The sequence below is a fragment of the Neovison vison genome, chromosome 4 (genome assembly GCF_020171115.1).
Source record: "Neovison vison isolate M4711 chromosome 4, ASM_NN_V1, whole genome shotgun sequence".
NCBI classification, from domain to species: Eukaryota; Metazoa; Chordata; class Mammalia; order Carnivora; family Mustelidae; genus Neogale; species Neogale vison.
In genome coordinates this window covers 30225045-30297133 of record NC_058094.1, presented here as the reverse complement: position 1 = coordinate 30297133, position 72089 = coordinate 30225045, and the positions used below count along the sequence as shown (strand labels likewise).

At 35.7% G+C, this 72089-nt stretch overlaps 1 protein-coding gene across 1 annotated transcript; it reads right to left on the bottom strand.

Annotated features, from left to right (window-relative positions):
• Positions 1-14528: 14528 nt before the first annotated feature.
• On the bottom strand, positions 14529-59500 carry EIF3E (eukaryotic translation initiation factor 3 subunit E). The gene is made up of 13 exons (XM_044245086.1): positions 59368-59500; positions 53931-54045; positions 51816-51933; positions 49481-49523; positions 48294-48398; positions 44291-44416; positions 43422-43546; positions 30278-30404; positions 29366-29467; positions 27985-28094; positions 16433-16535; positions 16007-16141; positions 14529-14717 (listed from the first exon to the last, which is right to left on the bottom strand). Exons 1-13 carry the CDS (start codon positions 59455-59457, stop codon positions 14679-14681), a joined length of 1338 nt encoding a protein of 445 aa, XP_044101021.1. The 5' UTR covers positions 59458-59500; the 3' UTR covers positions 14529-14678.
• Positions 59501-72089: the final 12589 nt, after the last annotated feature.

The window sequence follows — 72089 nt, the reverse complement described above, 5'->3', positions numbered from 1 at the left end:
CACTGTAGAGACTGAAATGAGGCACAGCTATATGTACTGATGTGGACATAATCTTAAAAATAGTGTCAAGAAAAAGGAAAGCAGCCATAGAAAAATGCATATGGAATGATTCATTCATATGAATTTCACTGAAGGGAACAACCTAACAGTGTCTTCTTTAGTGGTGCACATGTAGCTGTAAAAACATAAAAGAAATGCAAGGGGATGGGGTCAACATAAATGTCTGAACAAGGAGAAGTACAGATAGCAGGAACATGGGAAATATCTGGTCTATTTCTTGGCCTGGGTGATGAGTACATAGAAATCTGTTTTATTATTCTTGTAAATCCTCAAACTTGCAATCTTTTTATACTTTTTTCTTGTTTAGATATGTGCTATATTTTACAAACACATACACAAAAATCCTTCCTTCTTTTTCTTTTCTTCCTACTCTCCCTCCTTCCTTCCTTAACTTTCCTTTCCTTAACTTTCATTTTCTTTCTAAAAAGCAAAAACCCTGAATAAGTCAAAGTATCCACGAGTACTCTTAGATGGAAACAAAAGAATTCACTCCAAAACTCAAGCAAAAAAACAATTTGTTAGTTATATTATGTGGTCACTGAATTTCTTAGATGAGCAACTATCCCAACTTGGAGACTATGCAGACAGACATGATGCCCATGTTATTCTGCTAGATGGTCCCTATGGAGCTGCTACTTTAGCGGCCACAGCAGGGTAGAGACTGTAGCTAGTCACACTGGGCAGTGGACTTTGTCACAATATTCTGTCTCTGGGAGTTGCATAGTTCTGTTCCCATGAGCACTGGAATGGATTTCTGCAACAGCTGCCTCTTTGTGACGGTAGTTTCAAAGTGATGGGAAATAATGAACTTAAGTCATATGCCGGTCGTTGAACCAAGCAAAACTCTGCAAGGAATAATTCACATCATGGTTTATGTGAATGTTATCTTCCAAAGCTGTATGGCACAACCGTAAGAGTTTGTAGAGTTTCTGGTGCATGTTTGCAAGTGAGTTTCTGGATCCTAGCATTTAAAGGTGTGAACTCCGGAAGTGCTAAATTCTCCCAAATACAAGAAAGGTGTTAGAAATTGTCAGGAGACTTCTAGGGACAGAATTGTGTTCCCCACAGAATTCATATGTTGAAGTCTTAACTCCTAGTACTTCAGAATGGAGAGGTGATCATGTGCACTGAGTGTTATACTCAACCGATGAATCACTGAACATTATATCAAAAAGCAATGATGTGCTGTACCTTGGCTAACTGAATTTAAATAAAAATTTAAAAAATAAAGAAATAAAGAGGTGACCAAATTGATAAAAAGCCCTTAGGGCAGACCCTAATCCAATGTGACTTCGTCTCCGTATAAGAAGAGATTTTTGACACACAAGGAGCCACCAGGGTTGTGTATCCATGGTGGAGAGACCATGTGAAGACAGTCATTTCAAGCCCAAGAGAGAAGCTTCCAAAGAAACTAAGACTGCCCATATCTTGATTCCAGCCTCCAGAGCAGTGAGAAAATAAATTTCTGTTGCTTAAACCATCTTTGGTGTTTTGTTGTGGCAGTCATATCAAACTAAAACAGTGGCCAAAGCAGGCTAAATGTTCACTGAGACCACTCCAAAGAGAATAAAAAGGAAATAAATATTATTTTCAAGTCAAAATAGTGATTAGCTTTGGGATATTGGAACTATTTATATCTTGATTTGGGTAGTGAATGCAGAGATGTGTATGCATGTGTTTGTAAATGCATAAAATTTTACTGGACTATATGCTTTAGGTTTGTGTACTTCACCATATGTATCATTTATATCAAATAAAATTTAATTTAAAAAAATGACCACAAAAATGCTTGGCACCAGTTTTTCTGGTAAGGTCTTTCCTAGTTTTTAAAAACCATATATTTCTCAGACTATACCAACTGAGAAATTTGTAAGTAAATTTGTCACAGATTTTGTGACAGAATTTGTAAGTAAAGCTATTGAATTAATATTATGAAATTAGCATAACTCTGAGACTGAGGCCAAATAAAAAACTGGACCAATTTCCCAAGAAATGGATATTTTTAAAAGAGTAAATTCATAGCAATACATTTCACCAGCACCTTAAAAAGTAACTCTTTCCCCGGGACAACGCAGAATTTATTCCAGGACTGCAGATAGTTCACTTTCAAGAAATTTATTAATGTATTCTACCACATGTCGGTAGATGTCAAATGGCATTCCACACAGCTTCCTGATTTTAGAAATGAACAAACTAGCACAACTAAAAGTAGCTGTTCAAGATTAAAAATAGATACAGTAAATTAAGAGACTGAAATGATACCCACGTCATTACTACTGGTTAACATTGCATCAATCAGGGATTCCAGAACAATCAGAGAGCAAACAAAAATTGAGTTAGCAGAAGTCAATGCTATTGTTTGTAGATAATACAATTAGATGCTTAGAAAACTAGCGAAAATCAACTTTACAAAGTTCTAAAATTGGTAGGTTTTCAGCAAAGCAGCAGAGAAGGAAATAAATATGCTAAAATAACTTTCTTTTCAATTAGCTAAAAAATAATTGACAGGCATGATTCCATTTGCGCTAGGAACAAGAAACTTACAATAATTCTAATAGGAATTATGTAGGGCTCTCATGACAATTTGTAACACTTTCCTTATGTAAAATTAGATTTAAATGTAGAAACATACCATGATCCTGAATGGACAGAATAATTTTGAAAAGTTATCATTTCTTCCCAAGTTAACTTAAACTGGAAAGAATATTGGCGTGTGGTAGTTTCATAATGTGTCAACTTTCCTTTTTATTTCTCACAGGAGTGGAAAAGAGAGATTTTTGCGGGGAGACTTTGGAGTAGAAGTGAAGCCATTTTGTAGGGTGAACAGGTTGTCACTGACCCTGTTTTATGTCTCGGTGTGATAGAGTGGCTGGGCAGGCAGCATTCTGCCTTACCCTGTATCCTTCAGCTGCTCTGACTCCTTCTGGGAAAGATATGTGTTTGGCCCCAGGACTGCAGGCAGACATCTACACCACAACACCAAGGGCAGAGGCAATGTGAACAGGCACTGGTAACGCTCAGTGCCCAAGGGGCTCAACTCACGATTGCGGCTGCACCTAGTCCTTGCCCTTCCCATCGTATCCCCATCTTCTTCCCACCTGCTTGCCCTCTGGACCTCAAGCTTCAGAATCAGTTGCAAAGAGAACACAACTAGCATTTGAATAAATAATAAATAATACATAAAGATGTTCACTTCAGTGTGAATATCTTCGTTCATACTGCTAACAAACCACTGCATACAAAATTATTAGGAAATAATGGGAAATTGGTCAAATATATCATGGTACATTCATAAGATGGAGTCACAAATCTTCATTAAAAACTATGTACTTGAGAGGTGCCTGGGTGTCTCAGTGGGTTAAAGCCTCTGCCTTCGGCTCAGGTCATGATCTCAGGGTCCTGGGATCGAGTCCCGCATAGGGCTCTCTGCTCAGCGGGGGGCCTGCTTCCTCCTCTCTCTCTCTGCCTGCCTCTCTGCCTACTTGTGATTTCTCTCTGTCAAATAAATAAATAAAATCTTTAAAAAAAATTATCCTTTTCACATCAACTCAGAAGTCAAGTGAGCCCAATTAAAGATCTCACATACCAGTTTTTGCAAAATAATGAGCTACCTTTCCTTTCCCTGAAGGTGTGAGGTCTCTGAGTTAGAAGCTAGGTACAAACAGTTAAACTGTGATTGGTAAAAGTCTTGCCATTATTTTTCAGAACATGATTTTCCATGGCGCGACAGTTCTAATTGTTAGAAAGCACTCATCTCATTGAGTCCAACAAATGGTTCTAATTCTATCCTCTTGGGCCACACAGAGTATATCTAATCCTTCCTTCATATGCAAGCCCTTCAAATATTTGAAAAGTTTTCATTCCCCCTGGGTCTTCTCAAGGCTAAATATCTCCAGATTCTTCAACTATTTTTCATAGGTCATGATTTTGTCTCTTCAACTCAGATGTCATCCTTCAGACACATTTCCTTTTTTCAGACAATTAACAAATGGGAAAACCTTACTGACTAGCCATGTAAAAAGATAAAATGTCAAATGTAAGATTTGTTTTCAGATTATTTATTTTATTACTGTTTATTAGAAAATAATTTATTTTCTCTCTTAAAAGTTGAGTTTCCAGACACTGTTCATTTAAACTCAAGTACTCAGAAAATTCCACGTTAAGGACATACTTTACTAAATAATTTAATTACTCCTAGAAGCAGGGGGCAGTATAGACTAGTGTTTATGGGTACAGGCTTTGGAATCAGGCCATCTGGGTTCCAATCCTTCTCTACTATTGATAGCTGTATGACCTGAGCATAACTGTTTGAGTCCTCCATAAAATAGATAATAATAATAGTAAACATCTCATAAGTTACTGAGAATTACATAGGATATTGTATGAAAGCACTTAAGTCACAGTGCCTGGCACACAGTAAAGTCTTTAAGTAAAACAGTTCATAAATGTTCTCAAAGAAATGTTAAAACCTTCAAAACAAGTCACTATGAAGACAGAGACTATAGGAGGCATCTATAACAAAGAGAAAACACAATCAGAAAGCAAAAGCATAATAGTTATTAACAGTAGTTTTTGCAATATTTCACTTGCCAATCCTAAATGCATGATTTCATTAAAAATTATACTTTCACAAATTTGAATCAAGGATATGTACCTTTACTGTGAAGGACATAGATAAACAGGGCATGAGGACTAGTTAACTCAATTGTTTCCCAGGGGAGAAATGATGAGGGCTTGATTCATGAGGACAACAACAATGAAGACTATCATTTTGTTGAGAGCTAACCCTGTGCTAAGCACTCACTCAAAGAGAAGAAAGGCAGGCAGAGGGAGTAAGGGGAGCAGAAGAAAGGAGGATGTCGAGAGGAGGCAAGGAAGGGTAAGGAAAGGAAGGGCCAAGAGAAGAGGGAGTGGTAACTAACATGCATTCAGTGGGTTAATAGTTCCACAGCAATTATTTCACTTAATCCCATAAACCTACAAATAGGTACTAGAAACAATCTTTAGAGAAGTTAACTAACTGTGATTGGTAAAAGTCTTGCCATTATTTATTAACTGAGGCCATATAAATTTATTAACTGGCAAAGGAGTCAAACCTAGTTCTTAACCACTAAGTTATTATTAATGGGGTAAGTGTTTAGGTTAGGGCAGCAAAGGACAGGGAAGAAATTACGAAGGTCTGTTGTCTAAATGACAGAATCAGTAGTGATAAGAAGTATGGATTTGAGTGGAGATCGTAGGTGAATAAAAGGAGTAGACAGTAAATCTTTGGTTTTTGCATTCTGAGGCCATAATGAAGATACTCTAAGCAAAGAAAATTGGAATATTTCAATTATACTAAATCAATTTCACATTGTAAAGGAATCAAACACTAAAGGTCAATAACAACATTTAAAAGACTAGCTAACATTCCTTTTACTTAAATCTGATTTCTGGGAAAGCAAAATGAAACATGAAAGATTAAAAAAAAAACCACTTTCCTTTTTTTCCCCATCAAGTTGGTTTTTTAAGTTTGGTAACTTTAGAAAGGTCCATGTTTGCCTCAATTTGATAAAATAAAGTTTAGCAATGGGGAATGGCTTTAACCACTATCTTCTTAAATCCTTACACCAAAGGAGACCTTTCAGGACCCAGCAGCATGTTTCAGTCATGCTATGGTCACTCTCAGAGAGATGTGGAGAGTCTGGCTGGTGATATCCCTATGCCAGTGCTTTTTTCTTCTAGACACACACCTGATTAAAGGCTACAGGATCAAAGAGCAAACCACTTACAGCAAAGTGCTACAGACCCAAAAGCTCAATCTGTGAATGGAATCACTTAAAACTATTTTAAAGGGTCATCACAAAGAGGGTGCTTATTTTTAGAAATGAGTTTTCTTTTGATACAAAGAAAAATGTTGGCCATTTCCCTTATGTTTATAACAACATTCCAATTTAATCTTCAGTTTAAAAATTCTTTAATTATTGCACAACAGTGTTTTGTTGATTGCATAACATTCACATCTCTATTTGATACTAAAATCTAGACTTTTCTACATGTGTGAGCGTGTGCACATGCACATTCTTTTCCTTTATGGTAATGGTATATGTTAAAGCTATGGTTTATAAATTTAATTCTGCTCTCAGGGGAAAGCTATAAACATGAATGATGGAAAAAATATCTGTTATAAAAACATTATATTTCAACTTATTTCATTATGACTTACCCAAATCTTTTTCTGGTAACAGCACTGGGGCTAGAAAAGAGCATGGTATTGTATAGGTATCTATTTCAAAAGTTTATTTCTCTGAATTCCACGTCCCAATTCTCTACCACTTAAAGTCATCGACGTATATATCGACATAAGGTCTTCAAGCAAAAGTAACCAATAGGTGTTAGAATTATTCTTACAGTGATGATTAGAATCTGGTACAGAAAAAGGACTTCCAATCTAAATTTCCTTTGTTGGTTATCATAACTATCACTGAAAAAGCTGGAAGAACATATGCCAAAACACACAACCACATGTTTTTTTGTCCAGTCATACATAAAAATCCAACATAATTATTCTTGAATTAAAATCAAAAGCAAGTTTATAAGATCTATGTCCTTTCAAATACTGAGATTTCATCTCACATTCAGTTGATAACAATCATTATATTTACTTCACTTTTGTTTATATGAAACTAAAAGTTGAAATATAAAAAGAAGTCCTACTCAACTGAATAAATTATGTGAAAAGAAAACACTGCAAACCACTGTATACCTTTATGAGCTTTTGGCATTTCTATTCTGAGCAAATATATTGTTCTAATGTAGTATAACATTTTAATTTTCCTTGTCTTATACTGTTTTATAAAATTGGAGTGACCTTTTAAAAACAAACAAGCAAACAAACAAAAAACAAAAGAAGTTTGTCTGCTCCTAGAAGACAGAACCAAAAAAACATTGGGTAAATTTAAACACACACACACACATTAGCTTTGCTTCTCTACAATTTAGTCATTATAGTAGAATATAAGTTTCAAACACACAAAACCTCGAGTCTCCTGGTGCATCTTGTGTTACCATCTCTTATTCCACTGGCATTCTTATGTTGGAGCAGAGTGTTCTTAGGATAATTTAGCTTAAAAAAAAAAAAAAAGCTACAGTTCTTCCTTGTCTATTCAAATATCTAGAAATGCCAAAGAGAGTTCTTCCCCCTGCCTTTTTCTCCTTTGAATGCTCTAGAAGAGAGCAAACTATTTCAATATTTTTTTTCTAAATTTGTTGAGTGATGATTCACCTAAATGTTCACTCTGTTTTCTGATAAGAGAATGCAGCATCTTATAAATGTGATAGTTTGGTCACCATGGGATTATACTTTTTGTTTTGTTTTTACTTTAGAGTCAATTATTCTTTCCAAAGTTCCCTCAGTCACTCATGTCAGATAAGAAAAGTTTACCAGATGATCTAATGGTAAACCTGAACAATAATGCTCAACTTACAAAGTCCTTTTGAAACTCACTTGAAATAATGTGCATGACTGTTAAGTAAAAGTGAAAATATGAAGCAAAAAAGAGGCATTTTTATTGATTGTTGGTGAAATTTCATTTGAGTCCTACGAATCTTCAAAGAACAGGCCCCAAGTCCCATGGCAAGGGAGTTCTTACTAGATAACCAAGAATGTTTTCTAATCACATCATCTATTAAAACACAAGGCATAATGGTTGTGTAGCGTTCTGGACGATTTCTGAATCAATGAGACCACATTCTACCTGATATTTTCTAGGACTAATTATACTAACTTGTCAGTAGAAATTTAATTTTTTAAATAAAATTGATATAAAAAGTTCTAATACTTGTTTGTCACAGCTTCTTAAGTTTTGTCCCTATCATGTAGTGTTTACTCTGATAGCAGCACATATGGCAGCAATGTACTGACCTTTGACTATACAAGATAAAACCTCTGATCTACCATTATGGGATTCATGCTTTATGCTTTGTTTGTTTTGTTTTTAAAAGCTGTGATGATTTTAAGCTGATATATCTGCACTCTTTTCAGGTCTCCCTCACATCCAATGGCATGCACTTAGGAAACAGCTGGCAAAGGTTCAAGGTGCAATCTGTGGCTAAGAATGGAGAAACACAAACTGGCTTATGGACAAATGGACCAACAGCTCTGGCCTGATTAGCTAACTGAACAAAGATACAAAGCTAAACATGTGCTTCCTCTCTATACAAATCGTTTGTCTTTAAAATCAAGTGAAAAGTTGCATACTCCGTAAGGAAACCAATCAGAGAAGACTCACAGCAATGTCCCATCTACTAGGCTGCTGCTTTTAGTACTTCCCAAGCATTACTTGTGTACCAAGATGAATGAATGGGTGGTGAAGGAGTAAATATCTACAGTATCTATTATCATGCCTACTGTTTGGGGAGTACAAAGATGAACATATTTCATGGCTACTGTGCTTAAAGGGCAATAGAGAAGGCAAGAAAAAATGGCCACAAATAAATGTAATTCAATAGTATTCTATTCTCCTAGGAGAACTGCCAGGTTTCGAGACCTGATTAAATAGGACTGTCTTTCTGTGATCCAATTTTTTCTCCATGCTGCTCTGAGTAAGCTTGCCTCTGATCCTCCAAGAGCTGGGTTCTAGCACTGATCAACATGGAATCTTAGATATATACCTTTAAGCAATCAGACACAATTGTACACACACACACCTGGAGTTGTGCTTAAGTGCCCATGCTGTTTCCCAGTTCAAAAAAGCAACTTCTCCTTACCCCTCAATTGTCCTCACAACACTTAAAAACAAATGAATCAATCTGGCATTGTTCTCCCGATCCTATCAGACTAAATGGAAGCCAGCACAAAAACCAGAGTTTCAGAACCAAAATAGGAGATGCAGATTAATGTTATTTCTTGCAGATTCTAAGAGTCAAACAGTTTATTAAATACATGAGATGGAAAATTAACAAAGCGTAACAGTGTTTGTGCTACCTCTCCAGAAAGTTAACACTTTTCCAGATGATGGCTTGATCTCTAAGGGAACTTAAAAGACACGGGAGTAAATTATGCATGGAAAACACAAACAACAGTTAAAGCAGGTTATTTTGTAGGAATCTAATTAAAGCCTCATTGAAAATTTTAAACATTTCATCCTAGCAGATAGTTTGACCTTGGCCTTGATTACTTTTCTTACTGATGGTCTTTACAGTTCACTATTTTACTTCTGACCTTTTTACTGTGGAGGTGAATGGGTTTTCAATTGCTCCTGTTAGTGGTGGTACTAGAACCAGAAGTATTTAGCTTCCAAGTGACCTCTTCGGGATACTTGAGGGTATTTGAGGATACCTGTATCCTTTGTCCACACATCTACCAGCTGGAAAAGAAAACAGGGGTCATATGTGAGGATCAACAGTAGGCTGGAAAACTTGAGTTCACAATATTGCGAATTTGGAGGTCAACAGTTTTGAATGTTGTCCAGCTATTTTCCTGACCACCGGGAAGTAGAGAGGAAGGAAAACATCTGAGGTCATTGGTGTATCTGTCTTTTTATTTCCATCAGTACTAAGAAAGGGCCAAGATCAAGAAAGAGATGTTTTGAAACATTTTATAAATTATAGTTAATGATGATTTTTGCAAGTCTTCAATTGACCTTAACTATTAAAAAAGTATCTTTCATAAGTCTAAGTGTTTTCACATAGAATAGCTCTTACCGTATAGTATTACGTTTGTGTGTCTGTCTTAGACATCAAGTGAATATTCATGAAAACAGGTGGGAAGAGCGGGTCAGGAATAGTTATAGGGAGAGTAATTCAGAAAATATTATACTCATTAAAGGATGGATAGCCTGGGTAAGAATGGTGCACAGAATTAGATGAACTCAAAACACAGAATGTATAATAAATTCACAGAATATAAGTTGGCATTGAAAAACGGTAAAAAAAAAAAAAAAAAGAAGAAACTACCAAGGATGAAATCAATTCCATGGAGGCTTAAGAGCAAATTAGATACAGTTTATGAGATCATTAACAAACTGGAAGAAAGAACTAAAGAAATTATGCAAAATGTAATGCAGCACAGGTGGCAGATATATAAAGTATGAAAGAGAGGGAGGTTTTTGGGGGCAACTCAAAAACAAACAAAAACCTGAAGAACCAGGGAGAATTATCCAAAAAGGTAACTTTCCAGAACTAATGTAAGACAAAAGCTGTTTTCAGAATCAGAAGACAAATGAATCCTAACCAGTATAAATAAAATTCACATTTAGACACATCATAGTGAAACTTCAGAACGCTAATGAAAAGATCGCAAAAGCAACCTAAAAGGAACCTGAGGAACGTTGCATTACAAAAGGAATGAATAAGAAAAAAGGCATTATTGTACAATGTCTAACTTAAGATGTTACAATAAAAACAGAATGGACACAAATAACTGGGGAGGAAGATCACTGCAGTAAAAATTTTCCTTATATTGTTAGAGAGGGGTAGAGATATTAATTTTCGGACATTAAGTTAAAAAACACATATTAAAATTTCTAGGATGATCATTAAATAGAAAGAGAACATTTAGTTGCCCAGCTAGAAGAGAATAAAATCAAACCATAAGAAAGTCAAGAAATAGGGGATCGGGTTAAAAAAAAAAAAAAAAAAAAAGCCAAAGTGGGACAAACAGAAAGCTTGCAATGAGATAGTAGAAATAAACTCATATAGGTTAGTAATCATAATAAAAGCAAATTGATTTAACTCACCAATTCATAACACAATTGTGACTGGTTCCAAAAACTCTAGATAAAGGAGAACATGGAAACATGTTTTGCCAATATTTGGCTGAATTAAATATGGCATATTCAGACAACAGAATACCACAAGGCAGTGAAAAACAATCAACTGCAGCTGAATACACCGATGCCAATATACCAACGTAGATGAATCTGTGTTGGGAAAAGCAAGCAATAGATTACTAAGCATAATTTCAATTAAACACATGTCAAAAATATGTTAAGCATATATGTGTGTCCACAAAACCATACAGAAAAGCAAAGGAATTAGTAATATAAAGGTCATGGTAGTGGTCACTTCTCAAGGACAAAGAAGAAAATACTATCAACAAAGGGCCCACAAGCTTGTCCAAGTTTCTAGAACCATTCTATTTCTTAAGCTGAGTAGCAAAGAGGAGTATTGGGTAAATGAGCATTGGTTTTTCTTTATGTATTTCATATTTTAAAAAGCATAAACATATATGCTTGGGAATGCATAGAAACTTTTAAAAAAATACACAAGAAACTATTTACTTAATGTAAGCCTCATGAGCTCTTGCTCTTCAATGTGTTCCCAGTGCCTGTAAATGTTATTGACACATATGACGGTCTATTTATTGAATGGAAACAAGAGAACACAAAAAAGAAAATTAATCACTACATCATTTGTGCTCAGTATCTTACTACAGTTTACCTGTTATCAAAAGTTTGAGTAAATCCAGAACGAGGTAATTTGTTTCCATGCAAATTTCAAGAATACATTTTAACAACAAACAAGTATAGAGAATGTGTAAAAATAGCCATTATGTATTTTTTCCCTCATTGATAAATTAGGAATCTATAGTGGTATCATCTTTCAAGTTCAAAGGGCAGCAATACGTGAAAAGCAAAAAGTGGTAGAAAAGTGAACATTAATTATTCATATAATGGATAACCCTGACGGAGTAAACCATAAATAGAAAAAAATCAAAGAGATGTTTATCAAAGTTTTGTCAGTTCCAAATAGATTTTTTTTTGGTGGAATCACGAGTATCCAATGATTATACTGGTGGAAAAACAATATAACATCTTTTACTCTCAATTAAAGATAATGGTGCCAAGAGACTTGAATAGTTTTATGGATCAAGATCCTCCTTTACAACCCACTTACCATACACCACTTAAACCTTTGTAAATTTAAGGCAATAATGAAATAAGAAGGGGCCGTGTGCTATAACTGAAAAAGCCTACATTCAATTCATTGCTTTAACATTTAGTAGGTGGGACACAGAGTAACCATCTGTTTCTTCATCAATAATATACAAATATTAACACCCAAATTTCAGTGTTTCCAGGCAAAATTGAGGCACTCAAATGTTAGCTTTCATTCTTAAAATTTTCCAGATATATAGGGCTGCCTGGGTGGCTCAGTGGGTTAGGCCTCTGCCTTCAGCTCAGGTCATGATCTCAGGGTCCTGGGATTGAGTCCCACATCAGGCTCTTTGCTAGGCGGGAAGCCTGCTTCCTTCTTCCTTTCTCTCTCCCTCTCTGCCTACTTGTGATCTCTGTCAAATAAATAAAATCCTTTAAAAAAAATTTCCAGATATATAAATGTGAAAATGCCTGACACACAGTAAATGCGTATTAGCTTCCTATTTTTCCTCCCTGGGTTTTTCCCTACTGGTCCATTAAAGCACATCAAACTGTTAGACTTAATTTTTTTAAAAATTTTATTTACTTATTTGTTTGACAGAGATCACAAGTAGGCAGAGAGGTAAGCAGAGAGAGAGAGGAGGAAACAGGTTCCCTGGCGAGCAGAAAGAGCCTGATGCAGGGCTCGATCCCAGGACCCTGGGATCATGACCTGAACCAAAGGCAGAGGCTGTTAAGACTTGCTTTTAACCGCCATGTAATCACCTAGAAATCCTTGTCATTAATGTGGTTTGGTTGAGCTATAGTCTTAAGATAAAGTTATTAATGATGCCTCTAAGAACTTTTTGTCTTTGGATCACTGGTGAAGAAGGAAACAGGCAGCTTAACATACTATTTCTGTATAGCTCAAATAACATGTAATTTTATCTAGTTTTGTGTAACTATTTCTTACAGATCTATACTTCTGATTCATGTTATTAGCTATTGTACTCAAGGTAAGATGGGCCTGTTTTGATCTAATGATGGATACGCCCCTTTTTGGTACTTGCTCTATGAACCTTGACCATTTTGTATTATAGATGATCCTTTGAAGCTGGCATTTTCACAACACTGGCTAGGGTATGAATAAAAAAAATCAGCATTTGGCTTACCCTAACCAGCAATCCTCCCCCTTACTTCAGCACCTTTGGGCTAGTTTAGTAGAACCAATACCATAAACCAGGGATCTGAAACCACAGCACATGGACCAAATCCAGTCCATATTCTCTAAACTTAACTGCGGGGTGCAGGTGACCTGATCAGATGCCAAATAAAAACCCAGTATGCATGCATCTCCTATCCTTGTACCACTTTTTGAGTGCAGAAACAGAAATGTCTGTTGTCTGACTAGGTTTTAGTTCAACAACCAAAGTGAAAATCAAACCACTTTTGTGTAAAGGAAACCCAACCAGAGCTTTATATATTTAAAGATCTTGGCTATCCAGCAAAACGTGTTCAAGTGTGTGCATGTGTGCAAGCACGTGCATGCATCTGCAAGATTCAAGAAGTCATTTCTACAGTTTAGCTTATACTCCTTTTAAGTCCTTGTAGCTGCCCACTTTAAGAAATTAAGAAACAGCAGCTTTATTTGTGCTAGCCCCAAACTGGAAACGACCATAATCTCCTTAAAGGTTCATGGTTAAACAATGTGGTACCTCAATACCATGGAGAAAGACTTAGCAATAAATGGGAAAAAACTACTAATATATATAACACTTGGATAGATCTCAAGGTCATTATGAGTAGAAACAGTTAAACTCAAAAAATCATACGTTGTATAATTCCATTTCTAAAGTATTTTACTGATGACAAATTATAGAGATGGAAGACAGATTAGTGGTTGCTAGGGGTGAAAGCTAGTAGAGGTAGGTATGACCACAGAGGGAGAGGGAGAGGTTCATGATGATGGCGGTTATCTTTTTTTTTTTCCTGAACAAAATGTCTCACATATTTACTGTTGAACTAACCTACTGGTGCGGAAGTAGTAACAGAGAAATCATTTCCCCCATAAAAATGTCTATTGTTCAGGTAGCAGTGATGCTCACAGAGTGACAGGATATGAGCATGTGACCTTCACTTAACATAAATGTGTGCCACCTCATGTGTTATCCCTTACAGACCCAGCCTGCTTCTTTTCCAATGCCTCCTCTTGGAGTTGTACCTGATTTTATTACCAGTTTTCATCTGAATCCCATGGGGAATGTAATAATTCTGCTTTTATTCCTTGGCCAGGAATCACTTGATCTTGAGGTCTTGTGAGAAGACATGGTGAGGAACAGCCGAGCCCACACACCATGATGGTAGAGAAAAGAAGATAGTTCCTTATCTTGACCGTACTGAAGGCTACACAAATCTACACAAGTTTAAAATGGCACAGTGCTATTTACACACATTGTCCCTATGGTCTAGGTTCTGATTGTGATAATGTATTACAGTAAACAGGTAACATAGGTTCAGGGCTCATGACACCTCTCTCTATTATTTTTGCAACGTCCTGTAAATCTACAATTATTCCAATCTGAAAAGTTAAAATAACACACACTTGGATATACAAGGAAATTCACAACAAGATAAAATGAAACACAGCCAATTTTATTCAAACTCCCCAAAATTTATGCTCTAATACGTTAATTGTTCATAAATGTAGGTAACCCTTTATGTAAGAGTTTTATTCTTTCATCTTTATTTAATAGTTTTTTCATCTTTTCATTACACAGTTCTTCAGTAGAAGCCAGAGTCCTGAGTTGCCCAGTTAGGAGCCTAGAACACACAAAGAGAAATGTATAAGGTGAGAAGAAAGTACTTTCTAAAAAGCTAGCTTAGAAAAAAGTGGTATTAGCATTTCCTTTTTAATATTCTAACCCAAAACCACTCTCTAAGATTTTAACAACCTCCACAATTTCTAAATGTCAATTATGCTACTTAGAACAAAAAAAACCCCCACACATCAACATGCCATCTAAACCAGTTTTTGACCAATTATAGAGTGTAACAATGACAGTATCACTAGTACTGTAATGAAAGTCAATACAAACTGATCCTCAGACATACAAAAAAGAACATTATATAAAAGCTGTTTTAGGTTGAGTTATTTTGAACTTGGTTGGAAAAGGCATAAACATAAAATTTCCCAATTCTTCCTCTCTTTTAAAATTGAAGAACTATTCAAAGGACACGAATTTTTTGCTAAAACTTCAAAACATTGAAGCTGTTTTGTCTCCTTAAAAAAAAAAAAAAAACTTCCTATGCCCTAGTTACACATAATCATAATGGCTAAAAAGCATTAAAGCTGGTCTGGGATTCCAAAATTACAAGGCCAATCAAGTTCCTTCAAGATCTAATATGCATGGGGCGCCTGGGTGGCTCAGTGGATTAAGCCGCTGCCTTCAGCTCAGATCATGATCTCAGGATCCTGGGATCGAGCCCCACATCGGGCTCTCTGCAGGGAGCCTGCTTCCCCCCCGCCCCCCCCCCGCCTGCCTCTCTACCTACTTGTGATCTCTCTGTTAAAAAAAAAAAAAAAAAAAAAAATCTAATATGCACAATCAACGAAAGTGGGGATATATTTTTTTCTGACATAGTTAAATATGAATATCAGATAAAATCAAGTTTTTAAAGATCAACACAAATAGATAGTAAGACCCAACATTTTTGTAAAAGTATTTCTTCAGACTTAAAAAGAACACAAATTTCAACCATTTGAAAGAACTCTACATATATAAGTTATCATATGCTAGTATCAAAATGATGTGCTGTAAACCCTTAGGAAAAGGAGTCAATGAAGTCACACAGGCAGAATGAAAGAAAAGAAAAACAGATATAATAAACTAGGAACACAATTTTCTCAGTTTCCTTAACTAACACATGTAATACATTTAAGAAAAATTCTTTTCAGTTTAGTAATATATCTTTAAAAAAATGTTCACACCCCCAATTAGAAATACAAAATCAGAAATGAACAATATATTAGTATGTTCTCAAATGAAGTCCAGTAGAATACTTATGTCATTGTTAAATTCCAGACAAAACAGAAAATGTGTGGTTCTTACCTCTGACCTACTATTCTGATTAAGTTTCTTCTCGATATTCATGGCCAACATCTGGCTTCTAAATGACAGACTTTTGGTTTTTTCAATCACTTGCTGATAGGGTGAGACTGCATTGTTACCCATAACCACATGACCCTAAAATGAGACAGAGGGAAATTGATCCTATAATATTACAACTGAGTTTCCCAGGTAGGTCATGGGCATGACATCACAACACTACCTGACTAGTGCACACATTTTCATGCACTCTACAGAGATGACAATATTCATCCAGCAACAACAACAACAAAAAGGTGGCTGCTGCTGCCTTAACACAAAGCAAAAATTATTAACAGAACAGAACAAAATGTCCTAATGAAAAATACCCAAAAAAGTATAAAAGAGCCAGCAACTTAACAGAAGTAGTATAACTAATTTAATACTCACTAATTTAGAATCAATCTTGGCATCCAGTCTTGCATTTCTAATCAAATTTACAATCCACCTTTCAGCTTCTTCTGGAGTCATGTTCAGCTTGTCTGCCAACATGCTATGAAAAAAGTAAAAATACTGTCAATGGAGTCTAAATACTTAGTTTCATGTACACAGTCTTTGAAGCACACTCTGCATAGAGACTTTCAGGTATTTATGGATCGCCTTCTTTCGAATACTAGGACTCAATAACGGCACTGTTCGCGTTTGTGCTATTATGTTGTACTGTACAAGACCTATCCCAATTCACCAACCAGACTGAAAGTTCCTTGAGGAGAGGGGACCATATTCCACAATTACAGAAATCTTTTGGCTTCTAGAACAGCACCTTACACTTAGCAGGTGCTCCACTAATAATGACTTAAGGGAGAAAAAGGTTTTATGATGCATAATGATTACACAAATTAAATCCACTACAAGGAACATCAGTGATAAGTATAATACAATGAAATAATCAAATCTTAGGGCTAGTGTATATATTTATGTTGTAAACTCTGAGGGCACTCTGGGAATTGCACATTATATAACCTAAGTGGCCACTGAATTTCAGAGGAAAGAGAAAGACACACATATACACAGAATGAAAAAGAGGGAGAGTGGGAAAGGAGCAAGGGAGATGATCTGGTTGAAAAAGAGGCCGTTACAGGCCTCTTTTAATTTATCAGGACTAACAAAGGCACCCTTCGGTGGTAGTTTGTAAATCACCCAGCTGATAGAAGAGTAGGCATGTATAGTATTTAAGAGCATTCAGTATATATGTATGCATATATGGGTGTTTTAACATTAACGGTTCTCTTTTCACCTCTCTTCATTGAAGACATTATACACTTAGCAGGCCCTCTAATGTTACCATTCATTTGATGAAGAGAACTAGAATATAAATAACAAAATCTTTCCTCAGAGTATTATAAACTAAAATTCCTCATCTGATAGCCTTTCTGATTTTTAAAATGAAGTCAAGACATTGGTAATCACATAATTATGTAATTCCAGAGCTTCCAACCCAAATAACCTAGTTAATAAAAAATACCCTTATGAGAATAGTATCTGTGCCATTCCTATTTTATACATTTACTGAAAAAGAGTTAATAGAATTTCACGCAAAATGTAAAAATTAAGTTAGGTTATCAATAAAATAATTACAAGCTAAATCTACAAAGATATAGTCATTTAAAATTTATCCTTAAAATATGCTCTGAGTTAAAAACATCTTGATGATAAATATGAGCCAACTCAACCATAAAACTCCCTAGATTTATGTGTTCAAAATTCTGTGTGTTTTTGTGATCAATTTTGTTCTAAGTACACATTCTTAGCAAAAATAAAGAACAATTAATCCATGACCATTATTTCAATTTCATGGATTTCATTTTATTCTCTTTATCACTGTTCTCCACTAGCCCTCCTTTTATTTAAGCTACTAAAAATAGAGAATTGTGTCAATTTACTTGAACAAGAAGGCTTTTTTTTTTTTTTGACTGGTAAAAATTCCCACAGCTGGTGTTTCCTGCTAGTGCCTGACTTATTTTAAAAAGGTGTATATTTCATGGTCTCTGCAGTGCTATAGTTAGCAAGTATCTGTCTAACCTAAAGCTCAACTCTAAAGGTAAGGAACAGATTTTCCAAAATATACTCATTATCTTATCACGTCCTATAGCAATTTATCTTTTGTGTGTCTCCTACATCCCTCCAAAACACAACTCTTTAAAGTGAGGTCAAAAGCATTTTACTCTGAAAACACAAAAGAAACTGTACTAAATATATTAAAACTCCAATGTTTAAGATCACTATATTTTGTTTTAAAGAGCAGTAAAAGTATTCCCAGTAAGCTACAAATTATGTGGAGTTGTTATTATAAACATGTTTTTTAATTCTAATATAAAACCTGTTTATGAGGGTTGTTAAGAAAGTAATATTTTAATGAAACATTCAGTTTTGAAGCCTAGGTTATCTGTTGGATTCCTCTTCTTCCTGCCATATACAACTGAGAAGACTTAGAATTTTCTTTAAGCCACTGCCTCTTATCTAATCATTCTACTCTTACAAGGAGGACTCCTCTCCACCAGCCATACCTCTCTGTTCATTAAACATGCCAACTTTTTAATCACTTTGGGGCCTCTGCATATACTTTGTCATCTGCTTAAAAGGCTCATCCACCTTCTTCATTTAGCTAGCTGTTACATGAGTCTCTGCTCAATCAGTACCCTCATAAGCCTTCCAAGACACCTCTGCAAACTGTAACATATCTATTTGATACTTTCACAGCCCCTCTATTTTCTTTGGAGAAGTCATAAAAGTTGTAGTGTTTCTGTTGAATATCTGTTTTCATGATACACTGTATATGTAACCGAAGAGCATGAACCATAGCTTCTTTGTTCACTGCTATCTATCCAGCAATCAGCACCAATGCCCAGTTTACAGGAGGCAAGTAATAAACATTTACTGTATGGTTCCTAAATTGGTCACTCCCCTAGTCCAGGCTCCATTACTATTTCCCAGTTTTTTAACTAATCTACCTCTTCAGTCTTTCCTAAATCTATTTTAGGTAATTGCCAACTAACCAGTTTATGCCCGAATTCCTTTCAAAACTTTAACAAAGCCCTTCTATCAAAACAATATAATCCAAACTTCTAAATTTCTCATTCATGGTTCTCTACAATTTAGCTACAACCTCACTTTCCAACCTCTCATTATTCTCCCCCATGAGTACCAGATGACAGCCAAACCAAATCAATTGTCTTTCTTCCTTGCCATTCATTCAACAAAATATGAACTGTTAGATACTAATGACAAATGACAGTGTATTCCCCACTTTTATAAAGTTTAAGCTGGGGGATGGGGAGTAGAGGACAGTCACTTCATCCCCTAAATATATAAACTAATCTAAGTATAAAGATAAAAAAGTAGAAGAAGCTACGTGCAATGCAAAAGAGTTTACTAATTCTAGTCTGGAGGCTTGGGGAGATATTATTTACAGAAATATTTAAGGTCAGATTTTTAACATAAAAGAGAGAAAAGTCTATTGTGCATAGTAACTCCACATAGAATTCTTCATCCTTCCTTTCTTTACATCCATACTTTGTCTCATATTCTAACATGGCTGGGGCAATATGGCAATATGCAGCAAGCACCATAAATATCTATATGCAAGCTCTGACCCATAATCCTACTTTGGGGATTTACAGCTTTGCATTGTACTTGTTGATCCTTTATGTATTAAATCAGGTCAAAGGAAAACCTGAAATAAAGTCCAAGAAGTATTAGTAAGTTATTGATGGCATCTCAGGTTATCTAGGCTACCAATCATTCTGAGAGTGAATAAAAGAATGTGGCAACAGTCCAGTTTTTTTTAAATAACTTGAAAATACACAGAATAAAAGAAATTAAATGACAGAAATCCTCAAATTGACATTTCTTACAGCCTACTGATTTTATGCAAAAATAGTAAAGATTTAAAAATAAAAATAAAAATCCTATTAAAGCTTAAAGAGCAAAAGTTGGTTTATGCTACCCTATATAATGCTTATATTTAAAATAATTCAGTTTATCAATAAACTAAAAGACAGAATATATCAAAATAAAGAATTTTGAGAAAAAGATCTATTTGATCAAAATCTTAAGCACAGAAACAATTTCTTGATTATTCAGATTGTATAGAAAATCTCAACCTTGTCTACAGGCAGCTTAAAACAGACATTCAAATCTTTTGTGTAAATATCCCTTATACATATCTTTAAGCTGACGAGCACTCTTTTCTCAAGTGATACAACAAGATATTGAATATGTTAAATAAAAAATATATATGGAACTACAAAAGACCCTAAATAACCAAAGCAATCTTGAGCAAGAAGAACAAAGGTGGAGGTATCACAGGTATCACACATCCTGATTTTAAATTATAATATAAAACTATACTAATCAAAACTGATTAGTCTAGTATGGTACTAATAAAAATAGACAGATGGAACAGAATAAAAAGCCCAGAAATAAACCCATGCATATATGTTGAATTAATGTACAAAGGAGCAAAGAATACAATAGGTCATTGTATATTCTTTGATTATATATTCTTCAATAAATGGTGTTAGGGAAACTGGACAGCCACATGCAAAAGACTGAAATTGGGACTACCATCCTACACCATAAACAAAATTAACTCAAAATGGATTAAAGACTGATTAAAGACTTGAACGTAAGATTTGAAACCATAAATACTTACAAAAACATCAGGTGGTAAGCACCCTGACATCAGTCTTGGCAATAATTTTTTTGATCTGACACCAAAAGTAAAGATGACGAAAGCAAAAACAACCAAGGGGAACGATATCAAACTAAAGAATCTGCATAGCAAAAGAACCTATCTACAAAATGAAAGGGCAAGCTACCACCAAATGGGAAAACAGAGTGCAAATGATAGAGCTGAGGTTAATACCCAAAATATATAAGGAACTCTTAACAACTGAATAGCAAAAAAAACCCTAAGTAATTTGACTAAAAAATTGGCAGAGAATCTGAACAGACATTTTTCCAAAAAGACATATGGACAGGTAACAGGTACATGAAAAGATGTTCAGCATCACAAATATTAGGGAAATACAAATCAAAACTAAGTGAGATATCATCTCACACATATTAGAAAGGCTACTATCAAAAAGACAACAAATAGGGACACCTGGGTGGGTCAGTGGGTTAAGCATCTACCTTTAGCTCAGGTCATGATCCCAGGATCCCGGGATCTAGTCCCGCATTGGACTCCTTGCTCAGCAGAGAGCCTGCTTCTCCTTCTTCCTGCCACTCCCTCTGCTTGTGCTCTCTCTGACAAATAAATAATATCTTATCAAAAAAAAAAAAAAAAAGATACGGGTAGCATTTCAAATTAATGGGGGAAAAGATAATTTTTCAAGTGAATACATGCTGATAGGGAGAAATTTTCAGTGGTTTTGAAAAGAACAAAATAGGTACAACATTCCCTAAAGCCAAAACCTAATCCAAAGCAAAGCCCTAACTCTTATCAATTCTATGAAGGCTGAGGGGGTAAGAAAGCAACAGAAGAAAAGTCTGAAACTAGTGGAGGTTGTTAGTTCCCGAAGTTTAAGGAAGTAAGTTATTTCTGTAACATAAAAGTACCCAAGATGAAGCTGCTAATGTAGAAGCTACAATGAGTTATCCAGATTACGCCAAACGACAGATTTTCAGGGTAGAGTAAATAGCTTTACACTGGAAGAAGACGCCACCTAGGACTTTCATAGATGGAAAGGAGAAGTCAATGCCTGGATTCAAAGCCTCGAAGGACAGGCCAACTCGCTTATTAGGGGCTAATACAGCTGGAAGACTTTAAGCTGAAACCAATGTTCATTTACCATTCCAAAAATCCTAGGGCCCTTAAGAATTATGCCAAATCTACTCAGCTTGTGCTCTATAAATGGAACAAGAAAGCCTGTATGATAGCAAATCTGTTTACAAAATAGTTTACTGAATATTTTAAACCCACTGTTGAGATTTGCTCAGGGAAAAAGATTCCTTTCAAAATGTAACTACTCATTGACCATACACCTGGTCACCCAAGAGCTCTGACAGAGATCTACAATGAAATTAATGTTATTTTTGTCCCTGCTAACAACACATCATTCTGTAGTCCATGGATCAAGGAGTAATTTCTAGTCTTATTACTTAAGAAATACATTTCCTAGGGCTATAGCTGCCATAGATGTGATTCTTTGGATGGATGGGGGCAAAGTAAACTGAAAACCTTCAAGGAAGGATTCTCCACTAAGATGCCATTAAGAACATTTGTGATTCACGGGAAGAGGTCAAAATAGCAGTATTAACAGGAGTTTGGAAGAAGTTAATTCCAAGCCTTACAGATGACTTCAAAAGGTTCCAGACTTCAATGAAGGAAGTAACTGCAGATGTGGTGGAAACAGGAAGAGAATGAGAATCCGAAGTGGAGCCTGAAGATGGGACTGAACTGCTGCAATCTCGTGGCAAAACTAACAAATGAGGAGTTACTTCTTACGGATAAGCAAAGAAAGTGGTTTCTTGAGATGGAATCTACTCTTGGTAAAGATTACTGGAAATGCTAACAAAGGATTTAGAATATTACATAAACTTAGTTGAAAATGCAGCGGCCAGTGTGAGAGAACGGACTCCCGATTTTTAAAGTTCTACTGTGTAAAATGCTATCAAACAGTATCACATGCTACAGAGAAATCATATATGAAAGAAGAGCCAATAGATGTAGAAAACTTCACTGCTGTCCTAAGAATCTGTCACAGCAACCCCAATCTTTGGCAATGGTTCCTGATCAGTCAGGAACCATTAAAATTGGAGTAAGACCCTTCAGCAGCAAAAAGATTATGACTCACAGAAAGTTCAGATAATGGTTACCATCTTTTAGTAATGAAATATTTTTAATTAAGTTTATGTACACTGGTTTTTTTAGACATAATGCTATACTGCACACTTAAAAGATGACAGTATGAACACAACTTTTATATGCACTAAGAAACCAAAAAATCCATTTGACTAGTTTTATTGTGATATTCACTTTACTGCAGTTGACTGAAACCAAACCCACAACATGTCTGAGGTATGCCACATACTACTTTATAGTTAACACAGAAATAATAAAAGGCTTTTGCAACTATGTTATCTCCATCTGGAAATGTACCTTTCTAGATTTCTCCTTAATATCAGGAAGTATAATTAAGAATATAAATTGCTATGTAGTAGTAAGAACTTTAAGAAAAATAGGAAGACCTAAAATGTTACTTAATAAAATAAGAGAAAAGTAGAATGACTTCATAACTTAAAGAAACACAAGAGTAGTTGGCAAATACATTCATTTGTGAAAAGCCGAACTCACTAAAGAAAAATTATATAAATGTATGCTCCAACATGTTTATCACACACATTCAAAATATTACTTCCATACTTTGTTTTTATCTACAACTGAAAACTGGTCCAAGAATTATTCTAGAACAGCTTTTAAATTTCAGACACACACCATATCTGATAAACTATTCAGCTATACTAAATTAAATCCCACCATAGTAATCTTTTTTGACAGATGTTGCATACTTTATGGTAAACAGATTGGTAACTTATCCTACAAATCTATAAGGTTGTATATAAACTGATAAAAACATTCTTAATATGCATTTTTATAAAGATATGACTATCATATGTGCTTACGGCCATTAGTCAAGAAACCTATCAACTGAGAATGTTCCAAATCACAAATAGAAAGAGTTGTTTAATAAACGACCATTGGTTCTATAATATGCACTATTCTCTTCAGAATTTAAAATGTGTCCATTGGTTGGACAGAAAGGAGGACAGAGATAAACCCTTCCCCATTTACCCTCGAAAAGACAGAGTATCAAATAATCTTAAATTAATTAGAGGCAAAGATAGGTCAGCACAAAATAACGAATAATTTGTCATAATTAGTATACAGCAGAAAAAAGTTTACTTTGCAGCTTAAAAATATTCCACTCAGTGGGTTATCAGGCTTCACTGAAGCTTCAATCTAAATTACTTCTCTGATTTTCCAACACACAAATTATGTCCCTGTCATTCTAATTACTCTATATTTTTTTCAAAATCCCTATCATAATTTGTCATTTATCTTTATTTAGTATGTTTCTTCCTCTGGACTTAAAGCTCTGAGAGTGTGCCCCCTACCTTCTAACCAGTGCTTGGCCAGAAGAGCCACTCATTCACATTTGTAGTATTTCCTTCTTTGAACACCTGTACCTGTTATACTGCTATTACTAATTACATCATAATCATGATACATATTGTTATTTATCCTCTCTGGAAGGATGAACATTAGCTTTTTAAAAAGTTCCTATATATTCTTAAAAATGACAAAATTACAGAAATGGTTAATAGATGAGAATGTATCAATGTCAACATGCTGGTTGTGGTATTTTACTATAGTCTGCGAGATGTTATTCCAAGATGTTATACTGGAAATGTGAACTGTGTAAATGGGAAACTGTGTGAAGAACAAAGGGGCTCTCTTTATTATTTCTTACAACTGCATGTGAATCTATAACCATCTCAAAATAAAAGGTGTAATTAATAAAAGAGGTTTTACATCAGAATTATTTACAGGCACTTAAAAAAAACAGAGATGCCAGCCAAGATTTCCTCCTAGAGAAAATTTCAGATTTTTAGGGATTGGGCTCAGTCTTCATTAATTAATTAATTTTAAGATTTTATTTATTTGAGAAGGGTGCATAGGAGTGGGGGGGCACGGTGGCAACACTCGGGGAGGGACAGAAAATGTGAAGCAGACTCCGCTCTGCAGTGCTCAATCCCAAAACCAGAAGATCATGATCTGGGTGGCATAGGGTGGTTGTCCAACTCTTAGTTTCAGTCCATGTCATGATCTCAGGGTCATGAGATGGAGTCCCATGTTAATGAATTCCACACTCAGCACAGAGTCTGCTTCAGATTGTTTCTTTCTCCCTACCCCGTCCCTTCTGCTTGCAAGCTCTCTCTCAAATAAACAAACAAAACAACAAATCTAAACCCTGGACTAAGTTCTACTAGATACACCCTCTCCCCTGCCGATAAACCTTAGACAGATCTCATTGTTGGTCTAAGATGAGTACTTCTTTTTTCACCTGAAGCTATATATTCCTCTTTACCCCTATCTTCCTCACTCTTTATACACTAAAAATATTAAATCACTGATTTTTCTTTCCATTACTTTAACAGGCTGTAAATATGTGACCTAAAAATTGGCAATCTGATGCAGGTTCTTAAATCCCAGATGTGCTTCCCCCAAACCACTCTGAGGGTAGAGTATAGGAGCTCTGTTACACATCATAGCAGAGCATACTCAGAAAATCTGACCTAAAAGGTCTGAGGTGGCTTCAGGGAAATCTATATTTGTAAAACAAAACTCTATAATTGATTTTGAGGCACAAAGTTAAACAATGACTTATGGTTTCCATCTTTATCCTCTGGCTTTCAGTGAAAAGACTAATGACAAATTAGTCTAAATCTGATATTTCTAAAAGTATCAATTGTGCACAATCAAAAAGAAAAGAATTTATAGTGACATACAATACAATGAATATCAGAGACCTATTAGTCCAGGTTCTGTCATTAATAAGACCTAAGCAACTTAATGTCTCTGAGCCTTAAGCTTCCCAGCTATAAATAAGGAGCTACAAAACCACTAGGAAACAAAGAAGTTGTACTGGATTTTTTTTTTTTTTTTTTTTTTTTTTTTTTTTTAAAAACGGTGTTTCCGGAAGTCTTAGAACTCCACAGAAGTGCTTTGGCCATCAGGAGGAAAGCTGAACAGAGATACAGGCTGAACAGCATGAAGGGGCTCTGATTTGACTACACAGATGTACACACATACAATGCCACATCTGAAAACAAGTTGTTAACACACACACACAATTTAAAAACCATGGTTCTAGAACTTGAAACCTGAGCCACATGTAAGTACTCAAAAGCCACAAATGACTACTGGCTACTACGCTGAACAATATAGATATAAAAGCATTTCCATCGCTGCAGAAAAAAGTCCTATTGTTGATTCAGTAACTGTGCGCTACTGGATCAGAAACTCTCTAAGATTTCTTCTAACTCTAAAATTCTTTCTTAATATTTGAAGAAAATGCATTAATACATGCATTCAAAATCACCTGAGTTAGAAAACATTCCAAAGGTAGCTAAAAATATTTAAACAACTAAAATAAAAAAAAAAAAACACTATCACTGGAAAAGAGAAAAGATTTCTGGACTTTAGAAAGTTACCACAACTTTAGTCTGAAAATGCTTTAGACTTTGTCCAAAACTCTGAAAAACTATAGGAATCAAAGAACTACAGCAATCAAAGAAAAACATAAAAACTACAGTGATACCAGCTTTAAAAAATTCTTAGGTAATGATAAAGTCACATAAAAGTTTCTGGAAGCATTATCCACTCCATTAACCTCCTTTCAGCTGTACTTCTCTCGAGTACACAGGACAGATACTTTATTTTACTGTTAAACATGGTAAACTGAATCTCATAAACATAAAATAATGAACACAAGGTCCACGGTTAAGAAAGGGAACAAGTCAGAACTGGAATAAACCTTCTTACTCATGGTACCTCAGAAGCAAACACCAAAGTGAGAAAGCATTACCATGGACAAATACAAATTCACTAATATAAAGAAAATAATTTATTCACTTAACAAATATTCACTGAACACCTATACTGTACAGACTCAGTATACTAGGTGCTAAAGATATAAAAAGGAGAATTTGCTTTCAAAAGTATCATAGCAGGGATAATTAAATAAGTTCTAGATGAAACAAAACACCCAAGTGACCACCATACTGTCCTAAGAAGTGGGGGAAAGTCCACAAGGAAAAAACAAAATATTAACATCCCTCTTTCACAAGGTTGAATTATATAACTTAAAAAAAAAAAAAAAAAAAGGGCAGTGCATGAATTCAGTTATCTATTGTCCATTAGCATCCCACATATGATTCATCTCTTTATTTCACAACCAATGACATATTAGGAATTTGCATGTATTCTTTAAAAGAATCAGATTTTTTAAATTATATGTTTGCTAGCTTTAATAAAGTACTAATAAAACTGGTTAAGGCTTTAATTCCCATAGGAAAAGCCCCATGATTGCACTGTACTTCTAACTCTAAAAAACCACTTCAATAACAACCCTAAAATTAGGCAAACAAGTACGGATGCCTCAGCAAAAACAAATGGCAATGAAGAAAAACTCTGGTTTACACACAATTCCAAAGAGGCAAACATTAAAGTAATTTTTTAAACACTTATGGAGCATATTTACTGTTTGACTTCATCTGTGGCCAAAAGGGCGCTAGTTATTTTTCAAATTCTAATATGTAAAATTAGTTTCTAATAGGTTATATAAGTTTCACAATTTTTCCGCCAATAATTTTCTCACACAACAAAGAAAATTTCAACTGAAATTCACCATACTTTCCATGTTTCAACATTTTAGGATGTCACAGGAGTTTACTATATGAGAATTCAAATATATAATTAAATAAAACAAACTCAATTAACTGAAATGATTACCAAATGTGGTCTTTCAACAGTATTCCTGATTCACTAACTTCTTCCTTATTTGAACTCCTGCTGAAACCATTCTAAAACTGTCTATTTCCTTTTTCTCCCTACACAGGGCATAACAGTACTCTTCAAAAAGGTTAAGTGACAATCACAATACTGCCTTGAAGTTACCATTTTCAAAAATCATGCTTTGCCACACACAGAGAAGCTAAAGAAGGTATTTTTGAGTCCGTAGCATTCCCAAATAAAAACAAAAGTTAGGATTTTTATAAATCACTATCAGATTGTTTTCTTTTTCTCCTAAAGCAAAGGGAAATAAAATAAAAATCCAATTAACTAGAATCCTATTAAGTATAATTTTACAGTCAATGGAAGTTTCCAGGAATTTAAAAGTAGAAAAACACAAATCAAATCAGGGTGTTCTTACTTAATGCTGATACACTGGTGGATGCGACAAAAAGTCTCAAATATGAAGAGACGAGCATTTTCAATGAAATCCTCAAGACAAGCCACCAAGAAGAAGTCATTCACAAGTACCTATGTATGTAAAATGTAACAAAAAAAATTAATAGCACAAACAAGCAATTTTCAAAAATGTGACCCAAAGTATTTCCTGTGTGCTTTACTCATTGTTCCAGTTACTAGAATTCTCTCACCTAATATCACAAGTTCTATACATCATAGCACTTTCTAGAACACTATGTTCAAGTCTCTAACAATTTAAAGTAGTAAATGAATGCGCAAGAAAAACCTGAAGCACTGCCATGTTTTCTTATTCTACTGATGATGACTTGGGCAACCTTGTGACAAAGGAGCTTTGTCCTGTCCATTATCCTACATAAATTCTTTGTAGATAACATATCTTTTCTAGCTTTTTAAAATAGTTATAACAGACTAAAAATAAGCACATTTCTGTGAAGTAATTAGACCTGGGAATAGACAAAGGAAAACAAATTCAAGGGGTGGCTCCTACTCCACAGACAGTATCATAATTAAAAGAGAATATTTTAACTTCATTAGTGTATATTTAACAAATATACACCAATATATAATAACACTGCATATAACTATATGAACACAAATTATCACATTGGAGTCTATTTTATATTTTGTCCAATGTGTGAAAGTGACCTCTGAAATTATACTTACATGATAATTTTCTTTTCCTTAGAGAAATAAAATCTTAGTCCTTCAATATACTCTTTATATTTTGTGTTAACATTTGGGTTCAAAAATGAAATTGACAACTAATAACTTACAGATTTGGTAAATGTATTTAAAAGATAAGTTTTTAGTTTAATTTCTTAAAACTTTGCAAACTAACATAATAAAACCCCAGAAATGTAACTCTTCAGGTTGCTCAAGTTCTACCAATAAATAGAAGACAGTATTGTTAAAAAATTCATGCCCTTTACTGGTTTATAGCAAATGTTAAGTACAATCGTGTGAAAATTCTAAAGATAGGCCCACTTATGAGACAAATTGAGAATCACAGTTAGGATGTGCAATTCTATATGATCTTATAAATACATACTTCACACATTTACTCATATAGGATAAGACATGGAATTATGGGTATATGTGTGAATATATAATGCCGCCAAAGTTTTAAAAAAATACTAACAAAAGGGATACACATATAGCAATAACATTAAAAATGTCATTACCCCAGCACATTTCTAAACAATCATTTTAAGACTGTTTCTGATATAATTACTTTAATAAATAATAAAACACTGCAAGTTAACTCTTACAATAGCCAAGCATTAAAGAATGTTATTAATTTATAAGTAAAAATTCATACTTACTGATTCACATTCCCTCAGTTTTTTCTGAGCCCCATCAAAGTCAAAGTTAACATATAAACATTCAACAAATTCTGTAATTGGATCTTTATATGTGTAAGACTCCTGTAAAATTAAGCCAAAGGTCAAGCTGGATCAGATTCAACACTGTTTGGTAGACTGCCCCTAGACTATCTCAATCTTCCTGTTTTCTAATCCCTTACTATTAATTTCTAACAAATTACCCTGTGTCATCTCAAAGCAACCACTCATACCCTGATTCCAGGCAACACCTTAAGCTTATAATACCTTCCAGACTGAGGTCTCTAAATTCTCATCCTAGAACCATTCCAAAGGCTTTCACGTTTCTCTATTACCAGAAGTGTCCCTTAAGTCAATAAATACTGAAGAACATCTCTAAGTATGAGGGTATTCATACACTGCTGAATTTCTCTTTTTGTATTTAATTCATTCTTAGGTCAAATAAGTTTTTTTCTAACCCACAGTTATTGCTGAGAAGCTCACTAAAAATCAATCAGTAGGGCTGCAGCTTTTGTACAACGTGGAGACTACGATTATTGTATTCTATGTAAAGATCATTACTCTGGAATTATGTAGGTAAGCCATCTCCCAACAAACATGCCAGGCTCCACATCTCCTTCACTCTTTGCAATAAAGACAACACTAATATACAGCGTATAAAGTATCTACCTAGCAAGGAGCAATGTTCATTCATACCACATCTAATGGAAGTGTACCTTAGAATTAAAGGAAGTAAATGCCCATCTGAGTATCCTGGGCTCCTCTTTCTCTATGTATCCTTTCTCCTATTTTTCAAACATTTTTACCTTAAGAACTATGAGTCTTACTCTAGGAACAGATACTACACCTAGCTTGGACAGATTTATAAAACACAATAAAGATTTTAGTCTTTACCTGCTGAATAACTTTAACAAGATCTTTTAGCACCTGTCGGCGTTTCCGAACATCTTTGTTTGTTATGACAGCTGTAGTCAAATAGCGCAGAATATGTGGACACATTGTCTGAATTGCATTAAGATACCTAAGGTAAAAATATAAATAACTTTAATATTTTTTAAATTTAATATTAATAATTTACCCAGTTTCTCTAAATCTGTAACCACATGTGATTTAAAGAAACACGTGAACAGCCCATTACACTGCACTGCTTCAGTAACATCTAACTGCAAACACTTAATGATATTACAAGACTATCACCTTCAAGGAAATGAAAAAAAACAGAAGTCTGCAGAGAATGCCAGCTTGTATCCCCCCCAGTATGAAGTGACTTGCAAGATTCATTTCAGAGGTAAATAATCCTATTATTTTTGTTGAGTAAAAGGATTTTGGAAGGCCCCTATATGTGCTGTCTGTTCCAAAAGGCTGCTAAGCTGTGGCTTTCAGTCATTGACTCTGTGGAAAAAATGTGTCAAAACCTTCTATGTGTAGATCAGTCATCATAATCAGAAAATGAGGCACTTAAATAAAGATTCAGATGATGAAAGATTGAAAACTACAGGGAAAAGTAAACTGTTACAGTATTATAAGGCTTTGGCTAAACTGGTAGCACTGGGAATTAGAAAAGAAGGATTATATATCAGACAAATATCAACAGGGCCATTGCTAATATTTAACAAATCCTGCTAGTCTGAACATCAGCAGCTGGCCATCCTCTGTCATTTGGTGTTTATGTTGTATTCCTCCTGTTCAACTCTTTAAATAGCTCCCTAATTTTTATCCAAGAAGTACCTCTGAGTGTCAGGCACTATAGGCCAACCTTGGAAATACATGTCAATAAAGTCCATTCCTCTTGACTGAATATATAAACCTCAAAGTACCACCCAGCTTCATCTCCCACCAGACCATCATTGACTGCTTCTCGTTTTTCTCACTTAAAGCTCACTCCATAGACTGTTCTCTCAAACACATCCCTCTGAAAGCCCAAACTCTAGCCATCCTTCAAGATCCAGCTTAGATATTGTATCTTCCAGATTCTTCTAAACTATGATATTAATAAATCTTTATATTTCATCACACTGTAGATTCCCCATAAAATGTTGTTTGAACTCTGTATAAGACACCAGAATCTGTCTACGGCCATATCACCCTGAACACGCCCGATCTCGTCTGATCTCGGAAGCTAAGCAGGGTCGGGCCTGGTTAGTACTTGGATGGGAGACACCAGAATCTGACAGTAGTCTAACAGCTAATGTTTAGTCTCTCCTTAAATTCTCTCTAAATAGGGCAGGGAATAAAAAGAATAACACCCACTTAAGAATAAACCAGTTTCTAGGAAAAAAATGACTAAATAAATCAGCTAAAAGTTTCTGAAATATTAAGCCTGACTTTCAGGTAGAAATTTTTAAATTGCAACCTTCATTCAGAGTAATTCTTTGTCTCCATACTCTCTTGCCAGAGATGTCATGCACAAGCACAGGAAAGGCTGACTATTTTTCCTCAATACTGATTTTGAAGTAAGTAATTTTAGTAAGCATTTCTGGAACTCATAAACTTATCCATACAGTTTAAAAAACTAAATTTATTTTATAAAATGTTAAACATATTTTACTTATCCTAGCTTTGTATCACTGCTTCACATGTATCTTCATTGTTTTTAATGGAGGGTAACTTCTTGGGAAATCATATCCCACTCTGAGAGTTTATGGTAGGGGTTAGCAAAACTTTAGTAAAAGGCCAGATAATAAATATTTTAGGTTTTGCAGGCCAGGGGGCATAATTGAAAATATTGCACAAGTACTTATATTAAAAACAAACAAACAAAAAACAAATTTCCAAAACATTTTATTGATAAAACTCAAAATATTAAGAGTGGAGTATGATTTTTTATAATTTATCTACTAATGAGAAGAATAGCATTTATCTACTGGGGACAATTTTGCTTAATTGCATTCAAAGTTAGAAACCCGAACACTAAAATTTATTGCAAATGTTTCTCTGTTAATGCTGTTTTCTAATGAAAATTTACAAACTCAGTCTTTGTAAATGTTTTTCATGAACCTAGTACTACCAAAAACTGGTATCAATTGATAAAAATAGGATTTTAATTTATCATACTTATCACCTGGAAGGCATTACCGAACTGTTCAACTCTTCTTTTCATATTGTCCCTTAGGGTACATTACACTACAGATAAATCACTTCCAATTCAACAGCACAGTTAAGTGAATTTTGAAATATGGAAATTTCCCTTGTATTTACAATGAGGTCTAAAACTTTCTGGAATTACAATTTGAGCTTAAAAAATCTATCTGCTGCAAATGTATGTGGGAATGAAGGTCTCCTTTCTTGTTCTACCATGTGAAAGAACAGAAAACATAAAGCAGCTGGACATTTCTTTTTATTTATGCTATGTTAACTGTCACTGAAGTGATTACTGCAATATAGTTTTCTATATAAATACTACTTTATTTAGTAATTTTAGGGTGAATTAAGAAACATTAACAAGTTACAGCAAAAGTTGATTTCCAGAGCCACCCAAGGCTTGAAAATAATGTCCGAGGGCAATTTTTCTCATTCAGAAAAAAATCCAATCTTAGCCATTGCTAAGGTTAAGCCACCTACCTGTTGTTAAGTAGAGAAAGTCAAGATATTCTATTTCTAACAAAAATTCATGGACTGGTAACAGTTAAGTCCACAGGAGAAAAAGAAGCTCATTGTTGACAAAAATGGTTCAAAAATATACTACATGGGATACCTGGGTGGCTCAGGCAGTTAAGCGTCCAGCTCTTTATTTAAGCTCAAGGCACAATCTCAGGACGGTGGGATTGACATGGCTGGGCTCCGTACTGGGTGTGGGGCCTGCTTAAGATTCTCCTCCTTTTTCTCCCTGTACCTTAACCCCCCCTGCCCACTTACTCTCTTGAAGGAAAGACAGACAGAAAGAGTGAAATAACACACCACAGATTCAAGTATTTTCCACAAAGTACCTGGTGATGAATAATGTAATGAATAACCATAGGCTTTTAACAAGCTTTTTTTTTTTAATCCTCCACACATATTTGCCACCAAGTTTTAAGACATCTTAGCATATTCCACTTCAAGTTGTACTAACTTAGTGTTTTATCAACTTTGAAAATATTTTCACCTGTAGCTCTTCCACATAGACTATTTATTCATAAAGGCATATTCTTTAGTCACTTCAAATCCAACACTGATTCCTCAAATCAACAACTGGGCCACATTAGTAAAATCTGTTGACTCCTCAAGAGCCAAGGAAAATCACTAAAAATCATGTGCCTTGTTTTTTAATTGACTGATGTTGCTCCAGATAACTTCAACTCCAAGTAACTGTCCTCACCAAAAAGCTAATATTTTTAAACAAGTTCATTTTCTCTAGACATTATTTCTTTGGCTGCTGCAACTGAACATGATTTAGAATCACCACTGGTAAATGGCTTTCCCTACCTGGGTAAACAAAAGCCACTTAGAAACTTATCTGCTCGAAGCCTCATTTTCATTAATTTTTGTGGGGAAATTCTGCTATGATGAAATATTGTTTTAAATTTCTGATTTTTCTGATAGTTGCTTTGCTGTCAGTTGGATTAGAATGAGGGCTTACAGTCTTGCAATGTGAATTAAACTGTATTCTTTTAGCATACCTATAGTGTCAATTCAGTGCTTTGCTTTCTAGTTCAAACAAAATAATCCCCACTCCACTTTGTTTAAAAGCGTATCTGAAGTCCAATTTTCTTGTTCTGACATGATGAGTATGCACTGGTGTTAAAGTGTTCAATATGGCAATACACAGGGCCCTTGAAACATCGGCCAGGTGTAACTGCGCAATGGCATCACTGAGTAGCAGTGTGAAGCAACAAGGGTGCAATACTGTATGATCCCTGTCACAACTCACTCTGCCCTTACAGTTTAAAAGCAGCCAAAGACACTATATAGATCAATGATGCTGTCTGTGTTCCAATAGAAATTTATGGACACTAAAACTGTAGTCTCATATTTTACATGTCACAAAATATTTTTCTTTTTCAACCATATTTTTTTAAGATTTTGAGAGAGAATGAGAGATTGAGAGCACAAGGTGGCGGGGAGAGGGAGAAGCAGGCTTCCCACTGAGCAGGGAGCCCAAAGTTGGGCTCGATTCCAGATAACCGGGATCATGACCTGAGCCAAAGGCAGACACTCAACCGACTCAGCCACCCAGGTGCCCCTTCTTAAACCATTCAAAACATAAAAGCCGTTCTTAGATAGATAACAGGTCTTAAGAAAAAAGGCAGTGAGCCAGATTCAGCTCACGGTCCAGATCCCTAATATATAGTATTACCATGGGTCCTGACTTCTAAACATAGCAGGGACTCCATACCTAGTGAACAGAAGTGATCCTTCCTATGTATGCACCTACATAGATCAATACATAAGGAAGGGGAGTAGGGATTAAGAGTGACTCTTATGAAGTTATCTTCATTCACAATCTTGTAGGATTAGTGATGATGTATTTTTAGTTCAAATATAAGCAAAACCACAGATGTGATTTAACAGTCTACATATGTCTGCTGTGCTCTTTTGTTCTATTTCTTTACCATCTCCCTTCCTATCAACTGAAATTTAAGGGTCAGTTTTCATCTTTACTGGACTTTTCTAACCTTTGCAGATCTTAACTGGTAGTTGTTATACTTACCCTGTGTTTATAATGCACAATACTATCAGTACTTAGTTAAATATGTTCTCAGGCTCTTTCTTGTATTATTTGTCTGGATTATAAACTATTTAAGAACAGAGGCTATTAACACCCTTATTCTTGGAATCTAACTTTATTATTTTTCTTTTTTCTTTTTTTTTTTCCGTAGATTCTGTGGAGCCCACCATGGGGCTTGAACTGAAGACCCTGAGATCAAGACCTGAGTTGAGATCAAGAGTTAGATGCTTAACCCACTGAGCCACCCAGGCACCGCTATTACTTTTTAAGGGGGTAGAGTGGGTAAGAGCATTGATATTTACTATGTTCTGAAGTATAATTTCATGATAGGTCATTAAAAATGTTTAGCAGACTTTTTTTCTACTACAACCCTGCTCCAGTTTTATGGAACTTTTTTTTACAGGGTTTTCTAACTGCAAGTCAGATTATTTAGTAATCAAAAGATAAGACAAAATACCTCAAAATGAAAAAAATACTTTAAGTATCTATCATGTGCCAGATGCTATAAGAACATAGAGAATAAAAATTTTGCCCTCAAATATGCTTATACTCCAGTAGGAAAAATAGCAATTGTAAATTATTTATTTTAAAGACATTAAAAAATAAGTATCAAATATAAAGGAGGCAAAATATATAGGACTTCACAAAAGATGAAGTTAACCTGAACTAGATCTTCAAAAACAGGCAAGCTTGGATAGGTTCAAAAAAAGAGAAGTGCATTTCCTGAAAGGCTAAAAAAAAGAAAAAGAAAAAAGAAAAAACAAAACAAAAAAACAATGCAGGACACTTAATAGAACTTCAGAGGACACATTTTTATTTTTATTTTATTTTACATTTTAGACAGAAATCGTAAAGGTCATCATCCTGAGCTAAAATATAGGTAAAATACCTACATGAAAAAGAATTTTCTCATCAGTAACAATTAGAAAATAGGAAAGATAAAGATGGAAAGGTCAGTCAGGACTATTTCTGACTACTACCCAGCTGACTATTAACAGTAAAACTTGAAATTTCTTAGGGTGCTTACGCTATTTTTATTTAGAAAACACTCAACGGAGTATATAATTCAAACTAAACTTTGAATCTTTCTTTTTACAGCTGTAGAGTAATAACTAAGGCATTCTATTACAAATGCATTCTTTTCTCTAATAGCATCTACCTTTAGTGGCAAAGCCTCATCTCTTAATAGTCAATGAACACTTCTCTTACGCCTGATACCTTATCTTTATATATAATGTTACATTTAAAAGTTCAACATTTTTCAAATATGTAAATCATCTCCTTTTTGGATTCAGAATACATAACTGCAGAAATGGTAATATATATGATGTAAGAGACTTTACTTAACCTGCACTGGCACCTAAACTTTCACTTTGAGGACTAAAGTATAAATTATCAACAAAGTACTTTTTATTTTACAAAAGTCCACAATCTTACAAAAGTCCTAAAGTCCACAATCTACATAAACTACAATTTAACAATTTTATCAATTATAATATACTCAATAAACCACATTTAATTGTATTACTGTGCTATTAGAAATTGAAAGCAGAAAAAATAAAACTTCACCAGTAACTTCACCACTTTTTACTATTTATCAAAGATAACTGAAAAGCACATACTAACTACAGACAAATGCAACACTCCTTACCAGTAGCTAAACCACTTGAAGAATATACAACCAAGAAAAATGGCTGAAATAATGAAATGTCAAGCCAACTAGGTATATTCTAATATGAAAAAAGTCAGAATCAAGCAAAACTCAAAACATGCCATGGAGACGTTACTATTGAGGAAGACTACTCATGGTAACCTGACCTTACAGAGTGAAGAGGAAGCACAATATTTTAGTGAAAATGAAAGCTGTAATCCTACTGGAGCAGCTTATTTTCCACATTGTGCTAAAAGGCTGTTTCTGTTTTAAAAAAGTTCCAAAGCTATAAAGATTCTTATTGGGCAGCTGAAAATGTTCAAAAACTGATCTATGGTGATGCTGCCAATTCTTGGCAAAATTCACTGAACTGTAAACAAACAAACAAATGACATTCTGTGTACCTTAGAACAAATAAGGATAATGACATTATTCTATGCTGGTAGTAATTGTTTTTTTTTTCCCCCTACCACACTCTTGCAGTTAAAAAAAAAAAAAAAAGCAAGTTGCAACTACGTCCTTGATTAGGCAGTACAGATTGTTAATTAAAAAAAACCCAACCCCTGCATACTAATCTTTTTAATAATCTGTATGACTTAATGGGAAGTATGTGTAATGCTCTTCTGCTATATACTTCTGTGTCACAGTTATCTTAATGAAAAGCACTTGTACAACTGAGTTGTAAGCTTAACTGTTTTTCTCACAGAACACTACTTTTACTTCAAACAATGAATCACTGATAAACCAAAGCCATTCAGAACTGAGTATCTGGCAGACATTTTCTAGAAAATAAAATCAGCCGAAACTTAAAGAAAAACAAATGGTAAAATTAGACCTTTCCTAAAAGAGAATAATTTTGGAAAATATGTCACCAAGAGCTTGACTACTAACCAGTATGTTGCGCCTTTTCTAATAGATTTAGTGGTGATCCTAATGGGTGATTTTTTTTTTTTTAGTATTGTATGTGTGTCAACATATTTGGAATAGCTGCATAGTTCATGGATCTAACATTTCCCAAACAACCAATGGATGGTATTATATAGGCACAGGTACAAAATCCATTAAGGTGCAAGACTGACCACTATAGTTTAGGCTACCAGTATCACTGAGATTCAAAAAACTGAATAAGGTTTCCGATTCCATTTATAATAACTTTTAAAGTACTACTTGTTGACTTTTGTTGATTACCAAAAAAGAATATTCACAACTATCTGAAAAGACTAATAAAGCAGCTTTTTTGTAACTCTGTATGCGTAAGGCTAGGCTTTCTTCATATCCTTCAGACAAAATAACATCAGGTAGGAAAAATGTAGCGTATGCCAGAAATTGAAAAGTCTGCAAAAATGTAAAACAATGCCACTCACTACTCTCACTAAACTTTTGTTTTTAAGTTATTCTTTAAAAAATTAGTCAACTATAATCAATTTACTACTTGTCAATTCCCAACTCTATTTTCAATTTCCCAGTTTTAGGAAATTAGACAAATCCCTATAACATCTAGTGCCACCCAGGTGCATAATCTACCTTTCTGTATTAATACTTTTTGCAAAAGTTATTTATTTAATTTAATATATATATATATTTAACACTTTAAAACTGACTTCTAAAGTTTCTTTTTTTTAAATTTATTTTTAAAGATTTTATTTCAGGGGTGCCTGGGTGGCTCAGTTATAAGAATCTGCCTTTGGCTCAGGTCATGATCCCAGGGTCCTGAGACTGAGCCCCACAATGGGTTCCCTGCTCAGCAGGAAGCCTGTTTCTCCCTCTCCACTCCCCCTGCTTCTCTTCCCTCTCTCGCTGTCTCTCTCTGCCAAAAAAATAAATAAGATCTTTAAAAAAATTTTATTTATTTCAGATAAAGAGCATGAGCTACAGCATGAGTGCGGGGAGGGGCGGCAGGAGAGGGAGAAGCAGATGCCCCGTGGAGCAGGGACCTGGGATCTGGGATCATGACCTGAACCAAAGGCAGATTAACCCACTGAGCCACTCCCGAGCCCCAGTTTGATTTTTATCTTAACACTTTCTAAGATAAGATTTTTATCTTAATCTCAACTGAATTACCTTTGTATTTCTAGTATCCATAACAAATGGTTCTACTAATTAATTAAACATATTCTATATGCCTTCTAAATTTCATATAATCCATAAGGCTGTCAGGAATTGATCCATATTGTTTCCCTCTTGTATTACAGAATTTTCAGTGGGTTTGAATATTTTTATTTTTCTTGTTTGCATGTTTCATTACTTGGAAATATTCAAAGAGCCTGTTAAATTTAGTATTACTTCCTAAATACACAGGTAACTGCAAAAACACAGAAGAGTGGGCCTACTAATAAGTAATATCATGGAAAACCAATTTCTAATGGTTTCTATGGCTTACTTCAGGTAGAGCTGTACTTATCCTTAACCCACCCCCTAAATATCAAGATTACAGCCAAAGTGTTGTTACCCGCTGATGCCTGGGTCAAATCTGCTCATTCAGAAAAGGCTCTTCCTCCCACACGGAATTTTGGGATTATCAATCAACTCTTAAGACAATCTTACAGAATTTATTAATCAGAACACAGACAAAATAGTAACATTGGTGTTACTTTTAATCTCTTTTCATATGAATGCATGTTTGGTTAATCTCCACAAATACTGAGAAATATATCCTTAATTCTTTTTTAATATTCTCAGAAAACATCTTTTCTGTAAGATACATAGATAGTTCAACATTAAAGACAGGTATTTAACTATTTTACTAACCAACATTTCCAAATTTCTTGCAATGATTTATTAGTCATTTTCCTGGATACTCCAGATTCAGCCAATACTGGTATGTCTCAACTATTGCATGAAATTGTAATTGTCAGTGTCACAAATGAAAAAGCCTCTCTAAAATGTAATGGCTGCATAAAAGTACTTCTCAAAAGGGTCCTTCTCAAGAATCACAGCCTTGAGAAGATTAAATAAACAATGCACCACAGCAGAAAGAGATTAATCAATTTAATCTCTGATAGGAGAAAGCTACCAGATCAGGAAGACTTAAGAACTTGATAAAAGACATTAACATATTTAAATTAGAATGGGGAATGGGAGTAAGAACACAGTGAGAAGTACTGAACTGAAATCGAATCATGAAAAGAGAAATAAAAAAGCAAATCTTAGCAGCGCCTGGGTGGCTCAGTGGGTTAAGCCTCTGCCTTTGGCTCAGGTCATGATCCCAGGGTCCAGGGATCAATCCCCGCTTTGGGCTCTCTGCTCAGCAGGGAGCCTGCTTCCTCTTCTCTCTCCGCCTGCCTCTCTGCCTGCTTGTGATCTCTGTCTGATAAATAAATAAAATCTTTTAAAAAAAGAAAAAACCACAAATCTTAGAAATGCCCATCCAAATATTTAGGGTGACAAATCAAAAAATGTTCATTATTTGGTCCTAGTGAAGAACAGCCCTACTGTGAAGACAGATAGGTTAGGCCAGCTTAACCTGATGGTGCCATTAACAACAGTACAGTCCAAATTCACTTTCCATTCTGATTCTAAGTACTTTACTTTTGTAAATTTTTTAAGATTTTATTTATTTGACAGAGAGAGAAAGAGAGACAGAGATCACAAGTAGGCAGAAAGGCAGGCAGGTGGGGGGGGGGGAAACAGGCTCCCTGCTGAGTAGAGAGCTCAGTGCAGGGCTGGATCCCAGGACCCCGACACCATGACCCGACCCAAAGGCAGAGGCCCAACCCACTGAGCCACCCAGGTGCCCCGATTCCAAATACTCTAAAGCAGCTTTATTTGGCTTAAAGGTCGATTTATGAAGAACAAAACTGAACCAATCTCAGCAAGACTAATTTATAAACCAGAATACCATCAGTAATTCATAATGAGAAGCATTAGTGGTAAGAGTTCTGACCCTGTAAATTTTACACATAGGAAGCCAAGAGAAGGAAAGTTGCTTTAAAAGTACTTAGAATCAACTGAGTTTACTATACTAAAGACCAGAACCAAGTATTATATACCCTTTGTAGGGTATATACAGTATAAACCATACACCCTTGTAGGATCTTACTTTAGTGTACAATTGTTTCTGGTTTCTTAAATTTTTCCCACTAGCTTTTACTTAATTCAACATACTATGATTTATATACCTTTTCAGATTATAAACAATTTATCATGGCATTCAGCAAATGGCAAAATATATAATAAATACAATTTAAAAACTGTATATATATAATTTCAACAGTGAATTTCCCACAAACAGGATTTACGGAATACCAGCTCAGAATGAGGCTATATGTACACATCAGTGAATAATGTGAATCTAGAAGATGTTAATCTACTTAAGTACCATAAAATACCTCTAGTAAAAAAAAGAAATACAATGTAAAATTATAAAATTTCACCTCTTATCATTTATCCTTAAAATGGGATGCAAAGATCATGTATTGTTTTTTATCTTACCTAATGCCATGTATTTTTTTTTCTTTTTTTTGAAGAAAGAGAAGCATAACTTCCAGCTACAAAAACTCCTCTGCCTATGTTTGATCTTAACATACTGGGTCATCATGTTGTTAAAATACTATTAATACTGAACTTATACTGCCATGTTAACATGAAAAATAAAACAGACTATTTCTGTTTAAGACTGCTTCTTTTTAGCAGATCCAGGGGAATATTTAGCATTTAATGCAGAGAACAGAACAAATACCATTCAAAAATGGTTCGCTGGTTCTCCATAAAAAAAATACTGGTATTTCTCAGCTGGCTGGGTATTTTTCACCTACATTACCACTAATAACTTAGTTTCTCTTCATTTTTTTTTTAAATTTTCCTTTTTTGAAGATTTTATTTATTTATTTGAGAGAGAGAGAGAGAGAGAATGAGAGGAGAGAGGTTAACGGGAAAAGCAGACTCCCTGCCGAGCAGGGAGCCTGATGTGGGACTCAATCCTGGCACTCCAGGATCACGACCCGAGCCGAAGGGACCCGAGCCGAAGGCAACCGAGCCACCCAGGCACCCCAATTTCTCTTCTTTTTCAAAGTGCTATTGATTATGTTAACTTCCTGAAGAGGTCAAATATTTTAGTCTTAAAAAATCTTACTAAAATGAACATTTAATGTACATTTATTAAAGCACATTTATTAAAGTCACATTTATTTATATGACTCAGTTTAGAGTATCCCATCAACTTCTCTAAAAATATTGCCAAAGATATATTTCCAAGACTTTGAAAACTACAAAACATCTTAAAAACAGGTTATTCCGGTGCCTGGGTGGCTCAGTGGGATAAAGCCTCTGCCTTCGGCTCAGGTCATGATCCCAGGGTCCTGGGATCAAGCCCCACATCCGGCTCTCTGCTTGGCAGAAGCCTGCTTCCTCCTCTCTCTCTGCCTGCCTCTACCTACTTGTGATCTCTGTCATAAATAAATAAAATCTTTAAAAAAAAAACAAAACAAACAAAAGAAACCAGGTTATTCAATCTTCACTGATGTTTAATTCAGAAGGGTATTACACCATCTATATCTAAGCTATACCTTTATAAATTAAAGTATACGCGCATTTTAGAGAAAAAACATTAAAATCATAATTTGACAGAAAATAATAAGCAGAAATCAAGTGAAATGTAACAACTATATCTTCACTTAGATTAACATTTAACAAATGTACAGCTCAAGAATGTTTATACAAAGTTTATTTAGCTAACAATATAGTCAATATAAGCCATACCATGAACCAAATGCTAGTTATTCCAATCTTAAACTATGTTTATCTAAGCACACATACAGGTCAAGAAGCTAATATTGCCCCTGTGATCTATAAAACTCAAGTAACAATCCTAGAATTTGAAGATCCGTATTTCAAGATGATTATGGATACATTGGCAGTTATCTAAGAAGGGCAACCAACATACTAAAGAGTCTGAAAAATTACACACTTGATAAAATCATAGATATTTAGCCTGAAGGAAGAGATAAAGAAAAATTATCTTCAATTATCTAGTGTTTCTACCAAGAAGTTTTGTTTTCTGTTGTTCTAACCAAATAAGGAATTTGAAGATTCAAAGGCACTTCAAGCTCAAATGGAAAAATAAATTTTTAAAAATGATTTGTAGCTAAAAACAGAATAGTCTAATTCATGAAGGAGTTAATTTCTTAGCACCAAAGGTTGGATAACTGAGCAATGATATAACAGATTCTGGGATGTATACATTTCCTCCATGTAATCTGGCCCGGAGCCCTAATTCTAAAGTTTTCATTAATATGTTAATTACCTAGAATCTTGTTAAGATGCAGATTCTTATTTAGTTCTTCTACGGTAAAGCAGAATCATCAGATTCTACATGACGCCTATTCTGCTGGCAAAGGAAATATACTAAATAGCTCTTCAACAGACTTAAAATACACTTTTTTCAAATAATTTACTTGAGTTACACATAAGCTTTTTTTTTTTTTAAGATTTTATTTAATTTATTTGAGAAAGAGGGAGCACAAGCAGAGTGAGTGGCAAAGGGAGAAGAAGCACGCAAGCCCCACATGGAGCAATCCCAGGATCCTGATATCATAACCTGAGCCAAAGGCAGATGCTTAACTGAGGCACCCAGGCACCCCCCATGTAGGCTTTTTCAATTAACAAGCCAATCTACCATGTACAGGGGGAAGAAAGGTTGACAACAAATTCAAATGTTAGAAGTACATTTTTAAGTTAATTAAAAAAAAAATCCATGTAATTTCATATAACGAAAGCCAGAATTATGCAGTGAAATAACTTACTGTGGCTGGTAAAGGAAGAGATCAATTATGTTATCACGCCCTTTGGGGTGGTTGAAGAAAACGAACAGAGACCAGTGGATGAGCCACGTTCGCTGCTGAAGAGACTGAAGTGGAGAACTCACAGACTAGAGGGTTAAAAAATACATGCATAGGAAATCTTAATATATGAGAAAGAGGCAAGAGAATAAACATCACTGATCTCCAAATTTTAGTTAGAAATGAGAACCTTCTGAGGCATGCTCTATGGCCATTATGATCTAAGTCCTATCCCCTAGACCCTCTGCACATACCTCAACATTAGAAATTACCTCCCTGCTCTAAGAAATAGATTCAATAACATCTGCTAAGTCATTTTTACAGAAGCCATAAATTATACTTATTTCAGAAAACATTTTAAAAGGACTGAACTAAATACTCCATAAGTAGTTTTATTAGATGTAACTGTAGGTGAAAACTGTTACCTTCTACACAGGACTTTACTGAGGACCTATCTCTGAGCTGGTACTAATAGAATTATGCCATTTTCACTGTACAAATAAAAAAGGTGCAGTAGCTGTAAGACAAATGAAAACCTGAGCTTCTTGTCTCTAAGAGCCAAAAGCAGTTTGACAGCTTCTTTCAGGGAGATTCAGTGAAAGGAGTCAACCTACTAACCCACTGTGATTTTTATGTCAAGTCAACAAAAGCTAATCTGGACATTTTTTCCCCTTCCTCCCTCCTTTCACCCTTCTCCTTCCTTTTTTTCCATTCCTCCCTCCCCAACATCCACTTTACCAAAAAAAAAAAAAGGACACAGTGTTTTCCTTATCAGAAAAGTATGAAGGGTACATAAATATTTCAGAGAATCACCCTGGAAAAATGTAACTCACATTATTATCTATGGTCTCTTTTAATCGTGTAAGGTCTTCCATAGCTGCATCCCAATTCTGCATTAAGATTTCAGAGGCCAGTTTTCCCCAGAGTGAACTCAAAGCATTTCTATCTGTTGCTGGAACCTGTTTAAGCAATCACAATTAATTAAATTCTAAATATTCTAGGAAAAAAAGATATTGTATATTTTATACCTTACATAGTAGCCACCTAGCCTACTAAAAGACCTGTAACTTTCTACCCCAAACAGTAATTATCCAAGTCCTTATTGGATCACACTGGTTAAACTGATTCAGTTTCCATTTAGCTCAATTTACTAAAAATATCAGCTCAGAGTGCCTGGGTGGCTCAGTCGGTTAAGCATCTGCCTTTAGCTCAGATCATGATCCCAGGGTCCTGGGACTAAGCCCCACCATCAGGCTCCTTGCTTAGCAGAAAGCCTGCTTCTCTCCCTCTCCCTCTGCCTGCCACTCCCTGTGCTTGTGTGCTCTCTCTCTCCTCTCTCTCTTGCTATCTCCATCAAACAATAAAATCTTTTAAAAAATTAAAGAAAAAATATTTTATTTATTGGACAGAGATAGCAAGAGAGAGCACAAGCTGGCAGACAGGAAGAGGGAGAAGCAGGTTCCCCACGGAGCAGGAAGACTGATGCAGGACTCGATCCTCTGACCTGAGCTGAAGGCAGGCACTTAACTGACTAAGCCACCCAAGTATCCATAGAAGTTTTTTTTGTCTTTAATTTATGTTTCTAAATCACAACCAATTCAAGACACATTCCAGTTTGATAGTAAAATGTGATAAATTGTGTATCTGAAAATCAATATGAAACAGACATCTTTTATACCAACATTATCAAATAGGACACATCAGACCCAAAACTTCCAAGAGTCATCATTACTAAAGTTTTTTTTAGTCAAGGAAAAGTAGGTTCAAATCAAATGGTATGTACGTGGAGGAGATAAATTTTAAATTCTGAGTGAAAAGAATAACAAAAATAACACTACTAAAATATGATCACCAATAGTTCTAGCATCTTAAAATCACTTTTATTTCAAATATCTCCTGGATGAAGGGAGAGTTATATTTCTGAGTCAGACCAAAGGGACAGAGAAGGCAGATTTTAACAAAATAATTAAAAAACAGTGTTAATCCCTTTTATTTATTTTTGTAACTTTTAAAACCAAAACGTTCAAAAATCCTTACCAACTCTTCTCCACTATTTCATTCCAAATTAATTCATTTCTTAGAACACAATCAAATAGGATGCATGTAAATATTCCTTGATGTATTCTAAAAGCCATCAAATTTTTAAAAAATAAAGGTACATTCCAGGGTCACACAGCTTTAATTTACACAAAACTGACCTACAATAGGTCACCTGGAGAGTCAAATTCTAATCTCAGATCATAGTTACAATGGTTCTTTCATAGCTTATGTTTCCCTAACTATAGATTTAAAAGAATAACCAACCACCAGACAAGCATTTAGAAATGAAAAAACTGGTATTACAAAAAAACCAAAGTAAATAACTAATATGTAAAACACAGACATTTTTCATTCCAAATTCAATTCAGGATTTTTAATCTTTACTATTAACAAGTTTTGAACAAATACATAGATTTTAGTGCCTATCTCAACAAAAGAAAAAGGGAAGTAAAATTATCCCTTGTTTTAAACTTAGCTTGGTTAGCCCCTATCAATACGCCAACTCCTAGCTATTCAAAAGTTTGTCACACAGATGGGACATACATTTAAAATAAATTTCACATAATTTCTAAGCACTACCCAATCACTAGATTTTAACTCTTAATGTAAAACATAGATTTTTGTGTTCAAATCACGGTAATCAATCATCCAACCAAATGCTCTTTGAATTTCAACAATGCAAAAGCTTAAAACTGAGAATTTTTTTTAAGTTAGGGAACAAAGTAGGATCTTCATATTTAAAAAAAAGGAAACAAAAAAACTTCACAAACCTTTAAGTATATATACCTATCATTTGTAAACATTTTCAGACTAATTACAAAACTACACTACATAAATATAATACACTGTTAAAACTAGAATATGTTATATTTGTTAGGATAAAAGGTTTTTGTAGCAGCATAGCAAGTTTTTTAATCCCCCAAAGTTTCATGCGTACTACTCTGGCTCAAGTCCATGTCAGTACAGTTGGCTCTTCATACCAATCTGCTTTCAAGGGTGGATATGCTAGAAGAGTTTCAGTATCTGGATTTCCAGCAGTTACCTTAAGTTTCCATGTCTTAGCAAAATGGCACATTCACTCACCAACCAGCAACAATAAATTTACTGTGCTAGAACTCTAACATGACACTAAATCTTCATTCTCAAAATTCACTCCCAGCATTAACAAATGATATGAATAACCAACTCTTTTCATGTAGCTGTAATCATATCAGGCTTCTGATTTTACAATCCTGGTTTAAGCTGTTTACATTTCCAAAGTAATCAACTTTTGTTCTCCTAAATCCTTCATAATATTCAAAGTAAAACTGATGGAATTTTCTGATAAGCCACTACAAGTTTAGCATCACCGATTACCTTCAATGCACTTGCAAACTAACCACAGCTAATCTGTAAATTAAGAATATTCAAAAACAGGAGTTAAGAGAAAATAAGTATTTTTCAAATCAAACTTTGAAATAAACTGAGAATCTTTATTTCCTTTTGAAGGAAGGATGGTAGCTTTAAAAAACGAAGTTAACTACTTTTTAAGTGTAGGAATTAGCAGTATTAATAAAACACCAATCTCTTCCCTTCCCAGCTCCCCCAAAAAGGAATATTTAATTTCCAAAAAAACAACCAAAGATAGAAGCCTAAGTCTTTTCTTTCCGGCAGGTATATGGGGCTAAAGAATAAAGGTATCAGAAAGCAGAGACAGAAGAAACAGACTCTTCCAAGGTTAGAAAACCCTATCTTTAGAGGTCATTTCCCAACATCTAGGATTAACTAGACAAATCAGAGACTTGGGTACTTGCTGACTAACCCAAAATGAGGAACAAATTATAATTTCTCAAATAAGAAGCTAGTTAAAACAAGGGCATTTCGATAACTCCAGAAGGCACTGATACAATTACCTACACAGAAGGCAGAATGAGAAAAAAAATTTTTTATTTGAAAGCCTGATTTTGGGGCGCCTGGGTGGCTCTGAGGGTTGAAGTCTTTGCCTTCAGCTCAGGTAATGGTCCCAGGGTCCTGGGATGGAGCCCTGCATCAGGCTCTCTGCTCAGCAGGAAGCCTGATTCTCCCTCTCTCTCTGTCTGCTGCTCTACCTACTTGTGATCTGTCAAATAAACAAAACCTTTAAAAAAAAAAAAAAAAAAGCCCGATTTTTTCCTTTGGCTTCATGTAATTTTCCTTTTTCCCAAACTAAAGCACTGAATCTAGGAGCTTGTCAAACAGACAAATGAAAATAACAAACAGGGTTCTTTATGGCTAGAAATTTGCTCTATTATCAAAAAAAAAATCATTGAGTTTTATTTTCTAATAGCTAAGGGTAGAAATAAATAGAAAAAAGCTACTATTAAGGCATAATTTTTTTTCAAATATCATTAGAACTTCATAGTTATTTGAAACAAACTCAGGAGATGTATATAGCCTAAGATATTTAATAAAAATTAGGAATAATGGGTTTATTAAAAAATATTTATTAAGCATCCATAATGTGCTGCTCACTGTGCTACAGAGTAATTTAACAAACTGATCACGACAGAAGTTTGCTAATGCTTATCACACAATTATACATAAAGTAATAAATTATCAGCTCTTACTTTCTGTATTTCAAGGTCAAGTTAAATCTCCCTCCAAATTCTGAGGTCCTGATACAAGCTTTCCTATTTCTATTTGTTCTTTGTTGAGGAAAGTTTCCCTCCTTTCACCAAGGATTCTTGAATATTTATGTAAAGACTCAAATCTATAGACATGTTTTGACAAAACAGGAGAATCCTACAAAATCTGAGAGAAGAAAAACAATTTACTTACCAATACTCTAAAGAAGTAGAGATATTCTGCAGCTCCAGAGTAATTCCCACATTCATATTGGAATTTCGCATACCTGTAGAGTGTATCTAAATATTCCTGCCTAAACTAAATAAAGAAAAACAAAGCATCAGTTATATTTTTAACTCTGAGTTTTTAAATTCAAACCATTTACTCCTTTAAATATACCCAGACATCAGTATTTTCAGTGTATCCCAAGTGTCACAAAAAAAATAAATAAAACAAAAAGCATGACGGAACACATGAATCTTAGAACACGAATTATCAACTGACAGATTTATCATTCATAATTCTGGTCTCAAAGAGTTATGAACTGTAACAATATCTAATTTGTTGCAATGAGCATTTGAATTGCAGGGAAAGGTTGAGGTGTGAGGTTCTCAGTTAGTGACTGAGCTTAAACAACTACCAAGTGCATGAATCCCTGTAAGGGTTTGTGATTCTGTACAATAACATGTACAAGTAAATTTCAGTTCTCTGTGAAAACTAGCCCCAAATTACAGCAACTTTTAAAGCTAGCAATGCAAGCAAAGTAAAAGTAATGTAAGAGAAGGGCCATGAACTAGAACACTGTCAATATACCAAACATTGTATGTGGAAACCAGAAAGAATAATTTGCACAGTGATCAGCATACCTCTTATTACAGGTGTTAAATGAGAGATAAAACTTGAATGCAAGTAAAGAATTAATTATACACAAATCCTCACACTTTAACACAAAGGAAAGGAGAGTGGAAAATGACTACAGAAGGCTGTAATAAAATTCCTTTACTAGGGATTTATGAAGACCTTGATAATATCAAGAATTACTATATTCCACAAGGCAGCCAAAATATTACCCAATTCTACTGCTCAAAACATTTCTAATTCAAATTTAGTCCTATTTTTCTTTGTTAATGCATCAGAAATATAAAACAGTACCTATTTCTTGGTTATTCTAGAAAAAATAAAAAGTTTTGAACAATTCTAAAGTTAAATATAAGCACCTCATTTTCCCATCAGCATCAATTTTTAAAAACTGAAGTTTCAAAAACATACCAGGTCTTATATTTAATAAATTAATCTAGAAATAATATTCTTTCAAGCCTCAAACCTATCTATGCAGCACTATTTTTTAATTAGCCTATTAAAACAGCACAACTAAAGAAAATTTTTAAAATACCACTTACACCATGCTTGTCTGCCAGGTAATCAAACAGCATCCGACCATCTCTTAATTAAAAACAAAAATTATTAATTTTATAGGTCACAGAAAACAAAATAAGCATTTTCAAAGTTTATCCCATAACCCACATAAAGCCATTTAAATACCTTTAAATACCTTAAATACCTTAATACTTAAAACACTAGAAATAAGGCTTTCAGAATAAAATAAACTACAAAATTAATCAATTATGCTTAACTTACATATCGATGCCATATACCCTACTGTAATTATTATCTGTATCAGTGTCAACCCAATTGAACCTTTCTTAAATTGGCTTTGCATAATAACTAAGATGTTGCCAGGCAGGCTAGTAAAAGACAAAGTGATCAACAAAGACATCAAGGAACAAGTGATGGATGGGCACAGCTTACTGGGCATTTTCAAAAAAGAAAACATTCTCTTAATGCTTATCACAGAGGGAATGCTATGGCATGTTTATTCAGAGCATAATTTTACCTGAAGATTTAGTGGGAAAGGAATATATCATCACCAAAATTACATGGATATATCATAATACTGAATATGAAATATGAATGAAATTTTAACATAAGATTTCAAAAAAACTTAACACTTGTGGATCACAGTGAGTAACTTTGTGTTACACTCCTTGTATCTTTCAGATACATCATCACTGTTGTTCCTTGGTTGACTGGGTATTTCCAGGAAAGTATGAGAGGTAAAATGTTACATGTTCAGTGAAATTTAGAAACAGGAATTGGAAGGAAGAGGTCATTCCTTTGCAAGTTTTTAAAACACAATTCCATCCTTTCATTTATCTCAATGCCATGCCTATTAAACTGCAAGGAATCTTCTCTAATAACTGGTGAATAAATCTATACTCATCTTGATTCATACTGTAATCACATTAATTTCTAGTATTTAAATGACTAGACTAAATTTAGAACTTAAATTCTAAATGCTCCGTTGTACCCTAACAGCCGGATTATTTGAGCTGTTCCTTTGTGTGCACTTACAAGTGACCTGAGGGTTTAAGCCATTATATTCTGTGTAATAAGTGTAATAAGAAGTATAGCACACATACACATAGCTATATATTATTGCTTTGTAAGATACAGCTATCTGGGTAATAGGTATACATCTACCTGTATAGATAAAACACGGTGTAGTTAGTGATGTAGTAGATTACATTATAATATGGTATAGTAATTGTGCACTATTTGGTGTTTTGCTTAAAATTATCTGGTTAACACTTCCCTAAATCATAAATGAAAACTTGAGCTCATCTCCCTAAAAGTTTGTTTTGGTCACATATTGTATGAACTAAAGACATAACATGGCAAAAACTTCAGCAATTTCTCTAGTAAATACACTGGCAGCTAAGTTTTACCACAATATTCAGTTCTAGCAGATTTTGTTTTAAAGATTCCTAATAACCCAAAGGGCTTCAATTAATGATAAACATTAAGTTAGAACGAGGCAACATGCATTTTTTGGAAACCAAGCAACAGGTTTATTTCTAGTTAAGAGGAAGAATAAAATAACCTTATCAGCTCGACACTACCCTCCCTTCCTGGGCTGGGCAATGAGGTTGGAAAGATATTAGAGAATGCAGCCAAGTGATAAAGTGAGCTCAGGTTTCCCTCCTGGTACTGCCCAGGCACAGGTACGTCAACCTCAGTACTACTGAGGCTTCTGGGCTGGATAACTCTTTGTTGGGGTAGGGTAGGGTACTGTCTTATGCATTGCAGGACGGTGAGCAGCATCCCTGGCCTCTCCTTGCTGGGTGCTCATAGCACCCCTTCAATTGGGATAAGTAGTGCTCGCTTCGGCAGCACGTATACTAAAATTGGGATAAGTAAAAATGTCACCAGACATTGCCAATGTCCCCTGGAAAGAGAGGAAGAAGGCAAAACTGCTCCAGCATAGTCAGATTTGGATAAATGGTAAAGAAATTAAAAATAAAATTAGTATTACTATTTATTAAGGAATTCCTGGTCCCTATACCATAAGTATAAGTGAAAACAAACAGATAAAATATCAATTAAGCCATGAATTTTATGATGGAATATTAGACAAAATATGAATTTTTAAAATTGTTTTCAGTGTTCCAAAATTCATTGTGCACCACACCCAGTGCTCCATGCAATAGGTGCCCTCCACAAAATCCACCACCAGGCTCACCCCACTCCCCACTGCCCCCCAAACCCTCCGTTTGTCTCTCAGAATTCACAGTCTCTCATGGTTTGTCTCCCCCTCTGATTTCCCCCAACAATTTGAATTAAATTTGTCTTAATCCAGAAAAGAGAATTTTCAGAATTCAAATTAAGGTAGGTTACCTGGTTGACTGCATCTGCCTTGTAGTTTCTGGATCCTCAAACATCTTCACAATTGGTTCTGTTTCTGCCTGAAGCTGTTTCAGTTGTGCAACAACTGTGGTTCTTTTTTCTCTCAAAGCTAATTAAAAATGCAAAGGAGTCTCTCCTGTGGGCTCTATGTACATTTGTGAGTCTATTTACATATATAGCCATATGTCAAGACACGAATGGAAACATACCATGATACTGTTCTGTACTTACTAATAATATGATAAGTCTTAGAGATCTATATCAACACAAGCAAAGCAGTTTTATTCATTTTAATGATTACAAAGATTCCATTGTATGGTTATGTAATAATTAGTAAACCATAGACCTATTGATAGACATTTAGATTATTTGTTTTGCTATTATAAACAATAACACATAGAATGTTTCTTGTGGGTAGATCTCTTTGTATTTATTTGAGTATATTTATAAAAATATTCCTGAGTGGAATTACATGGTCAAAGGGGTGCATTTTTATTTTGACTGATATTTCAAATTGTATCAGTTTTCATTCCCATCAACTGTGTTTGAATGTGCCTTTCCATATACTGTTATTTTATTTTCTGTAATTTGACACTTCTTTTTTTAACAACAAACTAACTAATGTGATGTAACATTATAATAAGAATTGTACCAATAAAACAAGATGAATTATACCAATAAAAAAAAAAATGCAAAGGAGTACTCTAATGTTAAACTATACTGCTCACCATGAGGATGTCTCTGGAAAATTTTCAAGTTATTTAAATTATGCATAAATTTCTTTACCCCCAATATATTCATATGCCAGCAACACCAACTCAGTAAGTCTCCCAGATCCATTTTTTTTTTCTTTCTAGCAGTGCAAAGGCACATAAAGAGGGAATCTTCTTCTAACTTAAAGAAAACTCAGGAATATGCAGATACAGCCTGGGGGAGGGGTGTCTGCTAAGGAACAATTATCTAATTCCACATTTCAGAAGCTTCATGTTTTTATATTTGTTCTCACTGAATGTTCTCAGATGAATATTATCCCAGAGTTTCTGAACAAAGACTCAGAGGGTTTACATATGACTATAGATTTTCAATTAGGCTGAATGAATTTAAATCCAGTCAGTAATCTCTTTTCACTATAAATCTAATTCTGTAATCTCTCAAACCCAGTTCTAGTTTCTTTTAACTGTATTATGTAGAGTCAGAGAAAACATGCAGGTAACCTACCCTGCAGACGTGTTTTAAACTTTCACTAAGAAATAGTTAACTTTTTCATCACAAACTAAAATTTAAAGAGCTACTGTCATTTACTATAATTAAAAAAGGTGACAATATTTAGTGTAGTCATTTGTGTTATATATTAAGAAGTACTACCACAACAGCGTTTCTTAAACATAAAAGGGTATCCGTGATCAAATTTTGGAAAATGTCAATTTAAACAAAGTAAATTGTATTTCTCTATTGAAAGCATTCTTAGAATTTTTTAAAACACCAGGTTCATAAGAGAAATAACACATTTTTCAAACTTACGGGAAAACTTTTTTTTTTTTTAAAGGAACATCTATTACCACAGAAAAGAAGAATGTAGAAAACACCATACGAGAGTAGTTCTCCAATTTAAGTGCTGGGCCTCAGCCAACAGTTTCTGATTAAGTAGATCTGGGGTATGACCCCCAAATTTGCATTTCTAACAAGCTCCCCAGGTGCACTGATGATCTGGTATTGGGAACAATACTTTTGAGAACCTTGGCTCTACCCAGATGCTTCAAGATGAAAAGAAGTCTCTAAGGCACGCAGATACTAACTGAAAAAGTTAGCAGGCCAAAACCAGCAACATTCTCAGATCATTTCTAAGAAGACAATCTGATTAATAAGCCCAATTCTGATGTATTATGAACTGAACATATTCGAAAATCACGTTTTAAAGAAGTTTCACACCTTTTGTGGTGAGAAAATAATATACTTTAGATGACATGTAACCTTCATGTTAACTTTCATTCACAGAACTTTTAAACATTCAAATAGTTTATTAAAGACTTTTGACTAAAGCTCTTTTATAAATCATAAAACTTTAACACAAATCCTCAGTTCATGAGAGAAGCTGACAAAACTTACCATGTGGAATATCATCAGAATAAAGGTTTTTGTATACATCCATAGCAAAGTCTACCATGTTGGTATCACTAAGGAGATCCAATTTCCCTTGTAATAATTCTTTTTCATTATATATCTGCAAGAGAAAATTACGTTCTAATGAGTATGCCTAAGTTCTCCCAAACAAACTGATAAACCACACCAACTCCACCGACAGGCACATGTAGTTGTTTTCTTGCCACACCAAGTAATTAGGAATCAACAAATTTTTTTTTATTTTCTCACCATCTCACATCCACATGATAGGTACTCATCTCTCCTTGGGGTGGCTTTTGTCTACCCCCATATATTTTTTACTAATTCATTTGAATCCTTTATAATCCTTTCCCATCCATACCACTAAAACAGAACTAGGACCAAATAGATACACTAGCAGACTTACGTAAATGTGAAGTTTAGGGCAATGAGCAATATGTAAGGATCCTATCCAATAGTATTCAAGGAGATAGTAACCAAAATTTAAAAAAAAAAAAAATTTTTTTTTTAAAATACGCAGCCATCGGGATAAAGCTTCAGCAAAAGATTTGCATATTAAATCCAATTTTGTCAAGGAAAGAAAAATGTAGGAAGATTTCACATTTCAAGCCTGTAAAAAGATCAGGTGATCCAATAGTACAGCCACGAGATCAAAACTGAATCTTCCAAACTCTACAAAGAACTCCAACAAATAAAATAGTAAGAAAAGAGAGAACTGAAAATAGCTATAAAATTTTAATAGCCATTTTACAAGTGTATAACCGAAGAGCCAACAAACACCAAATATCTCAACTTCGTTCCTTGTACAGAAAATGCAAATTAAGCCACATTAAGAACACAAACCAAAAAAAATGGCAATACCATGTTGGTGTAGATTTAGAGTAACTGAACACTTACTCTTCCGGCAGAAGTACAACTGCTTTGGAAAACTGTTTTCATCTTCTAAAATCAAAAATACTTTTTGACCCAGTAATTCTGCTCCTTGATACCCAAGAGAAATGGGTGCAAATATTCAAAGGACATTTCCAAGAATGTTCATGGCAGTACTACTTGTATTAGCCAAGTTTATAAACATTAGAATGGTTAAACTGTAATATACTCCCATAACAGATTAACATTCAGCATTCGAATCAAAGAACTACAGTTATCCTACCAACTTGGATGACTCTCACAATGTTGAATAAAATAAGTCATACAAAGCAGTACAATGCTTAATTTCATATACGTAAAATCAAAACCAGGCAAAACGATTCTAGATCAGACTAGCGCTTACCTTTGGGAGGTGTGAGAAGTGATCAAGAGGCATCAGGAGAAGGTTTTTAGGATATTTGTAATGTTTCATTTATTGGTCTGGATGGTGGTCACATAAGTGGGTTCACTTTGAAAAACGGTGCTTTTGGCACTGTTCTGTATGAATGCTATATTTGATTAAAAAGTTTACTTAAAAAAAAAATCGAGGCTTCCTTTCAGTGTACCCTATAGAAACCTAATCTTGTGAAAACATCTTTCCCTAGCATGCCAACCTCTTCTTGCCACTCCATTAATAGCTTTTAATTTGTATTGTCTCTTATCTATTATAGATTCAAAACCCTGCTCCTCAGCCATCAGATCTTACTGGCCTCTTAAAACAGTAGCTGCTTATTATCACCTTCCCTAAATTCTGCCTTATACCCACACTTACTCTGTAGAGGGCAGACAGTAAATATTCTAGACTTTTGAGCTAAGAGGCAAGAATCTAGGAAACTAGGGGCACCTGGGTGGTCAGTTGAGCAAATGGACTCAGGTCATTATCTCAGGGTTCTGGGATAGAGCTCCATATGGGGTTCTACACTCAACAGGGAGTCTGAGATTTTCTCTCTCCCTCTGACTCTGCCCTCCCCCATGACAACTGCTCTCTTGCAAGCTCTCTCTCTAAAATAAACAAGTCTTCAAAAAAAAAAAAAAAAAACAAGATAGATAGTATAAGTACTAAAAGAGTTTTCACAATTCCTTTTCTTTTTGAAGCAAAAAATAATGGACTAAACTTTTTTGTAAAAGAGATCTACTCATGGAAGTATGAAATTGGGGGGTGGGGTGGGAATTATTTCACTTAATCGGGGTACAAAGTTAGTGTTCTATAATTGAAACTGTTTGCAAATGTTCATCAGTTAAAAATTATTTTTAGGGGCACCTGGGTGGCTCAGTCAGTTAAACGTCCGCCTTCGGCTCAGGTCATGATCCCAGGGTCCTGGGATCAAGCTCCACATGGGGCTTTCTGCTTAGCAAGGAGCCTGCTTCCCCCTCTCCCTCTGCCTGCTGCTTTGCCTACTTGTGGTCTCGTTCTCTGTCAAATACATAAAATCTTTAAAAATTAAAAAAAGAAATTATTCTTTTGACATTTCTTCCTGCTGTCATCCTCTACAAATCCAACATCCATACTGATGATTCCTAAGAAACTCAAGTCTTAAAATTTCCCACAACTTTCCACAACTTCCATTTAGTACCTCATCTCTAAGATTTCAACTTAAATTCATCCTCTCTTTCACCATTACCATTAAAATGCTTCATTATACCCTCTGTTCTTTTTAATTTTTATATCCCCCCTTTTGGTTGTCATTTATTACATTAGATCCATTTTTAGCTATTTCAAAGATCTTCTCATTAGTACTATCATTGACTCCATCCATTTTCTCCAACTAAATACAATTCAATGTCTATCTTTATTTCTGGAAAAAAGTTGTCTGTCTTCTACGTTCTGGCTAGGGACGACTATAAAATGTTTCAGAAACAGGCAATAATGCTATTTAATCACATTGGTGCTTTTCTCTGCTAATAAGCAATCTCTAAATGACATGTAAGTCTACCTCCAAACATTTCTACACTACTTAAATAACCTTCCACTGCTCCTATCACTCACAGAGTGACTGTCATCAACTCTTACAAATGTGTAATTTTCAATCTCAGTTGGGCCATCCACACTTCCCAATCCTTATACTTTGGTCAGTTTTCTCAGTCCCCATTTCCATTCTTTATCTCACTCTACTCTCACACAGGATGGCCTAGCCTCCTAATGGAAAATATTCAGGAATACTCACTTTGTCCCAGAGGGCTAAGTGCTTTATATGCATTATCTCATGTAATTTTTCTAACCCCATAAGATTTGTGGCAGTATCAACACTTTATGCATGAAACAGGCTTTTTTTTTTTTTTTTTAAGATTTTGTTTATTTATTTGACAGACAGAGATCAGAAGTAGGCAGAGAGAAAGAGGAGGAAGCAGGCACCCTGCGGAGCAGAGAGCCCGATGCGGGGCTCGATCCCAGGACCCTGGGATCATGACCTGAGCCGAAGGAAGAGGCCTTAACCCACTGAGCCACCCAGGCGCCCCGAGACAGGCTTTCTTAAAATAAAAAACAGCTCTGAAGTAGAGATATTAAATAATCATTAAAAGTCTTTACGCCCCTCTATTTTACAGAAAAGGACACAACAGAAAACAAAACAAAGATCCTGCTCTCAGAGCTTACATTATCCAGCAAATTACAAATATATCAAATTGTTACTATTAGGAATCATCGCTGTCTCCATCCTAACCATCTAAAACTCAACTTAAAACCTATCCTCAAAGTCCTTTTTGCCCACCGAATAGAATCTCCAATTTTGATAGCACTCTGCCCCTACTTCTGACTTTACCCCCCCCCCCATATGTAATTATAGACCTTTATCTCCTCTAAAGGATAGCTAAGTTTTTCAGCGGTGAGATGTCTGGGTTTTATCCTGGATTTAACACAACTCCATGACAGGCCTATACTTAGTAACTGCTAAGTAAACCTGTCTTCCTCTTGGTGTATTCCAGCCATTTCACCAACATTATCTACAAAGAGGCAAGTACTGAGCAGTTATTTTCCACCGATTCTCAGCTGCTCTTCATAGTTTTGGTCTTACCCTATGAAAACCCAATTTACACTCACATATTCCTTCCTGTTATGTATCTGCCTTGTAAGACAAAAGTGCAAAGAACACGGTACAAGAATATGAACTTTGGCTGATTTAGAAGCATTTCTACAAGTAGCTGATTTTAAAGGATTTCAAATATGGCATTTTTCTATTCCTTGATTTTTGGCGAATTATCCTCACACATCCAGAAAAAAAAAAAAGGCAGAATGTACTGTTTTATGCAAGCTCTAAAATACAGATATAAGTACATCCTACGTAAGGAGAAATTAAAAAATAAAACAAAACAAAAAGAACCTCTCATGACAAAGCTTTATATTGCTTTATTTTTACATTCCTGAAATTTATTGAAAATAAACTTTGCTTGTTTCCTAATATCACAACTTTAGAATACCGTTATGTGTTTAGAAAAGGAGCAGATAAATTTGAGGATTAAACCTGTCTAATGAACAGTTAACTTCCAGAAGATCTGACGTTATCAAAACAGTTTAATGTTTATTTGCAGAGCTTTTCTGTTTTACTGTTGAGCCATAAATCCACTCTCCAAATTTAGAGTTCCCTAAGTAGGCTTATGTTGTAGCCCGCTTTCAGATACAGAATTCATTTACTTTTCTGGCCAATAATCGAGTCCCTTCAACACAGTAACATTATTATAATTACTAAAACGTGCCAACTTCCCAACAAATTCAAGGTAGAACTAAGCCCAGTATTTCAAAACTTTCAGGATTTAGACGTTTTGAAATGAGGTACCAGAATCACAGGCTAATTCTAGGTATCTTGAGTAGCTAAATGAAAGTTAACCTTCATGTTACTCGAAGTCTGTATACACCGGAAAACCACTTTTAAATTAAAAAAAAAAAAAATTGTCCAGGGTTGTTGGGTTTTTTTCCCTTTTTGGCGGGGGGGTGGGTGGGTGGGTGGCGGAAGCGTCCCCATCCGACAAAAATATGGCACGCTTCTAGGAAGTGGCTACTTGCCGAAAAACCAGGAAAACTCTCTGCGAAGAATTCAACTTAATGTAAATTAAAATACTAGGTATTTAAGTGTAAGAAAATTATCCCAAAGATCGGCAAACAAAAACAAAGCCAAGCACACCCTTCCCACAGTTCCCGAAGGAGCGAACATGATCTGTAACATTCCGATTTGCTTTTTGAAGCAAGCGTTACTGCAGGGAAGCGGCGAATGGTTGGTCAACTTGCGAGAGGAACTGACGCGGAAGTCCCTCTGGCACTGTCACCTCCAGTAGAGAAGCAGAGACCGCTTCCTCCCCTAAGTTGCCTGCTGTCCCCTCACTTCTCATCACAACCGAATTCTGCAGTGCTAATTAACTGGGACGATGCTAAATTACCGGCAGATCCTTACTCCCGAACGCTGGACCAAACTCGCGGCCGCCTCACACGTGTATCAGGCCTACGGCTATCGCCACCGCCTCTAGGCCTCGCCCCGCGCCTCATACGCTCCCACGCTTTCCTCGCGGTCAAAGCCCCCCTCACCTCTTTTACGGAGAGAAACTCGAGCAACGGAAAGACTAGATGCCGATCCAAAAAGTGCGCGATGCGAGTGGTCAAGTCGTACTCCGCCATCTTGTCAAGTAAAAAGGGAGTCTGCCCACTAAAACTTTATTGACAGCGCCGACAAAAGAACAAACAGGTCCGTGTTGCGCAGGCGCAGTGGTTAAACAAGCCAAGGGTAAGGGGTGGGGTTCAGCCCGAAGCGCTGAGAGAACAACGGCGCATGCGTGCGGATCCTCCGTTCCTCTGGGCAACTCTGGGATTGGGCGGAGCCGCGGGCGCAAGTTCTGTTTGCAACTTTGCCGGTTCCTACTCTCCGCTCGGCTAATAAATTTTGCAAAAATCTGACAATTTACTGCTAAGGGATAGTCGGTTACATTGGGATGCGGCAGAAGAGGAGATAACGAAGCCCTTGCTCTCCGGAAAGTGGCGTAGAAGGAATTCTTGAGGTTTTATTTGGCATATAGTGATCGTTTTTTAATCTTTCGTTAAATTAAGGTGGACGGGTTTCTAGGCGGGAAACAAGTAATTATCGATTATGGTAAGAGCCATAATTGGGTGGGGGTGGTCGTGCTGGGCCTATTTAAATGGGGGGGGGGTTAGAGGAAAAAACTCAGAATAATAATTTAACTGAGAGCTGTAGTGACAGAAAGAAGCCGCTAAAACTGGAGCCAGGGTAAAACCAGGGCTGGTGGATGGCTTAGCAAACAAAAAGGTCACGAGACAGGAAAGGACTTGGTATATTCCAAAAGCTAAATATCCTGTGAGATGAAAGAAGTTGAGAAGGGCCAGGTCATGATTAAGGTAAGGAGCATGGATTTTATTTTAAGTGCTCTGAAGTCTCCTTTGCTAGTCCGTTTTCATCTTTCAGGCCTCTTCATTTTGGACTGCCTCAGGCTCTTGGACCTCTTCTCTATGTAAGTCAATACCCTCGGTGATATCATTCAACCTGGGGGCTTTAAGTGTAGCTTGTACATTGACAACTTCCAAATTATAAGCCAATGCAGAATATTAACCGCAGAGGCACATATATCTAGCAGGCTACTCAATATCTCAATATTAACATGTCCAAAACCAAACTCCCCCATGTAGAAGCAGAGAGAAATGAGATGCAATTCAGTTTGATTAACATTTTGAAATTTTACCCATGTAGGTCATCAAAACCTGCTCTTTTTGTACTCTTCTCCATCTCAGTGAATGCTAGTTCCATCTGTCCAGTTGCTCATACCCAAAACCTTGGAGTCATCTTTGACTTTTCTCTTTCTGTTACACTGTGCACTGAATTCACCAACAAACCCTTTGACTTTAACCTCTGAAGCATATCTGGAGCCAATCAGTTCACACACCACCTCCAAAGTCCCTAGTCCAAACCATCATCCTATCTTGCATTGATTTTTGGAGTAGCTTCTTCACTAATTACCTTGCTTCCCCTCTTTTCCACCTGTGATTTATTCTCACAAAGCAGCCAGCATGACTTTTAAAACTTAAATATGCTTGAGACTATCCAGGCCTTGTTATCTCGCCCTGACCTCATCTTCATCTCATCTCTTCTTGTTCACTCTGCCCCAGCTCTAAGCAACACTATTTTTCTTCTGTATAGACTTCCCTATTTAGGACTTTCATATGAATGGAATCATATAATATGTGTCCTTGTCTGTCTGACTTTTTTCACTTTGCATAATATTTTCAAAATCCATTCAAGTTGTAGCATTTCATTTCTTTTCCTGGCCAAATAATATTATATGGCTATACTGCATGTGGTTTAACCATTCATCCACTAATGGACATTTGGGTTGTTCTCTCTTTTGGCTACTATGGATAATGCTGCTGTAAACATCTGTGTACAGATTTTTGTGTGGACATGTGTTTTCAGTTTTCATGTTATTTATCCAAAGATGAAATTGGTGGGATATCTGGCAACTATGTTTAATCACCCGAGCAACTGCCAGACTGTACTATCATTTTGCAAGATGTTAACACTGGGGGAAATTGCATAAAGGTTACGCAGGATCTTACAAGTGCCTGTGAATCTACTATCTCAGAATTAAGTTTCGGTTAAAAAAATTCCTAGACTTTGGGCATAAGAAACTGGGTTCCCACTCGTAGATGAGGGGAGAATGATAAAGGAATAGGTATGGGTGCTAAAATCAGGAATTCTGTTTCAGACAGAATAAGATCCCTATTAGATATCCAAGTGGTGATGTGTAGTATACAAATTGAGATACTATTCTTGATCAGTTGATATAGTTGTTACCACTTACCATGCATGTAAACCTTGTACAGTAGACCTTCCCCCCTTATCTATAGCAGGTACATTCCAAGACCCCTAGTGGATGCCTGAAACCATGGACAATACATAACCTTATATATATTATGCTTTTGCCCATGCATACATACTTACATGATAAAATTTAAATTATAAATTAGGTACAAAGTTTCCTGGAAGCCCAGAAAGTAAAGTTGTAATAGAATATAGACAGGAAAAGAGGAAGTTATAGAAATAGCAGCCAAAGCTTCCAGCATAAGTGAGCTGGAGCAGAAGAAGAAAGCAAGCAGGTACAGTATGGAAACTTGCCAAAAAAGGAACAGAGGACATTTTTGAGAAGCAGAGAGAAATGAGATGCAATTCAGTTTGATTAACATTTTGAAATTTTACCATATGGAAGGTATTAATGGGAATATATAATCAGTAAAATCTATATAGGAGCTTTCTAACCAATAGGTGGCAATTATTTATTCATTCTGTATAAATCAAATACAATGTTCTAGGCCCTGGGAATATAAAAACAGAGTACCTTCTCTAAAGAAGTTTATATTCAAAGGGGAGGAGATGGATACAAACAGATAAATACATACTTTGTCCAGTGGTAATGAATACTATGAAGAACAATATGCAAGGCAGAAGTTAGACAATTGTGGAGAAAGACTTCCAGTTTATATAATGTGATCAGGGAAGGCCTCTCTGGTAAAGTAGAATGTGAAAAGAGACCTGAAGGAAGTAGGGAACCTGTGGCTCTCTAGAGGAAAAAGATTCCAGGTAAAGGAATATTAAATATAAAAATACTGATGCAAAACTGAATGCATATATAGAGAGAAACCAGTTAAGAGACTATTGAAATAATTCAAGCACAAGATGATGGTGGCATTGAAAAAGTTGTGCATAGTAACAAAATTCTGAATATATTTTAAATGCAGAGCTATCAGTCAAATAAATAAAATCTTTAAAGGCAGAGCTATCAAAATTTGCTAATGGATTAGATGAGAAAAAGGGGGGTCAAAGATGACACCAAGGTCTAGAAGAACTGAGAGGCCATTTACTAAAATGAGGAAGGGTGTGAGAGATGCATGTTTTAGAGGAGAGAAGTCAAGGGTTTAGTTTTGGACATACTATGTTTTGGATGCCTATTAGACATCTAAATACAACTGCTTAGGCCGTGGTGTATAGGAATCTGGAATTTAGGAGATAGGTAAAAGCTGGAGACAAAAAACTAGATCTTGTTAACCTATTGGTGAAATTTATAAACATGTGACTGGACAAGATCAGAGTATGAGAGTGTTTGGAAGGAAGGCTAAATCTTAGGCATTTCAATTTATAAAGGTTGGGACAACTTAAATCAAGTAAAAAAGCTAGAGAAGGATGGGCCAGCAGGTGGTGGAGAGAAGAGGAGAAGCAAGAAAGTGGTGTCCCGGGCCCCAAAGGAAGAGAGTGGTTCAAGCAGCAAAGAGAACTAAGTCAGTTGGTGCTGTTGGTTCAAGAAGACAACTGAGTATTGTCCTTTGGCTTTCAAAAATATGCAGGTTATTGTTGATCTTGATAAAAGCAGTTTCAGTGAGTAGCAGATGAAAGTTACTTTGTGCAAGCTCAAAAGATGGGAGAAAAAGTGAAACAACATATATAAACATATCCTTTGAGGAATTTTACTAGAAAGGAAGGCAGTGAAAAAGAGCTATAGATGTGCAGTCTAGGGAGGGTGTTTTTAAAGTTGTGTGTATACTGATTGAAATGATATAATAGTTCTGTATATATCCGTAATGGAAGGATAGAATATTAGCAGAAACTGTAGGGAATATGAAAAGATCATGGATCCCAATCAGGCTGATCCCAGAGATTGATTCTCAATGGGAGTCGAGAGAATGGAGAAATCCTGGTGGGATGGATATCTTTTGTATTTGGACTGCTGACTTTTTACAACAGCTATGGAAGAGAGCCTTGCAGGTGATTGAGGAACAATTTGAACTTGTATGTAGAGATACAAAAACAGGAAAATGGCAGAAATATTTGGAAAAGACTACTTGGGAAGGTAGCTGAAGACTGAAGACTAGGGGAGGATATGCCAGAAAATAAGACAGGGGTCAAATAGTAGAAAGCTTATATGAGGAATCTGAAATTTGTCTGAGGTTATGAGGAAGCTTAAAATATTTTTGAGTATGAAAATGAATAATTCTGTGTTTCAGGAAAATAATTCTGACAGTTGTGTGGACAATGGATTAGATAGTGAAATGCAGCCAGATTACAGAAGGTCTTTAAAACCAGACTGGGAAAGTTGGATTTGATCAGATAGGAAATGGGAGCCACTCATTAAGTTCTTAAATTTAAAAAAAAAAAAAAGAAAATGAAGACAGTGGTGTTTTGTCCTTTAAAATTAAACTAGAAGTGATTTACAAGTTGGATTAAAGTGGTGACAGATTGGAAACTCTGTTGATTTGCCTGGCTTTTCCCCTGGAATTTTCCTTGCTGGTTTATGAAAATATCTTGTTTCTTTTTATAAGAGATTTAGCCCCAAATATGGAAAATCTGACTTTCTTGCTTTATTCTCTTCCTAGTGTTTTAGATAAAAAGAGATATTACAGAAGAACAGGCAAGACCTCACCTGGTACTCAGGGGTATTTGATTCTCATTCATTTATTAGATATTGATTAAATACTTTCCATCGGCTTTCACCAAGTCAGACTCTAGGAAAACAAAAAAAAAAAGAAACCAATCTCAGCCCACATGGAGCTTACAGTTAATGGGTGGTAGCAGGTGTGCAAAATGTAAAATACTCTTGGCATAGTGTGAGAGAGTCCATGCACCAAGGGCTCTTGGGGGTCCAAGGGAGGGAATGATTTGCTGCCAGAGGAAGTTGGAGCTTCGTGGGGAAGGTAGTGTTTGACTACCTCTACCTGAATAGATGTAGCTAAGAAAACAGGAAAGAATGTTTCAGACAGAGAGATAAGCAGGAACATAGGCTTGGCCTTGGAAAAAAAAGCTTAGCATGATCAAAGATCACACTGGAAAGGTCTTTATGCCTAGAGGGTGCCATGTGTGATGTTGAGTGGCAGAACATGAGTCTGCATTAAGGGATCTTGGCAGAAATGTCAAGAGCACTGAGGATTTTGCTATTAAGTTCGAATTCTAGCTTGCAGACCAGTTTTCCTGATAACTCTTTTCAAATCTCCCTTGAACACATCCTCTTCCTCTGCCTTTCTAGTTCAGTCCCTGATCATCTCACATATAGATTACTGGAGAGTCTTTCAGAGGTTCTCATTGCCCCAGATCCTGCACTTATCTAACCTGTCCTCCCTCTACTGTCTGGATAACATAAATATACATCTAACTTTGCTATGAACTGAATTGTGCCCCCCAACTATCAAAATTCATATGTTGAAGCCTAACCCATTGCTTAGAATGTAACTGTATTTAGGGATAGGGTCTTTATAGCGGGTCATTAGGGCACCTGGATGGCTCAGTTGGTTAAGCATCTGCCTTCAGTTCAGGTCATGATCCCAGGGTCCTGGAGTCTAGTGCTGTGGCTGGCTCCCTGCTCAGCACACACACACACACTCTCTCTCTCCTTAATAAATAAATTAATTAATTGAAAAATAAATTAAAAAATAACAATTAAAGGGGATAATTAAATTAAAATTAGGTCATTCGGTGAACCCTAATCAAACATGACTCATGTCCACATAAGACGAGGAGAGTAAGATACATACATATACAGAGGAAAGACCAGATGAAGAGACAGAGAGAAAATGGCCATCCACAAGCCAAGAAGAGAGGCCTTTAAAGAACTCTTCCAACACCTTGAATTTGAACTTCTAGCCTGTTATTAAGCCACCCAATCTGTGGTACTTTGTTACGGCAGCCCTAATACACTAATAGACTTCGCATGTCCTATTTCATATAGTAAAAGTCAAAACTTCTTAGCTTACTATATCAAGTTCTTTAGAAACTTTTATCTCTTTAGAACCTTATGCCTTTCCATGCTAAGTTCTGCTCAAACCACCAAGTTTATTGTTTTTCTACATTGAGAAGCAAGAAAGATCCCAAATAACCTAACCCTACACCTAAAGGAGCTAAAGAAGAACAAGCCCAAAGTTAGTATAAGAAAGAAAATAATAAAGAACAGAAATAAATGAAGTCAAGAACAAACATTAATAAAAAGATTAACCAAATGAAGAGTTGTTTCTATGACAAGATAAACAAAATTGATAACTCTAGCTAGCCTAACCAAGGAACAAAAACAAGGGATGCAGATCAACAAAATTATAAATGAAAAAGACATCACAACTGGTACAACAGAAACAATAAGGATCACAAGAGGCTCCTAGAACAACTAAACACAAACAAACTGGACAACCTACAGGAAATGGAAAACAAATTCTTAGAAACATACAACTTATCAAGACTGAATCAGGAAGAAACAGAAAATCTGAATAGACAATTACTTGTAAGGAGAGTAAATCAGTAACAAAAAATCTCCCAATGAAGAGGAGCCCAGGACCGAGTGGTTTCACTGGTCGTTTTTACTATTTAAATAAGAATAAACACCAATGTTTCCAAAATAGTAAAGAGGAAGGAACACTCCCAAACTCATTTTATGAGGCCAGCCTTATCCTGATAACAAAACCAGAAAAGGATATGACAAGAAAAGAAAACTACAGGCCCATATAGATGGAAATACTCTCAATAAAATACTAGCAAACTGAATTCAGCAGCACATTAAAAGGATCATTCACTATGCTCAGTGGGATTTATTCCTGGGATGCAGGGATGGTCCAACATATGCAAGCCAATCAGTGTGATACAGCACACATATAGAATGAAAAAATAATCATAACATCTTAATAGACAAAGTACAAAGTGTGTGTATTACACATCCACATCTAGGTGTTTTTTAAGTCTTTTTTTCCCAATATAATTATTTGACAAAATTCAACAACGATTTATGATAAAAGCTCTTAATAATTTTGCTATAGAGGAGCACATCTCAGTATAAGAAAGGGCATGCATGACAAGCTGAGAACTAACATCAAGGTGGTGAAAGGCTGAAAGCTTTTCCTCTCAGATCAGGAACAAGACGTGTGTCCACTCTCACCACTCCTATTCATCATAGTCCTGGAAGTTCTACCTAGAGCAATCAAGCAAGGAAAAGAAATAATAGATGTCAGAATTGGAAAGGAAGAAGTAAAATTGTCTCTCGTTGCAGATGACATGGTTTTATATAGAGAAAATCCCTAAGACTCAACCCAAAACTCTAAGGTCTAATCAGTGAATTCAGTAAAGTTGCAGGATACAAAATTAACATAAAAATCAGTAGTGTTCCTATACACTAACAACAAATTTTCCAGAAAAGAAAGAAATCAATCACATTGACAGTAGCATCAAAAGTAAAATACTCAGGAGTAAATTTAACCACAAGGTGAAAAATCACTACTCTGAAAACTATAGGACATTGGTGAAAGAAATCAAAGAAGATACAAATAAATGGAAATGTGCCTCATGTTGACAGAATAAAAGAATATTGGGGCATCTAGGTGTCTCAGTCAGTTAAGCTTCCGACTTTTGCTTTAGACTCAGGTCATAATCTCAGGGTCGTGAGATCAAGCCCCATGTTGGGCTTGCACAGAATGTGGAGCCTGCGTAAGAGTCTCTCCCTCTCCTCTGGCCTTCTCCCCCAACAAAAAAAGAATTAATATTGTTAAAATATCAATACTGCCAAAGCCATCTATAGGTTCAATGCAATCCCAATCAAGATCCCAATGGAATCTTCTACTTTCTACAGAAATAAGGAAAAAAACCTTCTAAAATCTATGTGGAACCAGACATGTCATTGTTTCATTACTTTCTCTCCAGCAGGTCATTCAAACTAAAATGCCCTTCTGGCCCCTCCCACCTCATTGTCCACCTTTTCACTTCATATATATATATATATATATATATATATACATATATATATGTTTTTTTTGACATAGATCACAAGTAGTCATAGAGGCAGGTAGAGAGAGAGGGGGAAGCAGGCTCCCTGTCGAGCAGAGAAGTAGAGAACCCAGCGCAGGGCTCGATTCCAGAACCCGGAGATCATGACCTGAGCCGAAGGCAGAGACTTTAACCCACTGAGCCGCCCAGATGCCCCTAACTTTTCACTTTTTAAGACTCCAATGAATCATCATCTTTCACATTCTGTGTTTCCCACTAGCACTAGCGGGGCATATCTGAAGTAATCCGTCTCTCTGCACCCTTTCTACTGGCAACAAACTTTTATCTCAGCCTATAACAGTCTAGCTCACTTTTTCTTTTTTTTACATGTTTTTTTTTTCCTCCTTCTATACTAAAGACTACGTGTGTATAAGGACTTGAGTATAAGGACCATGAATATCTGTCTTTATAGTCTGCATTCCTGTCTTAGTACCTGGCACATAACAAGTACTCAGTAGCTGCTATGGAAATGAATAAATGTGTGTAGAGCCTGGATATCCAGACCTACATGTTCTTGGAAGAAATTCAGCCATATTTTGGAATAGTTTAATAAATACCTGTCACTACTATAGGGGACACATATTTTTTAAGATCCTTTTGTGATTTAAAAGCTCTTATTTAATAGCTCTCTTGGATATTTATAAATAACACTAAATAACATTATTTGTAATCCAGTTACCCCTTTTATATACTGCATACAGATGCCTATTGCATTTTTTTGTAAAGATTTTGTTTATTTGAGGGAGAGAGAGAAATAGAGAATGAGCAGTGGGAAGGGGACAAGGAAGAGAGAGAGAGAAGCAGACTCTGTGCTAAGTAGGAAGCCCAATGCGGGGCTCCATCCCAGGACTCAGAGATCATGACCTGAGCCAAAGGCAGGTGCTTAACCAGCTGAGCCACCCAGGCGCCCCGCCTATTGCATTTTACTGTCTGCCTTCTGTAGTTATAGTTCCAGTTCATTTATTCAAAACACATTTGTTCCTATTTTGTACCAGACACAGCACTAGATTCTATGGGTTTAAAATAAAAGACTAAAATGCTGTTTCTATTTAAAGGAACTCATAGTTAGGTAGAAGGGACATAGACATAAACCAGTAGTTATACTTCAGCGTGGTCAGTGCAATGATAGAAATGTAAATGAGGAATTAATGGACTAGTTTAATTAGATTGAAAGCACAGACGTATCTTGCATCTAGGTGTTAAGCCTTTCCCCCACCCCCTGAAAATAATTACTGCTTCTTGGAGTGTGTATCTGCAGAAGATAACTTTTTCTTGACCTTATTCTCTTGCACTGGAGGAACCTTTTTGCAACTCCTTATGTACTAATTCCACCCAATGCCTGTGTGAGAATTTCCAGAAGCCTCTGTCGTGCCGTCATCCTCGTTAAAGTATCAGAGAGAAAAGATGCCTTTGGAGGACTTGAATCCCCTTCTTTCTTCACTTATCACCTCATATAAAGCTGGGATTGACAGCTAATTCTATTCTACTCTGAGACCTTGAAATAAGAACAGTGAAGGATTATTAGGCAAAGGGAACCATCACTGCTCTTATCTGTCTCCAACACCAGGACCTGGAATGTGGCTACCCCATTCTTGAGGCAAGTAGCTATTACCAGTAGTTGGGAGTATTTCAGAGGAATCTGAAAGAATTGGGATGAATCTAAAAGAGTTGACAAGTTAATATAAACCATTAGCCGCTTCGAAACAATTAAAATACCTGTATATCTGTTCAAATACTTCTAATTCTGTGTGTCTTTTATAGAATATTCTGTGTTGATATTATCTGTCTTTAAAAATTCCTGCAGTCCAAATAAATGCTTACTGTCTGATTACCAGACCGATGTGGTTGGTTAACATATTAACTGATAGAAATAGGTACTGAAATGCAGTACAGGCTTCTGATAATGGCATTTGCCATTTGAACACATTCTCTTATATGATAACAACCAGCTCCAATTATCTGGCCAACAGTCCTATTTAGCCTTTATTTGGAAATCTTGCTGCAAAAAATGTGGACTCTTTAAGAAAGCAACTTTTTTTTCTTAAGATTTGTTTATTTATTTATTTGACAGACAGAGATCACAAGTAGGCAGAGAGGCAGGCAGAGAGAGAGAGGAGGAAGCAGGCTCCCCCTTGAGCAGAGAGCCCAATGCGGGGCTCTATCCCAGGACCCTGAGATCATGACCTGAGCCGAAGGCAGAGGCTTTAACCCACTGAGCCAGTGGGTTAGGCACGCCTAAGAAAGCAACTTTTAAATTAAGTTCCCGTGTTACTCTAAGTTACGTATCTCAGGCAATGCTGGAATCTACTGGCTATGAAGGAACTAAGCTAGTACTGCATGCCAGTCCAGTTACTGCTGATCTAGCCAAAAAATAAAAAGTAAATATTGAGATGCTGTAGGGAGCCAGGCAGAATTTTCAGCCTGAAACCCAAACAAGGAAATACAGTTTTCCAGGGACTCCAGCTCCCCAAGCAGAAGAGTTAAGTAGAAGAACAGTAACACTGTTTATACTTATGGTATACACTTTGTCATATGTTTTTACTTCATCTGTTTACATGTCTGTCCCTTCCACTGAACTATGAGTTCTACAAGGTCAGGAATGAGGCATATTTATGTCTATACCCATGTACCTTTTGGAGGAAATAAAGAAAAGTTGGGGGGTGGGGGAGTCCTGTAGGTAGCCCCGAAGGAGAATAATAAGAGGTATTCATTGGAAGGCATTTAAATATTTTAATATTATCAAACTAACCAGATGATAAGAGACTATGGATGTCGTTCTGAAGGTTTCCCTTTCTCATTTAGAACAGCTTTCTCCAGCATTTCAACACCTTGTTTATTTCCCTCCAGTGCTTATCACCATCTGTAATGACATTGTTTATTTGTTTACTTGTTTAAATCTTTCTCACCTCAAGGTGATTTCAAGAAGGCAGGAACCTAATCTGTGGTCTTGTTCATTACTGTCTTATAACTATTTGTTGCTTAATAACTTTGCTGAGTGGATCTCTGAATGAATTAATATGTGTTATTTAGGTGGAATGCATTTGTGTCCTGAAAATTTCTTACGTGATTCAAAGAGCTTATATACCAGGATACAGTGGGCACAAGGAGAGGTAGGACTATTGAAAAAAGAAAAGAATGTGAAAATGCCTTGATTCCTGGTATTGATCTCTAAAAAAGAAATCTCCCCCTTTTATTCTCCTGTGTGACAGTGAAAAATGAACTCAGTACCATGGTAGAAGGGCACTGGGTTAGCGATACTTTCAAGTATCAATCTTTTAAGGCTTCTCTGAATCCTAGAGATCAGGAATGAGGGAGTTGTAGGCATTAAGCTCCATTTACTTAACAAAAGTATTCTGTACCTGTTTTGTGACAAGAATTGAGTGGGGCCACCGGATACAAAGATGGCTAAGAGGAAGGTTGTAAGCAGCAACAGATAAAAATCAGAGCTTCCAGTCTATAGCTGCTGGAGAAAATCTGTGTCCTAACTTGACAGTTTTTTTTTAAATTTCTTTCTTCATTTCTTTTTAATTTTTTAAAATAATTTTTTTAATTAGAAATTTCCTTTTTCACTTTCTTTTTTAAATCATTAACATATTTCTTTTTAATTTACAGATTAATCATCTAATTCTTTTCTGAGTTCTGTCATCTCAATGCTGAGCTTTTCTAATTCTGATTGATGATGTTCTCTCACATCTTGAATCACTTTCTCGATGTCTTTTAGGCTTGTTTTGAAATGTTGGTTACAGTTTGGAGCTGTTTTGTTGGCACATCTTTCTGGCCTGCTTTCCTTGTCTGTAGGAATGTCAGTTTGCTCCTTATTCCTATTTCTTATATTTTTATATGGGATTTTCCCTCGATACTCTCGTGCTCATTTCTATGGGAAATTAGTTTTTTTCTGAACATTTGCAGTGAGGCTAACTTCCGCATGCTCCCTCTTCTGCTCTTGAGTAGTGGTCAAAGCCTTGGTGGCTTGCTCTCTGGAATTCTCTGACCAAGTTTCCTCCCCCTCTGGGCCTTTTCTGTCCTTTGTCCCAGTTATCCAGCTGTTGCTGAGATTTATTCTACACGCCGCAGCTTCTCCTCAGTGTGGAGCCAGGCGCCAGATCAGAGCCCTGGAGAGTGGAAGGTTTTGGAGTTTCAGGGAGCTCTCCTGCCCCGGCCCCCGCCCTTCTTCCGGCTGGAGTGCCGCCCCAACGGGAACCGTCGAAGCGCTGGTTCCCAGGGGAGCTGCGCACCGCTGGTGGCTGAACCTGGAACTGCCGCGCAGGCAGCGGAGGTGACGGAGCTCACCTGCCGGCACCTGCTTGCACCTACCTGAGCTCCCTTGCGAGCGCCTATAGCAGACGTCTGGCCTCTTCACAGCCGCCGCCTGCTGGCTTCCTTCTTCCTCCCGCCCTGACCCTGAGAAGCTAATGGGGATTTGGCTCCATTGGCTTTTATTTGGGGTGCCCTAGCTTTGTCA

Coding starts and splice junctions, on each gene's coding strand:
- EIF3E (XM_044245086.1), bottom strand. CDS start 59,457: ATGGCGGAGTACGACTTGACCACTCGCATCGCGCACTTTTTGGATCGG. Junction 43,547..44,290: donor AAGAGACCATAGATAATAAT/GTGAGTTACATT, acceptor TTAACCCTCTAG/TCTGTGAGTTCTCCACTTCA. Junction 29,468..30,277: donor TTGTTAAAGTTATTCAGCAG/GTAAAGACTAAA, acceptor TTAATTTTACAG/GAGTCTTACACATATAAAGA.